The following is a 72,089-nucleotide window of genomic DNA, read 5'->3' as shown; positions in this document are numbered from 1 at the left end:
ATAATATTTTGAGGTATAACCATCATGACACGATGAAACATGTTGGTGCTTTGCCTTTTCAGCTTCCAGCTGCATGTTTTCTTTTTTATCTGAATTTCTTAAGATGCCTTTTGCTGCTCAAGCTCATGCAGCTTCAGCTTTTGCACATGCAATGGTGAGTACATTACTTGAAGATGAAGATTTAGAAGAACCAAAGATTTCAGGCCTTGTTCTGTATGAAGGTGCCTGACGGTGACATGTTGCATTTGTGGTGGTTGTTGACTAGGTAGATACTGCTGTATTGCTGTAGGCAGGTGGCTGTGCTGACAGAGTAGCGGGCCTTTGGGTCCCTCACTGCTGCTTGAGGAAAAGACACCTAGTGGCCTCAAAACATTGTTTCCTTCTGTTGGTGATAGAAAAGTGTCCTGCTTGTTTATTTAAATGTGGTGTGCTGGTAATACCTTGAATTGGCTTTGGCAGTGCCCTCTGTCTTTTCACCATAGCACCCTCCTATGATTGGGTTTGATTTCTGTATGGAATGTGTTGGATTCTTTGTATTATGGTTTTCTTAAGACTGGATAATATATGCATTAATATGGAAGATTTGATTAAAGTATCTGAATTGTCAGGAAGATCTTACTAGCTAGTATGCAACTATGATAGGGCAGGCACATGTAAGTTCTAGTGCTTGACCCCTTAAATAAGGGCACTTCCAGGTGCTCATTTGCATGCATTTGCTGGTACATGCTTGTGGCTCCTTTATGTGTGACTGTGCACATCAAGCAGCAGCGTTGGCATCATACAGTGGTCTTAGGCTGTATTCTGTCATTTGACCTGTTGCTCCCCTTCTTTGTACTTCTTTATCGACCTAACTTCCTCCAAAGATCCCTGCAAGAAAGATATGTATGAAGATGTTTTATTTAAAAAAAATATGCTTTGAGCGGGGGTGATTTAAGGTGTAATTAGGGTTTAACGTTATCGGCTTCTTTGCCTTTCTATGAGTCATGCTGAGCAAAAGAATATTCATGCTATGTACAGTATACCCAGTTATGCTGATAGACACCCAGTTATCCCACTCTTACCAATCTCTCAACCACCTCCACAAACCCCTCCTGGTTTGAGATACAGTTTCCCACACTAATACTCACTTGCCTTACTGACAAGCAAGCCCCAAACTGACAACTACCCTCCTGTGCCCTTCTTGCCTTTTCAATGATGCCTCCATTTTGTGTGTCTGCCCATGATGTATACAGTATATCCCAGCATAACTTTTATACACTGAATATTATAAACTGGAAGATTACAACTCCCACTACAGGCTCTCTAATTTTCATATACTCTGTACTTCCATTCAGAGTCACTAGTCACTGGATTTTATTAATAACCTAGTCTTCCTCACACTTTCAATAGACACACATTTGTTTGAGTTATTGAAATAGAGTGACATTGTGTACTGGGTCATGTTATGGTTAAAACAATGACTGAAATTCATCACAGTGTAGCAATTGTTTTGTCAGAATGTAGAACAATATTTTTACCTTGCATGAAAAGAAGAAACTTTGCCATGATTAAAAGCATAAGCTTTTGCATATATAGTTGTATGCAAAAGCTTAGGAACCCCTGACAATTTCCATGATTGTCATTAATAAATATTTGGGTGTTTGGATCAGCAACGATCGATCAAATAACTGAAAGACACAGTAATATTTCAGTAGTGAAATGAGGTTTATTGGATTAACAGAAAATGCACAATATGCATCAAAACTAAATTAGACAGGTGCATAAATTTGGGCACCCTTGTCATTTTGTTGATTTGAATACCTGTAACTACTTAACACTGATTAATTGGAACACACAATTGGTTTGGTGAGCTCATTAGGCCTTGAACTTCATAGACAGGTGCATCCAATCATGAGAAAAGGTATTTAAGGTGGCCAATTGCAAGTTGTTGTTCTCTTTCTCTCTCCTCTGAAGAGTGGCAACATGGGGGCCTCAAAACAACTCTCAAATGACCTGAAAACAAAGATTGTTCTACATTTTGGTTTAGGGGAAGGCTACAAAAAATTATCGCAGAGATATAAGCTGACAGTGTCCACTGTGAGGAACATAGTAAGGAAATGGAAGACCACAGGCACAGTTCTTGTTAAGGCCAGAAGTGGCAGGCCACATAAAATAATGGAGAGGCAAAGGCGAAGGATGGTGAGAACGGTCAAAAACAGCCAACGGACCACCTCCAAAGACCTACAACATCAACTTGCTGCAGATGGTGTCACTGTGCATGCTTCAACAATTCAGCGCACTTTGCACAGGGAAAAGCTGTATGGGAGAGTGATGCGAAAGAAACCTTTTCTGCACACACACCACAAACAGAGTCACTTGAGTTATGCAAACGCACATTTGGACAAGCCAGCTTCATTTTGGAATAAGGTGCTGTGGACTGATGAAACATAGATTGAGTTATTTGGTCATAACAAGGGGCATTATGCATGCTGGCAAAAGAACATAGCATTCCAAGAAAAACACTTGCTACCCACAGTAAAATTTGGTGGAGGTTCCATCATGCTGTGGGGCTGTGTGGCCAGTGCCAGTACTGGGAATCTGGTTAAAGTTGAGGGTTGCATGAATTCCACTCAATATCAGCAGATTCTTGAGAATAATGTTGAGGAATCAGTCACAAAGTTGAAGTTACGCCGGGGCTGGATATTTCAACAAGACAACGACCCAAAACACTGCTCAAAATCTACTCAGGCATTTATGCAGAGGAACATGTACAATGTTCTAGAATGGCCATCCCAGTCTCCAGACCTGAAAATCATTGAACATCTGTGGGGTGATTTGAAGCGGGCTGTCCATGCTGGGCAACCATCAAACCTAACTGAACTGCAAATGTTTTGTAAGGAGGAATGGTCCAAAATACATTCATCCAGAATCCAAACACTCATTACAGGCTATAGGAAGCGTCTAGAGGCTGTTATTTTTGCTAAAGGAGGCTCTACTAAATATTAATGTGATTTTTTTTTTTTGTTGGGGTGCCCACATTTATGCACCTGGCTAATTTTGTTTTTATGCATATTGCGCATTTTCTGTTAATCCAATAAACCTCATTTCACTACTGAAATATTACTGTGTCCTTCAGTTATTCAAACACCCAAATATTTATAAATGACAATCATAGAAATTTTCAGGGGTTCCTAAAAGTTTGCATACAACTGTATGTGTGTGTGTGTGTGTGTGTGTGTGTGTGTATGTGTATATATATATATATATATATATATATATATATATATATACAGTATCTCACAAAAATGTGTACACCCCTCACATTTTTGTAAGAATGTTAATATATCTTTTCATGTGACAACACTGAAGAAATGACACTTTGCTACAATGTAAAGTAGTGAGTGTACAGCTTGTATAACAGTGTAACAGTGACACGTTGGGCCCGGTTTTGGTCATTTTCACTTCTGGGTGTACTCACTTTTGTTTCCAGCAGTTAATGGCTAAGTGAGTTATTTTGGGGGGACAGCAAATTTACACTGTTATAAAAGCTGTACATTCACTACTTTACATTGTAGCAAAGTGTCATTTCATCAGTGTTGACACATGAAAAGATATAATGAAATATTTACAAAAATGTGAGGGGTGTACTCATTTTTGTGTGATACTGTAAAGTACTTGTCTACAGCTTGTATAACAGTGTAAATTTGCTGTTCCCTCAAAATAACTCAACACACAGCCATTAATGTCTAAACCGTGCATGGATTCATCTTCACTGACCGACTCGGTACCAGGAGGCATGTGAAGTGAGGTAGGCACGGGTGGGACTGAAAAGCTCGAAGGCAAATGTAGAGGAGGCTTCCGCAAGTGCTCCTTAAAAGAGAGTCTTTCTCGGAGTCGAGTCAATGAGGATGGCAAACATGATCAACTTCTCCAGCTCAGTGCGTAATATCTCAAGCTGCTATCTCATCCTTGATGGAATCCGGAAGACCATGAGAAAAAGCAGCCACGAGGGCCTCATTGTTCCAAGCAACCTCTGCTGCCAGAGTACGGAATTCAGTCGCGTAGTCGGCAACAGTTCTCATACTCTGATGGACATGAGGCACTTGGCAGCAGAAGCGGAACGTGCAGGAACGTCAAAAACCCTTTTAAAGGAGGCCATCAACTCAGGGTAACTCAAGACAACAGGTTTTTGCATCTCCCATAGAGGGTTTGCCCAGGCCAAGGCTCTCTCAGCAAGCAAAGATATCACAAAACCTACTATGCTTCTGTCCATGGGAAACACCTGGGGCAGCATCTCAAAGTATATCTCAACCTGGTTGAGAAACCCTCTGCATTAGACTGGAACGCCCCCAAATCGCTGGGGAAGCAGAGCGAAACCAGACATACCTCTTATAGAGGTAATACACGAGGTGGGTGCCTGCACAGAGACTGGCGCAGCAGCATGGAGGGTCTGCAACACAGGTTGTACCCGAGCAGCCACAGTGGGAGATTCCAGGTGAGCCGTGCGACTCAGGAGTTTGTAACGCCATGGCAAACTGATCCATGCGGTGATCTTGCTCATCCTATCTGGAAAAAATATTACCAACAAGTGGATGGACTGTATCTTCTGAATTCATGGCTTTCGCCTACTGTCATGAACCATGAAATCAGACTGAGACAGAAGTGCAGTTAAATCACACTTGTTTAATAAAAAAAGTAAATAGAACAAATGTAGTCAAAACACAGCCAGAGTTCAGGAACCAGAACGGATAGTCAGACAAGCCAAATGTCAGGGAGCCGGAGATGAGGGTAGTAAAACAGCAAGCAGGATCTGGAGCCAGAAGGGATGTCAGCCAAGCAAGTCTTTTAACAGCAATGAAGGGGAGTGTCTCTGTGATGTTGACTAAGGCAAAGGCAGAGATCCTCTGGGCTGGATGGCTTAAGTAGGCAGGACTGACGAGCAGGATATCATCAACAGCTGAGTAACTGTAGAGAGATAGGAGCTGGCAATTAGCCGACAGCTGAGTGGCCAGCTTAGAGAAGGTATGGCTGAGCCCAGCCCTGACACCTTGTCTATCCAATGTCACCAACATAACGCCACCTAGCGAGAGAAGAGAGAAGGTGCAGCAAGTCCAGAATTAGAGAGGAATCAGTGGATCTACTAACAATTAACCAGGGCAACTACTGCATGGCAAACTAAATTTACTAGCAACCCTGCCTAAACACCACGGTGCTACAATTCATTTTTTTTGCGTTTAAAATACAAAACAACAATAACAAAGAAAAGAAAGAAAAGCAGAAAAAAAAGACAAGACGTACTGTCCATAAACATATCTCACTAATGCATGTAAGACGATTAACAAAGTATGTCAGTTCAGCCCCAAATGCCAGTATATGAAATCAAGCTGCATATCATAGCATTGCATAAAAAAATGAAAAAAGAGCATCAGAAACACATCTACATGAGTAGTTGCACAAATATAAAGTCATAAAATTAGGTAACAGAATAAACCAGCAATGGATAAACAGCAAGCCAGGGGGACCATATTTTATTAAAATCAAGGGCAACATGAAGAAGGTGTAACGGCCCTTACACTTTCTTCATGTTGCCCTTGATTTTATTGTGATCACGTTTTTTATACTCTTGGTTTTTTTTAGAAATAAAATTACCTTTTTTTATCTGCACTATGTGGAAGCATTTCTTTTTTCTCCACATATTGCTTTGATGGGAGATAATGTCCAGCCTTTGCCACACGTGGTACACTTACCTCCAGCATTTCCATCTTGAGTTCCAGTGGTGACGATCTACCTTGATGATCCCAGGCAGTTTTCAACTGCCTGGATATTCCTTTACCCGCCCTGCTGCGCACATTGCCTTTAAGACTCCATGTCGCTGACAGGGGAGTCCACCGGATCCGGTAAGAATATGCATTTATCATTCATCCATTGATGCTGTCTTTTGTGACGTTGTTCTTACCCACGGACCTACTTCAACCTCGCCAACCCTTAGATACCCACCATCCCTGAGCGGTCGTGCCTGTATTTATTCACAGTTGGACACTTCATCACTCTGCTATTGGTGTTTATACATGGTTTTGACAGTTTTCACCTTAAATACACCTTATTAGGTTCCAAGGACTTATTTACATGGACCCAATTGTATTTTTTTATCATTAACAGAATTTTTTAGCTTGTTTAGTATGCGCTACATTTTTTTATTTTCTCAGTTCCGACAGGGGGGGGAAGGGATTAGTCCTGTGTTCCTGCAAAGAAAGGACTAGAATCGATCTCTTCCCCTAATGAAAGCAGCACTGTGTACACAAAAACCCCAGCTAAGCACACAGTTAACCCTTTGATCACCCTAGATGTTTAACTTCTTCCCAGCTAGTGTCATTAGAACAGCTACATTAGCTACATTTTTAGTACTGATCACTGTATTAGTGTCACTGGTTCCCGCAAAGTGTAAGCTAGTGTCCAATTGTCTGCCGCAATAAAGCAGTCCCGCAATAAACTGCTGATCAGCACCATTATAAAAAAAAATATAATTCCAAAAAATACCCCATAGTTTGTAGATGCTATACTGTTTGCATAAACCAATCAGTATATGCTTATTGGGATTTTTTTTTCCAAAAACATGTAGCAGAGTACATATTGGCCTACATTTATGAAGAAATTAGATTTTTTCACGTTTTTATTGGATGTGTTTTATAACATAAAGTAAAAAATATTTTTTTTTTTTTTCAAAATTGTCGGTCTTTTTTAATAGCGCAAAAAATAAAAAATGCTGAGGTGATCAAATACCACCAAAAGAAAGCTCTATTCATGGGGGAAGCGAGAGCGTTCTAATCAAAAAGATTAATAACCAGGTAAAAGTACCATCATCCCAAGTGACTAATACAATAATAATGAGGATGAGGTAGAGAGCGGTCGCAGTTAGCTGCCTCTGTCGGCCAGTATCTCAATACCCCATGCAAAAGAACAACAACCCCTATAGAGGGGGGAAAGGGGGGGACTATTGCGGTACTAGATGTAATCAAAGTTACAGTGAACAGGGATAGAGAAAGAAAGCGATAATAAGGTATAAAAATTCCATTTTAATAGAAAACATAATTAAAAAATTGTAACAATGTCACATAACAGTTGTAATTTAAAAACGGAAGCAGTCAATACAACCTCCTTTTGGTTCCTTTTCTTGCACACCGTTTCAACTTCAGAGGCACACTAATGGCACCCCCTCACCTTACCTTCCTTCTGATTGATTTTCCAGTCCATATCCCCTGTACCTTACCATTTAATTTATCCGTTCAGAGGCTGTTTAGCCATCCCCTGTGTCCGCCGCAGGGGGATTTGCTTGGGGCCGTGTACACCCACGGGGAACGTTAGAATGGGTGAGCTCATCCTTTTCCTATCTCAATTGTATATAATTGTGTAATATTCTGTTCAAATGTTTTTGCTGCATTAATAACGCTACTATGTAACTTTTGTGTGTTGTACTCATTATAATTATTGTATGTTGCACCACAGATATTGCTCTCCTGAGGAAGCGGTAAAACCGCGAAACCGGTCGAGAATTCAAGCTCTATTTGTGTCTACTATCACTATGGGTTGTAATCCAATTGGTTGTATTGACTGCTTCCGTTTTTAAATTACAACTGTTATGTGACATTGTTACAATTTTTTAATTATGTTTTCTATTAAAATGGAATTTTTATACCTTATTATCGCTTTCTTTCTCTATCCCTGTTCACTGTAACTTTGATTACATCTAGTACCGCAATAGTCCCCCCCTTTCCCCCCTCTATAGGGGTTGTTGTTCTTTTGCATGGGGTATTGAGATACTGGCCGACAGAGGCAGCTAACTGCGACCGCTCTCTACCTCATCCTCATTATTATTGTTCTATTCATGGGGGGAAAAAATGACATAAATTTCATTTGGGTACAGTGCCGCAGGACTGCACAATTGTCAGTTAAAGTAACGCAATGCCATATCACAAAAAAATGGCCTGGTCATGAAGGTAGGGTAAATCTTCCAGTGGTCAAGTGGTTAAGCTAAGCATTAGGGATGACATGTCCTCTGGTATAATACTTAGAAGTGAAATCTTAGGATCCATAGGTAAACTTATATGACCAATGACATTAATCATATCACTCACCAATTTTAATTTTCAATGTTTCCCAAGAAACACAAACTCGCTTTGGAAAACCCTGGCTGCAGGTGTATTGTTTGTAATTGCATCAATGCAGATTGAGACCCGCTCATCTGTACATGGAATGTTCCTCATCATCGTTTCTCAAACGGCATATAAAAAGGAATCCCACATAGTGTAATATTGTAAAAACACCTTAATTTATTAAAAACAATTATGCACTTACAGATTGACAAATGCTTTCAGTCTAAAACATAAGCTGTTATCTTCCTCCAGAAAAGCAGAGGTACTCTCACTGCACTGAAAATACAGCTGGCCACACTGTATGTTGATAACATCCACTCTGTGAGCTGATACTGCACCCACCATTAGGCTCCACCCCAATATTTAATCGTATGGAAAATATATGTGTGAATATCGCGCTGTCAGAACGGGATGTGAGCAGCTAGCACAAACAAGTGATCTAAACCTGTGAGAGATACATTTTTAAAAAGGGGAAGTGCAGCGCTAAAAAATGGCTAACATAGATATTTGATATACAATGTAAATATATCCCAAACGTATGCATAAGTTAGATTAATAGATATATATAGTAAACATTCAAAATGACACATCTATTGAGAGTTGAGTCCCAAGGAACATCCACTTGGATGTACATTTATCTAACACAAACTACTATGCAAAAGTGAGTCCAAAAAATGTCAGTTGAGGTGTATGTATGTTAAACACCCAAAAGTGTAGAGAAATAATAAGGTGTTGATAGCAGATCCACCACCATATGTAAAAGTGGGGGGCTTACCTGAACAATTGTACACAGGTGGGTATACACCCACTGCGCCAATTAAGCTTATATAGATGAAGATCTCTGGAGATGTAGTGAAGATAACCAGGATACTTGTAGAGAGTATATATGACAGGGGCAAAGCCGGTCAAATATCCACAGCCGGTAGCTGTGCTTCCAGGAAGTCTTTCAGGATGGCCCCCTGAGAGATGACTGGTCCCACCTGACTGTGCAATGTTCATCAGCCTGGCTGCTTGTACTCTACACTTGAAAAGAGTGTGACAGGGTAACAATGCGGGAGAATATCTTTGGAGACAGGAACAGAGCACTGTTACCCAGAGCAGAGTAGCAGATTGACCAGCTGGAGACTGAGATCAGCCTAGAGGACAGAGGCTCAATTTAATTACCTAGGTTTTGGAGTATTCATATTAAAAATTAATTTTGTCTCTTTTTGTGAAATACTCCTTACACTATTTCCCTCCAATATGGCCACACACATTCGATTTCTCAAAATTGCAAGGTATGTGCAGCTCTATTATGTACTTCCCTAAAGTTTAATGACACACTATGAGTTTTATATCCTATTTTAATGTTATAAATGTGTTCAGAAATGCACTTCCTCAGGGGTCATTTTGTGCAATGGCTATGCTTCTGTATGGTGTACTGAGGGTTAAAGTGGATGTAAACCCTACTGTAGAGTATAATATTTCCTATCATTTGAGCCCAGTCTTGCCACACAGAGTTAATCCATCTCTGAGCAATCCTCTTTTATTGTTCAGTGAGAAAAATCTTGACAAACTGAGAAAAACTTTGTCAAATACTCCCCCTTGCTGTGAGTGACAGCCTAAGAGACATGCATTATTTTTTAATTCCCACCCCCACTCCTTTCTTCAGCAGCTCTGCAAGGATTGGCTGATCCACACCTCAGCATAATTTGGCATGCTGAAGTCACGTGGTTACTTTCCTGTCTTTTCACTGGATGTTAGAGATCATAACAGAAGTTCAGTGTAAGAAATACACAGGAGAAAATGCATATTGACAAGGGGAGTGTAGAGGTGGGCGGGGAGTCTACTGACATCACAACTCCACCCACCGAGCTCCAGACAACAGACCCACCCACAGAATATGCAGTTTTTCGGGTCTAATAACAGACAGAGGGGAGACATTTGACAGGTAAAGATACATGCAGGAGGCATGTATATCCTTATAGATAACCCCTATGGCAGTAGTTTAGAAAGGATGACATTGGGTTTACATCCACTTTAATAATAATCCAGTGTAGATCAGTATGCATATAAGAGGGATTTACACCACCCGCTCATCTTCTTAATAAAGTCCATAACGATGAAACGCGTTGGAGCTTTTCTTTTCTTTTTTATCTGAATTTCTTAAGATGCCTTTTGCTGCTCAAGCTCATGCAGCTTCAGCTTTTGCACATGCAATGGTGAGTACATTACTTGAAGATGGAAAGCGAAAATCACTCAAAAAGAATGTGGATCCTCTGGTGGGACTTTGAATTGGGTCACTAACAACTTAGTGTAAATACAAAGGTAGAAGATAATATTAAAAATATACCGGTATTATATTTATTATGAGAAAATATATCAAATAAGTAGCTATGATATATGACAGATATACATATCTAAAAATGGATGCACATAGGCAGATGTTGGATATAAGCATAAGACAATAACCAATTCTATTGAAAAAATTACAACAATAGAGATAACCCAACGTTTCAAGGTATTTGAAGGTGAACCTCTTCTTCAAGGGTAGTAAGTTTGGTCACAATTCATTTTAAGTCACGTATATTCTAGATCAGTGGTTCTCAACTCCTGTCCTCGGGACCCACTAACAGGCCAGGTTTGCAGGATAACTGAAATACATCACAGGTGATATCATTTGCTACTCAGTGATTACAGTATTCTAGTCTGCATCTCCCCAAGGTAATACGTAAATTCTGGCCTGTTAGTGGGTCCTGAGAACCGGAGTTGAGAACCACTGTTCTAGATGGACTCTCCAGGACATCCACAGCATCCAGAGGGAAATCGATCAGCCACAGCTTCACAGAGGCCAAGGACAAGGGGACAGGGAGGGATGAAGGAAGAAAAAAGAAAGGGACGCGGGGGCAGGGAGGGTCCCCAAAGATGGACAGTGATCCCCAGTAGCCACAAAGGGCACCCCCAATGAAACATGTCCTCCCTCCACAAAGGGGGTAAACCAGAGCCAATTACAGGGAGCTGGCTGGTCACCTCTACCGAGCACCCAAATCCTGACTTGCAGTGTGTATAACCACAGATTCAGAGACAGACAAGTTAGGGGAGAAAAAACGAGCCCGTAGGATCAATTTAGGGACATATTCAGAGTTGTAATAAAACCTCCTTGATACATCAAGTTTTAAACGATCAAGCTTGTTTTCTAGTCTCCCTGTGGTCTGTGGTATGCTGCAGGCAGGGAGAGATCCACACTCTTCTTGAGTGATTTTCGCTTTCTATTACTTAGGCATGTGGGCTCACTAACAATCTAACTTCATATTGGGGTGACACCATTCATCTATATTACTTGAAGATGAAGATTTAGAAGAACCAAAGATTTCAGGCCTTGATCTGTATGAAGGTGTCTGACGGTGACATGTTGCATTTGTGGTGGTTGTTGACTGTGTAGATACTGCTGTATTGCTGTAGGCAGGTGGCTGTGCTGACAGAGTAGCGGGCCTTTGGGACCCTCACTGCTGCTAGAGGAAAAGACACCTAGTGGCCTCAAAACATTGTTTCCTTCTGTTGGTGACAGAAAAGTGACCTGCTTGTTTATTTAAATGTGGTGTGCTGGTAATACCTTGAATTGGCTTTGGCAGTGCCCTCCGCCTTTTCACCATAGCACCCTCCTATGATTGGGTTTGATTGCTTTATGGAATGTGTTGGATTCTTTGTATTTATGGTTTTCTTAAGACTGAATAATATATGCATTAATATGGAAGATTTGATTAAAGTATCTGAACAGTAATTGTCAGGAAGATCTTACTAGCTAGCATGCAACTATGATTGGGCAGGCACATGTAATTTCTAGTGCTTGGCCCCTTAAATAAGGGCACTTCCAGGTGCTCATTTGCATGCATTTGCTGGTACATGCTTGTGGCTCCTTTATGTGTGACTGTGCACATCAAGCGGCAGCGTTGGCATCATACAGAGGTCTTAGGCTGTATTCTGTCATTTGACCTGTTGCTCCCCTTCTTTGCACTTCTTTAGCGACCTAACTGCAAGAAATATATGTAAAAATATGCTTTGCGCAGGGGTGATTTAAGGTGTAATTAGGGTTTATCATTATCGGCTTGTTTGCCTTTCTATGAGTCATGCTGAGCAAAAGAATATTCATGCTATATACAGTACACAAAGTTATGCTGATAGACACCCAGTTATCCCACTCTTACCAATCTCTCAACCACCTCCACAAACCCCTCCTGGTTTGAGATACAGTTTCCCACACTAATACTCACTTGCCTTACTGACAAGCAAGCCCCAAACTGACAACCACCCTCCTGTGCCCTCCCTGCCTTTTCAATGATGCCTCCATTTTGTGTGTCTGCCCATGATGTATACAGTATATCCCAGCATAACTTTTATACACTGAATATTATAAACTCGAAGATTACAACTCCCACTACAGGCTCTCTAATTTTCATATGCTCTGTACTTCCATTCAGAGTCACTATCCCCTGGATTTTATTAATAACCTAGTCATTTATTGAACCCGAGTGACATTGTGTACTGGGTCATGTTATGATTAAAACAATGACTGAAATTTATCACAGTGTAGCAATTGTTTTGTCAGAATGTATAACAATATATTTGCCTTGCATGAAAAGAAGAAACTTTGACATGAGTCAAACATTGTTTATATTCAGTTAAAAGTGATCACTGACCTGCATTGAGGATTCTAGGTGTATTTGTCTACGTGTGGAAGCAGCCGTGAACCTTCAGAATATAACTATCTAGGTTTCTGCTGGCCTATCCTAGACCAACCTGCCACATCAGCCTTGATGGCCTTTTTTTAAGCAACAGGCTATATAATAAGTATCAAAGTGCCCTTGGAAGATTATTTACCACACCTATTCCTTCTTTGGCTACGAATGTGCATGCTTTTTAATTAGAAATGGTAGTTACAAAATAGGTTTATAAAATAGGTTTATACTTAGATTCTGAAATTTGGTGTGCACCATAAACAATGAATTGGGTCATGTAGCGTACTAATTAAGACTTGTTCATGTCTTGAATTGGAACTTTTAGTGTGTGTGTGTGTGTGTGTGTGTGTGTGTATATGTGTGTGTATATATATATATATATATATATATATATATATACACACACAGTATCTCACAAAAATGAGTACACCCCTTACATTTTTGTAAGAATGTTATTATATCTTTTTATGTGACAACCCTGAAGAAATGACACTTTGATACAATGTAAAGTAGTGAGTGTACAGCTTGTATAACAGTGTACATTTTCTGTCCCCTCAAAATAACTCAACACACAGCCATTAATGTCTAAACCGCTTGCAACAAAAGTGAGTACACCCCTAAGTAAAAATGTCCAAATTGGGCCCAAAGTGTCAATATTTTGTGTGGCGGCCATTATTTTCCACCAATGCCTTAACCCTCTTGGGCATGGAGCTTCTTTAGCAAGGCAGTGGTCATCTAGGAGGTGTGTTTGGGGTCGTTATCATGTTGGAATACTGCTCTGCGGCCCAGTCTTTGAAGGGAGGGGATCATGCTCTGCTTCAGTATGTCACAGTACATGTTGGCATTCATGGTTCCCTCAATGAACTGTAGCTCCCCAGTGCCGGCAGTACTCATGCAGCCCCAAACCATGACATTCCCACCACCATGTTTGACTGTATGCAAGATACATTTATCTTTGTACTCCTCACCTGGTTGCTGCCCCACACGCTTGACACCATCTGAACCAAATAAGTTTATTTTGGTCTCATCAACCACAGGACATTGTTCCAGTAATCCACGTCCTTAGTCGTGCTTGTCTGAGCACTGACAGGCTGACAGGCTGAGCACGTGCACTCAACTTCTTTGGTCGACCATGGCGAGGCCTGTTCTGAGTGGAACCTGTCCAGTTAAACTGCTGTATGGTCGTGGTCACCGTGCTGCAGCTCAGTTTCAGGGTCTAAGCAATCTTCTTATAGCCTAGGGCTGTGATGGCGAACCTTGGCACCCCAGATATTTTGGAACTACATTTCCCATGATGCTCAATTACACTGCATGAGTGCATGAGAATCATGGGAAATGTAGTTCCAAAACCTCTGAGGTGCCAAGGTTCGCCATCACTGGCCATTTTTATGTAAAGCAACAATTCTTTTTTTCAGATCCTCAGAGATTTCTTTGCCATGAGGTGCCATGTTGAACTTCCAGTGACCAGTATGAGAGAGTGAGAGTGATAAAACCAAATTTAACATACCTGCTCCCCATTCACACCTGAGACCTTGTAACAATAACGAGTCACATGACACCGGGGAGAGAAAATGTCTAATTGGGCCAAATTTTGACATTTTCACTTAGGGGTGTACTCACTTTTGTTGCCAACGGTTTAGACATTGGCATGGCTGTGTGTTGAGTTATTTTGAGGGGACAGCAAATTTACACTGTTATACAAGCTTTACATAGTAGCAAAGTGTAATTTCATCAGTGTTGTCACATAAAAGATATACTGTAATAAAATATTTACAAAAATGTGAGGGATGTACTCACTTTTGTGAGATACTGTGTGTGTGTGTGTGTGTGTGTGTGTGTGTGTAAATATATATATATATATATATATATATATATATATATATATACACACACACACAGTGTATACAGTTAACAGCCAAAACAGGTATAGAGATACTCAAGGGTCTTGCAGAGGAGAAGAAAAATCTGTAGCCTTGAAACATGCAACATCTGGTTTCCAGGTTTTATTGTCAAAGCTCAATTGAACAAGCTGAAGTTAGAAGCTGATCGGCTACCATACACAGCTGCAGCAGCTTTTGCACTCTCCAGTTTTAGGAAGCCAACCCCATAGTGTCCAGTGGTGCTGAAGGTATATTCTTATGGCCCATACTACAAGAGCTCTCTGTTCATTTAAATGACTTCTAAAAAAAAAAGACCCACTGTCTTCAGCCTTTCAGAGCCTATGATGTGGCAGAAATATGCTGAGGCTGGACACTGTACCAAGTCGTACTTGTGTTCGGGCCTATATGAATTCAGGGTCCGACACATGGGTATTCTAAGTTCCGGGCATATATCCCTGAATGCATAATGCCAAAAAGGTGAGTACCCCTTGGTGCAGCATCCAGCCATATCCAACCGCAGCATATTTCAGCCTACCTTAGACTGTGCTTCCTGGATGCATGAAAACACTTGGATTTGAGGCACAGGAGCTAAACACCCAGGGGGTTATTTACTAAAGGCAAATCCACTTTGCACTACAAGTGCACTTGCTGTAGATCTGAGGGGACATGCAAGGAAAATAAAAAACAGCATTTTAGCTTGCACATGATTGGATGTTAAAATCAGCAGCACTTCCCCTCATTTCAGCTCTTCCCCTCAGATCTACAGCGACAGCTCTTCCAAGTGCATTTTCCCTGCACTTTCAAGTGCACTTGCAGTGCACTTGTAGTGCAGAGTGGATTTGTCTTTAGTAAATCAACCCCCCAGTGTCCATCAGGCGTAAACTGGACTCTCAAACAATGTTACTGGGTGCGTCAGCTATCTTCAGTGAACTACAAAGAAATTACCCTGAATGTAATTAAAATTAGGAGAACCAGAGGTGTTTGTAGCTTAAATCAGAAGAGCAGTCCTGCTGCTCCTCCATAGCTACAGTGTAGAGCAGCCTTTCTCAACCATTTGAGCACAGATGAACCAATTGATGAATCAAATACCGTTTCAATGTCAGGGAACCCCTGCCAAAAAATTACTATACCTACAACTCATGATACATTAGTGTGATGGTCAGTGGGAAGAATACCCCTTACATTTGTGGTCCTTAGGATGAATTCCCCTTTACAGATAGCTAAAAAAATCATTGGTGTCAGTGGGAACTTATCTGAGAAGCAGAAATTGCTCATTGATCAAGGAACACCTAGCCATCTCTAAAGCAACCCTAGAGTTCCATGGAAACCTGTTTGAGAAACCGTGGTATAGAGAGTGAACATTGTGACCCTAGGACACATACAGTGGTATTGTCAGAAACACCAGGGAAAACTAATGGGAAAAAAATCTAAAAAAGGAAGTTAATGCAGCCACCTCAACACACTGGTAAACTGCAATCTATAGCATGTTTGTTTTTTGGGTTTAGGTACACAATATTTGTGTTTGTAGCATGCTATGAAGCTTGTGGCAAATAATAATAAATTTGAAGATCACAGTACTCATCAATTTTAAGCTCCATCTATCAATAAACCAGCAGGTCATAACACTTCTTCTGTAAATAGTCATCCTTGGTATTCAGCTTCCTGGTGATAATGCAGCACAATCAAAAAGTATTGTGATTATGGCCAAAAACTACTGTATGAGTGGGGTTTTCTTATTTGATTCTAATTTTGAATACCCAGGGTGGCTATCTACTCTAGGTAGGCCATTTTGCTCAAGAACTGGATCAGGTTTTCTCAGCGCATTGTCTCTGGGGATAGAGTTTTTGTTTGCAATACCTTTACAGTTACTGTTGTTTGGAGTGACTTCCAAGTTATAAAACGTTTGAATCCGTGCAATTTAAGGTGACTGCCTGGGGTCACTGTCTGAAGTGTAGAGACCACAAGACAAATTTCTGCATTTGAGTCTGCATCTACTAGCTCAAATATGTCACTCTCACATTGTGCAAAGACCATGGCAAAGTCCATAATGGCCTAGTGTTGATAGACATATTCTGAAATACTACTAAATTCCACTCCGCACTTAACCCCAGTATAGTGTAAAACAAATAAATAAATGGATGAATTAACAAAGCCCTTAATGTGCTGCTATAAATAATACCCCCTAATAAACCTTGTTTGTGTGTTAGCAGTTTTTTGTTTTAAGATTGTTTGGGTTTAGCGCAGTATTTTCCCCCCTTTTTCTACACATTTCTTTTTTATCTGCATTTCTAAAGATGCTTTTTGCTGCTCAGCTTTTGCACATGCAATGGCGAGTACATTACTTGAAGATGAAGATTTAGAAGAACCAAAAATTTCAGGCCTTGTTCTGTATGGAGAAAGAATTGATGGCTGCACACAGAGGTAAATGAAAGTCTCTTTATTGTAAAATTCAAAACATAAATGACACCACAGGATGAGAAAAGCAGGTACAGGTAGACGCGTTTCACACAGCGATGCTGTGCTTATTCATTACCCTGACATGTTCCACTGACATCCCTTAAAGAGGACTCCATCCCCATGTAAAGCACAGGTGAGGATGACGTCAGCGGAGCGTCTGGAAAAACTTCTCTCTCAGCTATGCACCTTGTTGGAACAATGGAATCACATGAAGTTAACCAGAAATTAAGTACTGCACACTGAGAACAGAATAAAAAGTCAAAACAGACACGGACATTAGACACTGACATTACAACCGGTCAAAGGAACGTGTGGGAGACCAAAAAATGTATATGTCTATATCGACATCCCATCCAACATCCTAACTGACCATATGAACGTCATATGTAGATTACAAAAACAAAGAAAAAACAGTCATTAAATGAAATAATAAATGGATAGAAAGTAAATTATATTGTTATAAACCACAAACAAAATGTGTCAACCAAAAATTCATATAAAAAGGAAAAAATTGTGAACAAAGAAACAAAAAAGAAAGAAGAAAACGCATAATATGTCTCAATAGATAAAATATCATAAATGGATATATAACCTATATATGTGTTGAAACCAACCTTGTCTGTATAAACATGTACACATAACAAGGTAAAAGGATGTGTATTACTTTGGATATATAAGTGGACACAAACAGACAAGACCAAAAAGGCCATGTGGGAGGGATATGCATAAAAAGAAATAGCATTGAAAATGCACAAAATGCAGAAAAAAAATGCATAAAAAGGAGAAAGATAGTCCATAGAGGACGTATGCAATAGATCAAGTATTCACACCGCATGGGTCATATGAACTATGTGTATGCATGTCGGAAAGAGGCACAGCGAACAATCAATTATTCATAAAAATGACTTACATCCCACTCGAAGTTCATACCCATGGGGATGCAAGTCTGTAGGTGGAAAATCAAGTATACCTCTCTCCGAAATAATGGTAAAAAAATTTCGCCCCCTCTGCTGTGTACCCCAATCTTGTCTATAATTTGGACTCTTAAATTAGACTTATTACCTCCATGACAATGATTAAAGTGTTTCCCAAGGGTTTTGTTCTTGTCAATACTGTACACATGCTCATAAAATCTGACACGGAAGCGTCTTGTTGTTCTCCCCACGTACTATACGTGACAGGAGCTGCATGTAATGAGATACACCACATAACTGGTTTTACAGTTATAGAAGGAGTCTAAAGTGAACTCCTTTCCATTAACCTCAGAGCAGAATTTTTTGCCTCCAAGGATATAGCCTCACTCCTGTAATCCTGGATTTAAGCATTGGCAGTGCCCTCCGCCTTTTCACCATAGCACTCTCCTATGATTGGGTCTGATTGCTGTATGCAATGTGTTGGATTCTTTGTATTTATGGTCTTCTTAAATAGGCCACAGACTGGATAATATATGCATTCATATGGAAGATTTGATTAAAGTATCTGAACAATAATTGTCAGGAAGATCTTACTAGCCAGCATGCATCTATGATGGGGCAGGCACGTGTAAGTTCTAGTGCTTGCCCCTTTAAATAAGGGCACTTCCAGGTGCTCATTGTCATGCATTTGTTGGTACATGTTTGTGGCTCCTTTATGTGTGGTTGTGCACACCAGGCAGCATCATACAGTGGTCTTAGGCTGTATTCTGTCATTTGACCTGTTGCTCCGCTTCTTTGTACTTCTTTAGCGACCTAAATTCCTCCAAAGATCCCTGCAAGAAAGATATGTATGCAGATGTTTTATTTTTTTTTAAATGCTCTTCCTCACACTTTCAATAGACACACATTTGTTTCAGCTATTGAATCAGAGTGACATTGTCAGATGTGACTCATGCAGATAGCAGAGAACAATGTAGCAGACAGACATGACATTTAGGGGGTTATTTACTAAAGGCAAATCCACTTTGCACTACAAGTGCACTTGGAAGTACAGTCGCTATAGATCTGAGGGGGACATGCAAGATAAATAAAAAAAAGCATTTTAGCTTGCACATGATTGGATGATAAAATCAGCAGAGCTTCTCATTTCAGATCTACAGCTACTGCACTTCGAAGTGCACTTTCAAGTGCACTTGCAGTGCATTTGTAGAGCAAAGTGGATTTGCCTGTAGTAAATCAACCCCTTAGTGTTCTTGATACAGAGATAAGTGCACACTATAGAGAGGAATATGCTTTATTCATATTTAATTTCAGAGGTTTACAATCGCTTTAAACCTGTCAGCTGATCAGCCTCTAGTGACTTTGATTTTAGGTACAGTGCCAAGAATAGAGAATAACTGAGCGTGTGCAGAGCAGGGTGAGACAATGCATTACTGGATTTTAAACAGTATCATATTGAAATTTTCCACATTTTGTCATGTTAGAACCAAAAACTTAAATGTATTTTTTTTTTTTTTGTCATAGACCAACACAAAGTGGCACATAGTTGCGAAGTGGAAGGAAAATGATAAATGGTTTTTAAATTTTATACAAATAAATATGTGAAAAGTGTGGCACGCATTGTATTTGTATTACTCTTATACCCCTAACTAAAATCTAGTGGAACCAATTGCCTTCAGAAGTCACCTAATTAGTAAATAAAGTCCACCTGTGTGTAATTTAATCTCAGTATAAATACAGCTGTTCTGTGAAGACCTCAGAGGTTTGTTAGAGAATCTTAATGAACAAACAACATCATGCAGGCCAAGGAACACACCAGACAGGTCTGGGATAAAGTTGTGGAGAAGTTTAAAGCAGGGTTAGGTTATAAAAAAAATATCCCAAGCTTTGAACATCTCATGGAACACTGTTCAATCCATCATCTGAAAATGGAAAGTATGGCACAACTGCAAACCTACCTAGACATGGCCGTCTACCTAAAATGAGAGACTAGGCAAGGAGAGCATTAATCAGAGAAGCAACCAAGAGGCCCTTGGTAACTTTAGAGGAGCTGCAGAGATCCACAGCTCAGGTGGGAGAATCTGTCCACATGCCAACTATTAGTTGTGCACTCCACAAATCTGGCCTTTATGGAAGAGTGTCAAAAAGAAAGCCAATGTTGGAAGAAAGCCATAAGAAGTCCTGTTTGAAGTTTGCGAGAAGCCATATGGGGGACACAGCAAACATGTGGAAGAAGGTGCTCTGGTCAGATAAGACCAAAAATGCACTTTTTGCCCTTAAAGCAAAACGCTATGTGTGGTGGAAAACTAACGCTGCACATCACCCTGAACACACTATCCCCACCATGAAACATGGTGGTGGCAGCATCATGTTGTGGGGATACCTTTCTTCAGCAGGGACAGGAAAGCTGGTCAGAGTTGATGGGAAGATGGATGGAGCCAAATACAGGGCAATCTTATGCCGCGTACACACGAGCGGACTTTACGGCAGACTTTGCCTGGCGGACTTTTCGACGTACTTTACGATGGACTTTCTGAATGAACGGACTTGCCTACACACAATCCACCAAAGTCCGTCAAATTCGTACGTGATGACGTACAACCGGACTAAAACAAGGAAGTTCATAGCCAATAGCCAATAGCTGCCCTAGCGTGGCTTTTTTCCGTCGAACTAGCATACAGACGAGCGGACTCGATTTCGACGGATTGATTTAAAACATGTTTCAAATCTAAGTCCGTCCAACTTTTGAGAAAACAAAGTCCGCTGGAGCCCACACACGATCGAATTGTCCGACGAAATCCCGTCCGCCGGGCAAAGTCTGCCGTAAAGTCCGCTCGTGTGTACATGGCTTTAGAAGAAAACCTGTTAGAGTCTGCAAAAGACCTGAGACTGGGGTGGAGGTTTACCTTCCAGCAGGACAACAGCCCTAAACAAACACCCAGAGCTACAATTCAATGGTTTAGATCAAAGCATATTTATGTGTTAGAATGGCACAGACCTAAATCCAATTGAGAATCTGCTGCAAGACATGAAAATTGCTGTTCACAGATGCTCTCCATCCAATCTGACAGAGCTTGAGCTATTTTGCAAAGAAGAATGCGCAAAAATTTCACTCTCTAGATGTGCAAAGCTGCTAGAAACATACCCAAAAAAACTTGCAGCTGTAATTGCAGCAAAAGGTGGTTTTATAAAGTATTGACTCGGGGGGCTAAATACAAATGCACACCACACTTTTCACATATTTATTTGTAAAACCATTTATCATTTTCCTTCCACTTCACAATTATGTGCCACTTTGTGTTGGTCTATCACATAAAATCCCAACAAAATGGAAAATTCCTATCAAAATACTTACCGTAATTTTCCTTTCCTGATGGACTCCATGGCAGCAATGTGTGGGTTTAGTCCCGCCTCTACTACCCTATAGGACACTACTCCCATAAATCTTTGCTCCCTGCCCACGGCCATGTTCGGTAACTAGCCTACTCCAGCCATTTGGGAGGGAACTCTGCTGCCATGGAGTCCATCAGGAAAGGAAAATTACCGTAAGTATTTTGATAGGAATTTTACATTTTCCTGACAGACTCCATGGCAGCAACGTGTGGGAAATAACTCGCCATACACACCCGGGTGGGCAAAATATGCTGAACAAAAAGATTTTTTTAACACTGTGAACCGACAGCACCTTCAAACCAAAATTGACAGAAGATAAAGTCGCTGGCTCAACACTATAATGAGACATAAAAATATGAATTGTTGACCAGGAAGCTGCTCTGCAGATTACTTCAGGTGCAACATGACGTGAGGCCGCTCATGATGTAGAGAGACTTCTAGCAGAGTGCACTGTAACTGCCTCAGAAGGAGCCAAGCCGTTCTCTTTGTAAGCCCATTGGATGGCTTGAACCACCCAAGCTGCAATGCATCTGACAGAAGCCCTGAAGCCCTTGTTCTTTCCATGGAACAAAACAAAGAGGTAGTCAGATTGTCGAAAAGAAGCTGTAGCTTCCAAGTATTGCTTCAAGATAACTCCCATATCGAGAGGGTGTGGATCCAGACTCTAAGCAGAATTAAAGGTAGGAAGAGTGATATCCTGGTTCTCATGGAAGATCGAGGTGACCTTGGGATTTGTCCCTAGCATCGGGATTAGGACCACTCTATCCGGAAAAAAAGTAAGAAAGGGTTCCTTTGAACCTAAAGATTGAATTTCAGAAATCCTCTTCACCAAAGTTAGGGCGATCAGAAAAGAAGTCTTGAGGGTTAGCTCTCTGACTGAGAGAGGTTTGTCAAGTTGTGAAAAGAAATCAAGAACTAACGGTAGATCCCATTTTCTAGGTTTCCTCTGTGGTCTGAGCCTGACTGCCCCTTTAAAAAACTGTTGGATTGGGGGGCGTGGCCTGGCTATGGAGGAGTGAGGACGCGTGCTACCTCAGCTCCCGATACACCGCCGCATTACCAGCCGCATAGAGGGGAGAAATTGCCTCCGGAACGCCGCAGAACATGTCGCAAGGACGGAGGGCTCTCTCACAGCACTCGAGAGCAGAGGGCTCACGGCAGGAGCAGCTGGAGACATACTTCGGCCCGAACGCCGGGCCCGGACACGAGGCCTCCAAGATGGCGCCAACGCCGAAGGCTGGCAAAGCAACAAAAGCCACACAGAAGGCCCTGGCTCAGCAGCAGCAGCACCAGAATTCCCAGATTCCTTCTCCGCGGTTGGTGAGTGATACAGCCCCTCCACTCTCCCCGGGATCCTCTGCCTCCCATGATCAGGGCCCTGACATGGCGGACTTTTTAGGGGAAGGTGACATAAAACGCCATATTTGGTCCCTCCCCACCAGGGAAGATCTAGAGAGATTCACTGCCAGGATTGAGAAGGCCTTCAGGGAAGATTAAGCCCAGCTCAAGACAGACACTAATCACTTGGGAAACAGAGTGGAAACTGTGGAGCAGAGACTGGATGAGGTGCTGCCGACTATTGCTAAACTACAGGACAGATGCAACTCTCAGGATCAGAAAATAGAAGCCCTATTGTATCAGATGACTTTGAAAACCGTAGCAGGAGAGCAAATATACGCATACGCGGTTTAGCAGAGGCCACGGCACCAAAAGATGATATTCCCACGCTGGAAGACGTCTTCCGAGAAATACTGGGACTACCTGCCACGGCTCCTGTGGAGATAGACAGAGCTCATAGGGCCCTCAGACCACCCTCCCAAGATGCAGATAACCCAAGAGATGTTATATGTAAGCTTCATAAATATACACTAAAAGACAGAATTATGCAGAAAATGCGTGGGAAGCAATACTTTGACTTTGACGGAGCACACCTGTATTTTTACCAGGACATTTCAAGACGCACGCTCATGCAACGCAGAGCCCTGCGGCCCCTGCTTTAGGCCCTTCAAAAGGCAGGTCTGCCTTACCGCTGGGGCTTCCCTTTCTATCTACAAGCAACCAAGGAGGGGAAGAGTGTCACATTACGCACTAAGGACGACCTTCCTTTTTTCCTAGAGACCCTAGGTCTGGAGCCAGTGGACTTCCCAGACTGGAGAGGCCCGAGTGACCATCCTCACTTACAGCTCCCCCAGCCTTGGCTCACGGCCAACCGTAGGAGCCGCAGACGAGACCGCAGACGCCCTGCATCTACCTCCCCCATGGGTCCTGTGTCACCAAGGCACTAAAGGAAGCTGTCCTATTTTTGATCTGCATTCCGAGAGAAACATTCTCCTCATATGTTACAAGACCTCATCTGATTGTCCCCTTTTTGTGAAGGGCCCCTAACCACTAGCACAAGCATGCCGCCTACAGTTGGGACAGAGCCATATGTGCACACGAAGTTGCGCGTGACCATCTATCCTGGGATAAATGCCCCTGATCAGGAGCTTGGCTCTGAACTTATGAGAATACCCCAGGGAAAGATATAGAAGCCATGGCTCTGAACTTACCATGTCAGGCTTTAGTTCTGGACGCCCTGTTTACCCAGTTCTCTGTTTCGCACTTTTTTCTCCCTTTTTTTGAGGTCCCCCCCCTCCTCCTATTTTATTTTATCTTTTTGGATTTTTCTCCCCACCTCAAGATTGAGCTGCGAACTTTTGTTTTTGTTCTCATGGAAACTCCCCTCTCTTATACACTGTTTAATGTATACTGCCTATTGATCAGGAGAGGGTGGTGGATCCGGGCTGGCCCTCGCACCCCTCCCTCTCATGATGGTCCATGTCCCCCACGTAGGCCATACCTTTTTAGGTATATATTTCCTATTTTTGGAAATAGAGACAGGTCTTGGGCATCTTTCCCTAGCGGGGGGAGGCCCGATATCTGGCTCACAGGTATACCACGTTGTGGTAATGTTCATATTAATGTACTTTGCAATTTGTAAGTGTCTAACTTTCTTTAACTTTGTCTTCTTCCTTCCCTTCTGTTTACTCTCTTCTACTGTATACTCTTTTGTAGGGACTGCCTTCGGCTCCGCCTCCCGTTCTGTGCCCACTAGATCACTGCGAAAATTGCTCACCCCGAACTCCTCCTATGGCATCACTTAAGGTAATTTCATATAACGTGCAAGGTCTCTGTTCCCTATGCAAACGTAGTAAATTATGGTGGGAACTTAAGCGCTCAGGGGCTCAGGTGGTTCTTTTACAGGAGACGCATTTCACTCCACACTCATTGCCCAAATTTCCCAATCATATATATACCCAATGGTTCCTCAGCAATTCACCTACTGCGAAATCAAGAGGTACGGCTATTGCCATACATAAGTCTTGCCCCCTCCAAGTAATTGACACTCAGGTAGACTCCTTGGGGAGATATGTCTTTCTTAAGGGGATCATAGCTGGGCAGAAGATTACAATTGCTACGATCTACGCCCCTAATTCAAACCAACTCACCTTCATAGACAATACACTTGATAGAATGGCAGAATTTAGAGAGGGCCCTCTGATCTTGGGAGGCGATTTTAATATCAGCCCTGACCCCCAACTAGACACCTCACACAAGCGCCCTTCCCATTCGCACGCTTTTCTAAAACACTTTCGTAAAACCCTACAAACTCACCGACTCCTAGATAGTTGGCAAATTCTTCACCCGGTTGACAGGGACTACAGCTACTATTCAAAAACACATGATGTCTATACCCGTATAGACCTGATCTGTGTAGATCACTTGGCCCTGGAACTGCTGCAGTCCTCGTCCATTGGAAATATAACAATCTCTGACCATGCCCCAGTAATGGCCTCCCTGGTTTTGTCACAGAGTAGCCGTAGGACTTGGTCGTGGCGCTTAAACGAATCTCTGTTGGGCGATCCTGTAGTGGTTTCTGAGGTTAAAGAAGTCCTGTCCCACTACTTTAAAGAAAACACTACAGAGGGGTTGAGTAGGGGGATTTTGTGGGAGGGCCACAAAGCAGTGGTGAGAGGCGAACTGATCTCTCAGGGATCTAGATTGAAGAAAGCTAGGCAAGGAGACTTTGACAGGGTGCTTCAGGCGCTTCAGCAGGCGGAACTTAGACACAAGCAGAACAGTGACCCGGAGGCTCTGAGGGCTTTGACAGACTTGAGAGAATTGTTAGACTAGAGCCCTTAGGAAAAAACGAGCACTCATGTATGTGTATAAGTTACGCGTCCGCACAAGTGAGTACACAGTTAGGCCCTCCCAGATAGCCTCTGGATTCCGGGACTATTACAAAACACTATATAACCTAAATTCGACACAGACCCCAGAGGCCCAGGCCGTACGGAAAACAGCCATCCAAACATACCTGACTGCTTCTGGACTGCCAGTACTGACAGACGAACAATGTTCCGCGTTAGAAGCACCCATCACTGTCACTGAGATAGAATCCACGGTGAATTCTCTGCCCAACGGAAAGAGCCCAGTCCCAGATGGGTTCTCCAAGGCCTATTACAAGATGTTTTTACCTCTGCTATCCGAATCAATGTGTAGCTACTTTAATTCCATAGCAGACAGCGCAGTTATCCCTAGTGAAGCCTTACTAGCTCATATTTCAGTAATACCTAAAGAAGGGAAAGACCCCACTATGCCCCAAAGCTACAGACCCATATCCCTTCTCAACATAGATATTAAAATACTAGCCAAGATTCTTGCGACCAGACTAAAACAACTAATCCCACTAATAGTCCACCCCGATCAAACAGGGTTCATCACCGGCAGGGAAGCTAGGGACAACTCAATCAGAGCAATCCACCTAATTCATTGGGCCTCCCACGACCCCCCTTACTTGATCTTGTCCACCAATGCGGAGAAAGCCTTCGATCGGGTGGACTGGACTTTTTTACGGACTACGCTGGAAGCTTTGGGCCTTCGCTCCCATATGCTTACTTGGATAATGGCCCTATACTCAGACCCACAAGCTCAAGTAAAAGTGAATGGTTTCCTCTCCACGAGATTCCCGATCAGAAATGGCACGAGGCAGGGGTGCCCTCTTTCCCCACTCTTGTTCGCCCTTGTGCTGGAACCATTCCTGCGCACTGTTAGGGCAAACCCAGACATTAAGGGGCTTACGGTAGGTCCTACAGAGCATAAACTTTCGGCCTATGCTGACGATGTGCTATTCCACATCACAGAGCCTCTGGTCTTGTTGCCTAATCTGATGCGGGAACTCCAAAACTTCGGGGAGTTGTCTAATTTCAAAATTAACTACACGAAATCAGAGATATTACCCATTCAAATGACACCCTCCCTGACAGATCGATTAAAAACTGCCTTCCCGTTCACCTGGACTAAATCATCCCTAAAATACTTAGGTATAAGACTGACGGATAGATTTGAAACCTTATTTACCACTAATTTTCCTTCCCTAATAACAAATGTGAGGAAAGACTTGACTCAGTGGGCTAAGATAGCCTTCACTTGGACTGGAAGACTTAATATTATTAAAATGAATGTCCTACCCCGTGTACTGTTTTACATGCAGATGATACCTGTGGCCTTACCTAAGAGTTTTTTTACTCAATTATCCAGTATCATATCCACCTTTGTGTGGAACAATAAGAGACCGAGAATCGCCATTAGATTACTGAGGCGCCACAGGGATGCAGGGGGCCTGAGCCTTCCAGACGCGCAAAAATATTATCGAGCTATGGTCCTACAAAGGATACTAAATTGGCGCTTCCACACACACTCCAAAATATGGGTCTCATTAGAAAAATATATAGCGGTAAGAAATCTGGCATATGCCCCGTGGTTGGCCCGGGAGCACAGGGGATTGTCAATCTTTGCGTCTCCATTGACGACCCAGCTTTTGAAAGCCTGGGACCGGCTCAATACTAATTTAGACCTGGCGCCCCCTGTGTCACCTCTGGCCCCGCTGGAAGGATATCAGTGGTTTCTGCCTGGGGAGCAGACAGGATTTTTTGGTTCCTGGGTGGATGACAGTAATGCCTGCTGTGGTAAATTGATGGAAAGTAGTAAATTAGTCTCACTAGAAGCCCTCAGAGCCCAGTCAGGGAGTTTCCCTATGGATTTTTGGCGATATAGGCAACTTCACCACTTTTTTAAACAACACGGAAGCTCTATAAGAGATACTTCCTCCTTTACACCGTTTGAACGCCTATTCGTAGACGAAGAGTCGATTCCACATATGATCTCTGAACTGTATCAGTTGCTCAGCTTTGCTACTCCAATAGTGAAACCACCATACATTAGGATGTGGGAGCGAGACCTGGGAGTAGTTTTTACCCCTGCTCAACTATCTGCCCTTTATCAACTCACTCAGTCCAGTTCCATTGACTCTAAGACGCAAGAAATGAATTACAAAATAATGATGCGCTGGTACCGAGTACCGGCAGAGTTAGCGAAAATATATCCAGCAACATCGGAACTATGCTGGAGAGGTTGTGGTCACAAAGGCACTCTCCTCCACATTTGGTGGGATTGTCCTGCGATTAAATTTTACTGGGAGGATATCAAAACACAAATTAAAGATATCATGGCATTGACATTCCTCTCTCTCCGGAACATTTCCTGCTACACATTCCTCCCATGCCAATATGCCAGTATAAGAAAAGTATACTGCCCCACCTGCTTAACGCAGCAAAGCAGCTTCTCCCTATATACTGGAAACGGTCGCAAGTCCCATCCAGAGAGGAATGGTATCGCAAGGTGAGAGATATCCGTGAGGCAGAGGACTGGATTGCCACATGTAAAGGAGTTAGAGACCGCTTCACAGCGATGTGGCAACCCTGGACAACATATACCTCAGACTTAAATCACATTCCTTCTAGCCTAGACATAGCCCTTCTTGAGCTAGCTGATCCATCTTTGAAAGGACGCCTTATTGACCCACAAGGGGGAGCAGAGAACCAAGACCCGAGATAAAATATGATGAAAAACACTTAGGGGACATGCATCTCCTTCTCCTGTTCTAATTTTAAGTAGATATGATGCTGTCGGGAGGGCCTCGACGGGGGGCGGAGCTAGACGCAGGCTCCCAGGTATGTTCCAGACTATCTTTTCTTTTCTTTTCTTCTTTCCTTCTTCCTAAATACTATATTGAGCCTTAACTAGTTATGATTGTCAGTTTAAAGACAAGATAATATGTTTGATGCCAGGTGACCAATAAGCAATGATTAAGCAAAGAAGTCGGACGGTCCTTGGAGTGTTATGGCCATGAGACGCCCCGGTCTGGGGGTGTACTAGCATTATTATGCTGGTATGGCTTTTGCGGGTGATTTTGGAGGGGGCTGGGGGGATGGGGGCGTGGAGAGAGGTTAGTTGGAGGCATATGTTGCCCCCCTCTCTCCGCACGCCCCTGCTCGGCCCACCTTGTAAACTGTTTGCACAACTGAACTTAGCTTAAAATTTAAAAAAGACTTGTCAAGTTTTGATAGTCCCGGGACTAAGACAAGCGTACTTTTATATTTTGTTATCTGGCGGATTGTTGGTTTATTTTTTCCCTTTTTCTTTTTATCAACACTAGCTACACCATTTAGAAAGTGACTGTCTAGTACATTACTGATAGTATTGATGTTTATGTTTTTCTTTTGTTTTTCTTTCTATATTATTCATTCTTTTTGTTAAATAGCAAGAAAAACTGACTGGTATATCACCTAAAAACCGTTATCTAGATGGATATAATTCTATATTCAGTTTTATAATTTTGCAATGTGATACCCTGTCTTTTATAAATAAAGATTTATAAAAAAAAAAAAAAAAAACTGTTGGATTAAAGGGTGTTTGGCCCATGTGACTCCAGAGAAGGCCGAGATTGCTGACACCTGAACGTGGAGAGAACTGACAGACAATAAGATATCCAGTCCTGTTTGCAGGAAACGTAAGACGTCCTGAACTGCCGGAATGCTACAAGAGTTTGATCTGGAAGACATATGGCTTGTGAATTTTGCCCAAATCTTCTCATATACCCGATTAGTACTTCTTCTTGCACTAAGAAGAGTGGGAATGACTTCTTCAGGGCAACCTAATGCCTCCAACCTTCCCCTCTCAACCACCAGGCCCTTAGGCGCAGGTGATCCGGGCAGGGATGTAGTCTCGATCCCTGAGACAGAAGGTCTGGTCTGGATGGCAAAGGAATCGGATCCCGGACACTGAGACGTGTTAGGAGGGGAAACCAAGGCCTGTTGGGCCAGTAAGGAATTATGGCTATCACCTCTGCTGTCTCTGACCTAAGTCTCCGCAAGAACTGAAGAATGATAGGGGTTGGAGGGAAGGCATAAGCCTTGCGGAACCACAATCTCTCCGTCAAGGCGTCCACCCCGTAGGCTTGAGGATCCCTGTACCTCGAGTAGTACCTCGCCAGCTTCTTGTTGCAGGGGGAGGCAAATAGGTCGACTTCTGGGGAGATCCCCAATGTTAGGATTCAACTGAATACCTCCCCGTGGAGAGACCACTCGTTGTTGTCTAAGAGGATTCGGGAAAGGAAGTCTGCCTGGACTTTCTGAACCCCGGGAACATATGTTGCTGTTAAGTTGACCAGGTTCTTCTGAGCCCAGGTCATAATTGGTTCTACCTCTTGCAGTTGGAATAGACTTCGGGTACCCCCTTGTCTCCTTATGTATGCCACTGCCGTGGTGTTGTCTAGTCTGAGTAAAACCGAGGTTCCTGAAATCAGATGGCAAAATGCCAGGAGAGCCTGGAATGCTGCTCTCAACTCCAAGATGTTTGACACCGTTCTTCTGGAAGGAAAGTCCCAGGTGCCCTGTGCTACTTACGTCAAGCAGGGGGCACCCCAGTCCCTGTTGCTGGCATCTGTTGTTATTGTTACCCATGTGATGGGAAGAATGGAGTGGCAGTTGCAAAGGTTCTCCCGCTGAAGTCACCACGGAATGGAATTTCTCATGGGCGAAGTAATTTGAATAAGCTGGGCTTTGTTGCCTGTCCACTGATGAAGAAAGCCTTTTTGGAAGGGCCTCATCTTCCACTGCGCCCACTTCACCATCGGAATCATTGCCACCATATTGCCGATAATTCTCAGGCACTGGAGGGCATGGAGATGGGAAACAGAGAGAGCCGGATGTATTCTGTCTCTGATTATTGAGATCTCTTCGGGTAACGAGATGGTACCTCTGACTGTATTGAAAAGGGCTCCTAAGAACACCAGAGACTGAAACGGATCTAACTGACTCTTCTCCAAGTTCAGGATCCACCCAAATTCCTGGAGGGTGGAGATGACCTGACCCCTGTGTACTAGGAGTTGGTCCTTGTCTTGAGCCAACAGTAGAAGGTCGTCTAAGTAATGATGCAGACGAATCCCCCTGGTTCTCAGGAGAGCCACAACAGCTAATAGGACCTTTGAAAAGACACGTGAAGAAGTTGACAGCCCGAAGGGAAGGCACGTGAACTGTAAGTGAAGCCTGCCCACGGAGAAGCGGAGAAATTGTTGAAAATCTTCTGCAACGGGGACAAGAAAATAAGCGTCCTTGAGGTCTATGGAGACCATCCAGTCTCCTGATTGGACAGACTGCTGGATTGTAGACAGCGTTTCCATCTTGAACTTTTCTTTTTTGATAAAGTGGTTCAGATGGGTCAGTTCTATAACGAACCTCCAAGCCCCATTCTTCTTTTGGACCATAAAGAGAGGAGAATACATTCCCATGCCTCGCTGGTTGACTGGAACAGAGATAGCAGCACCTTGAACCAACAAAGATTCTATGTAAGCTAAAAGAATCAGCCTTTTTTCTTCTAAAGTCGGAAGAGAGGTGGGTAAGATCCAGGCATGGCCAGAGGAGACCGTCTTGACAGTCCAAAAGTCTTGAATTGAGGCTGCCCAGACATGCCGAAAGTGGAAAAGACGAGCCCCCACCTGGCCTGTCTGAGTGGGCCCAATCTCAAAAAGATTTGATCGGCTCCCTCTCCCCTGTCGCACCGCTCTTAGTGAACTTCTTGAAGGATGATTGTCTTGCCTTCAATGACCTGGAGAATTCACGGCCCAGTCAGTAACTACGAGCTTTCCTGGCCCACTCCTGGTACTGTTTTCTTGGAAAAGGTTTTCTCTGGCCTTGCAAACGCCGATCTTGAGGAAGGAACCCTGATTTCCCACCAGTGGCCCGGGTTATGGCATCATCCAATTTGTTGCCAAAAAAGAGAAGACCCTCCAAAAGGGATACGGAACCATACCTGCTTTGAAGCTGGGTCAGCCAGCCAGGGATGGAGCCACAGGGCCCGCTTGGCGGTGACAGAAGAAAGCATGACCCAGGCCACTAGGCGGATGATATCAATTGAGGCCCCCCCCAGAAAAGCAGATGCTAGCCTCAGTTCCTGGATAGGAGAACTCTTCACTACATCTTCCGAGATGTTTTTAAGTGTCTCGTTCACATTATCAGTCCATACATCCATAGCCTTGGACATAGCTGCCAGAGCTAAAGCTGGCTTACAGGCCATACCTGCTGTAAGATATACTCTCTTTAGATCAGCATCGATCCATCTATCTAAAGCGTCCTTAAAGGAGACTGTATCCTCCAAGGGAAGAGTCACATGTTTTACCAGCCTCATCACGGCTGCATCCACCAATGGGGCCGACTCCAAATGCTTGACCTCTTCCTCCTTGAAGTGATAGAGCTTTGAAACTTTAGAGAGCATAGAGTTATTCTTCTCCACCTTGGCCCATTCGTCTGTAATGACCTAGCCAAGTTCATCGATGAATGGAAAATTGACCCATTCCTTCTTTAATTGTTTAAAGAATTTCCTTTGTTTGGAGGAAGCGGCCACAGGATCCTCCCAATTTAAGGTTTCTCTAACGGCCTTGACCAAGGGAGAAAGCAGAGCGAAGTCGAATCCCACACAGGGACTTTCCTCATCAGAGTCACTGTCCGAGATGGCAGCCGAAGGATGGCTAGGCAGAGAGGACCCCCAAGTATCTTGAATTTGTGTCTCCCTTACTGGAGAACGTGGAGGCTCTGCAGGAGGAACATACTGGTCAGTCTGAATACCCCTAAGGGACTCCTTAACAACCCTCTCATCCAGGGTTTTTAGTTGCTGGTCCGCATCCCCTCTTTCACTGGATGCCTTGGCGTAGCAGAGATCACATAGTGATTTTCCTGCAGGTACTTGTGCTCTACACCCCCAGCAGACACAACTAGCTGGGTGACTGGAGTGAGCCTTTGAGGAGTGAGACTGTTCCTCTCTACGGTGACCTGATCTTAATGATGAACCATAATGTTTGGATGTGGAAGAGGAGCGCCGGTGATGCGATTTTGAAGAGTCACTTCCTCTGTGAGAGCTGCGTCGTTGTTCTGACCTAGAAGGGCTGAGGAAAGAAAAGGAAAAAACAGGGAACACACTAGTCAGGGAAAACAGTGGCCAGAGAGACCGAAAGACAACAACCCCCCCATCGATCGTTGGTTACCCAAGAGGAAACAAAGACCCCTTTAAGTACCATTTGTGAGAGGGCTGGCCACAGGCAGGCGGTGGAGAGTCCATGTCTCTAGAGGCATCCATCAGGCTGTAAAGACATTAATACCAGGGACAGGAAAGCACCTGTCCCCAGAGAGCCACTTACCAATAGTATAGACCCAGGGGCAAGGGGAAGTCACCGCAATAGCCAGCAAGCATTCCCAAAGCTTGCAGGCTATTTCCCCTGTTTAAATAATGTGCCCTCTTGATGTCACCACTGCGCCGTACCCAGCTCCAGTGCTCGATTAGCGTAATTTTGCCGCTATCGCGCATGCGTGAACCAGGCCTCATTCTCGCACTGTACTCGTGCCTGCACAGTACGGCCAAGAAGCGAAACAGGAAGTAAACGGCGGCTGGAACGCAGGAGGAACCAGCCGCCATGCCTGTAAAACGCCCAGCACAAACGAAAAGACTGAAGGGGACACAAGGATGGGTAACATAGAAACAAAAACTGCTGCCATGTAATAAGAGGAAACATCTCACCACTCCCACCATGATCACGATCTGGGCTGAAGGTAAGCAGAATTCACTGGACTTCTTGGGGCAATTGGGTCACCTGCTAATAGCTGGTTATACAACCAATGCGTAGCCTGCCTGCCAGTGGCTAGGATTCTGGCTTCTTCCAGCTCCTCTTCCAGTGCCCATTCCATAGCCTGCTAATAGCTAGGGCTTAGCTGAGTAATGTGTCCTTCCACTCCTAAAGTCGCAGCTCGGCCAATCTTGATCGTGGGAGGGAAAAACTTTGGGTAGGAAGACCACCACTAGGTCCTTCGGAGGAGGACAAAAAAAGAACACGGCCGTGGGCAGGGAGCAAAGATTTATGGGAGTAGTGTCCTATAGGGTAGTAGAGGCGGGACTAAACCCACACGTTGCTGCCATGGAGTCTGTCAGGGAAAATACATTTATGTTTTTGGTTGTAAAATGAGAAAATGTGGAAAATTTCAAGGTTTATGAATACTTTTTCAAGGTCATGTATACCTGCAAAAGGGGGTAGCCTGAAATGATCTAGCAGGACTTAATTTTCTGACAAAAGTTACTATAAAGATTATTTTTTGGCAGTACCCACCTGCGTAGCTAGGTATGTACCATATGTATGTAACCATAAACCCACCAGGAAAATGGAAAATTCAATACCTTTCCATAATTTTCCTTACCTGGTGTCTATTCTCTTCGGCAGCATACAGTTCCATCCCTTGTCTTGTTCATAGTTACGAAAACTGTGAACCTGGGCTAGTGCTAAATCTTTTATAGAGTTATGATTAGTCCTGAGGATTGAAGGGTAAGAGTTTCAACCATATGTATGCTTCCATAAATAGGCACCAGGAAAGGCAAATTATGGAAAGGTATGCATTGATTTTTCTGTTTTTAAAAATTGCATTCGTGTGTTAAAGTTTTTTTGAGATTTTAGGGACTAGATTTATTTATTATAGGTACTTCTATAGCGCCATCAATTTACGCAGCACTTTACATATATATTGTACATTCACATCAGTCCCATTGACATCCACTTTAATGGGACACTGTCACTTTGATTATTCAGACACATAACCTACCCTCCTGGGACGCCCATAGTTGAGGGGTGCAGCTGCCACTGAAACAGAAAGGAACACATAGCAAAAAAACATTGTCAGAAGTTCTATCCCTCCTCATCTACTACCACAATGTGTAAAAACCATACAAAGCATATATTACCCTCTCATTCTATTCAAAATTTAAAAAAAAAACAGTTTTGGCTGAAGTTGGGCTTTAACGGTAAACTTCTACCACGGTGAGAGAACTTTGACATGCAGTAATTCACCAGTTATGTCTGATGTTACAAACTATTAAATTCATGGTGAGTGCAGCCATGTTGAAAAATCAGTTATAACATGACTGTATAGCTAAATAGTGGTTAGGAAACAAAAACTGTACAAAAACAGTGATTCTATTCAAAAGTAGTCAGAGTTTCAACCATCTGTATGCTTCCATTGATAGGCATCAGGAAAGGAAAAATACAGAAAGGTATGTATTGAATTTTCTGTTTTTATAAATTGCATTAGCATGGTAAAGTTTTTTTTAGAGATTTTATAACATGACAAAAACAGTGTTTCATTTAAAAAGTAAAAGTGATTTCTGCATTGTTTTAGTCTGTTCTACAGCGCCATGACTTTGTTTTGCCCAGGAGAGAATGGTTCTAAATGTCAGAAACCATAAACATGGCGGATTCTTCATACATAGTCTTTCCTACTTAAGTTCTTTATGAGAACATAAGCCAGTTTGTGTCTGATAACTCTTGCCAATAAATTAAACTCACAAGTCACCTTCATTTGGAAGAAGGTAAATGAAGCCTCATTCAAGGTGATAAGGGGATATGGGTGGGTACTATCATCCTTAAATATGGATATTGGAAAGAGGGAAAGCGCCTGGAGCTGCTCCAAACATACTCTATAGCACTAAAAAGTCGAGGACGATCTCGGTACCCGAGGATTGAACCAGTTAAAAGGACTAATTAAACAATTTTTTAGAAAATAGACAAGGTTAAAAACAGTTGTTACAAAGATACATACACTGTGCACACGGTACCATGCACGTTAATGAAAACAAGTAATGGACACGTAGGTCCAAATACAAGAAAACTTAGATGTGTATCCTGATGGAGTCCTCTACATGTTTTGCGGTATCCACCTCTACTTCAGGAGGGGTCAGTCTAAAACAGTGTTTCTCAACTCCAGTCCTCAAGGCGCCCCAACAGGTCATGTTTTCAGACTTACCGTTATTTTGCACAGGTGATTTGATCAGTTTCACTGCCTTAGTAATTACCACAGCCGTTTCATTTGAGGGAAATCCTGAAAACATGACCTGTTAGCCTTGAGGACTGGAGTTGAGAAACACTGGTCTAAAACATCTACAATGGTGAGTAAAGTTTCATAATTGAACATTATACACATTTCAAGAATTGGTAGATTTGAGTGTAACAGACACTTGAGTAACAATACATACTAGATTAATCTTGGAGAATCTATAAAGTTATAGGTAGCTTATGCAGTACCAAAAGAGGCACCCGATAAGGGGTAGTCCCCCCGGGGCAGATACGGGAGACGCTATGAGCACAAAAAACACCATAGTTGAAAAATGGTAAGGTGACAATGGGTCCGTGTTAATAGCTGCACAACAACGACACAACAACAGGTGGGGAAGTACAGAGAAGGGGGAGGGGAAAAAAAGGGGGGAGAAGTGAAAGGAAAAAGAAACAAGGATTAAAGAGGAGGAGAAAGGAAGAGGGGAGGGAGGGTAAACAAAGATGGGGAAATTGAAAGGGGGAGTGGAAGGGGGAAAGGGAGATGGGATGGAAAGAAATAAGGAAGAAAGGGACAGAAGGGGGGAGAAAGGACGGAAGGGGGAGGAAAAGGAGAGGGTTTTTCCCTTTTCTCCCCTTTCTTAACCCCCCTTCTTTCATAAAAAATAAGTAATACAGTGCTGCGTAAAGAAATGGAAGTAAATAGCAGCCAACACACCCAAGTATTGAAGAAATATACAAAAAAGTGTAGCGCTATAAACTTACAAATTAAGTGAATAGTGTATAACACACAATTAAGTGTTAACTTAAAAAGTAAAAAAACTATGATGTACTGTAGTACAAATACAGTGTACAAACTATGAACAAAAGTGAAAAAAGTGTAAAAACACCATGCAATATTAGTATGAGCTAAATATAATACACTGTGTGTAGTATGTATATAATATACAGTGTAAACACAAATTTAAAAATATAAAAAAACAAAAAAACAGTAAAATCAAAAAAGTTCAGATGGGGTTGACACCACCCAGAACCCAAAAAGTCCACCAAATTTATTGAAATTATTTAGGAAAAAGTAAGAAAGGCACCACCCAGGGTCTTAGGGGGCTTACCAAAAGGCAAATGCCCAGGAAAGACATATGTCTATCAAGTCACAAAGGCTGAGGGATCAACTGGATCAAATGGGTAAGTAGAGATTGGGAGGCAACAAAAGTGAACAGGAAAGCTGATGGTAGTTCAGGAGCCCTCACCGAAGACAGGAGCAGTCACCGAAGACATCGAGAGGCTTACCAGAACCAAGATGGCAATTCAACTTCCACAGTTAGCCACACAGCATAGAGAATAATATTCCAATAGAAGGCCACAAAGGAATATGCGTATACCATGCGAGAAATGGATAAAAGGACTCACATAGCGTAATAACGTAAACACTGGTTTATTATAAGATATCAAAAATAGACTCACATATTAGAAGATCATCAAAAACACAAAATTCGAATAGCGGTAATTGTGAAGGGTCCACCCAACGCGTTTCTGCTAAAGAGCCATCATCTGGGGTGCGGACCCCCCCCCCACCTCACCGTTCTATAAGGGGTCATTAGTGCTTTATATAAGTGTCATGATACCGGAAGTGTAAAAAGATTCCGGTTAGATAAACTCTAAAATTAAATTGGCCAATATGTATATAAAGGTCCCAAGTAGTATTAATCCCACAGGAGAAAATAATATATTAAAAATATTTAAAAATCTTCATATTAAAAAGAAAAAGTAGAAAACTGGCCACAGGAAATGAAAAACGGGACCAAGCCTCGTTCTCATAATATGTCATGAGAGGCTGCCTGTACTAAAATGAGCCAAGCCTTATTCATCACATACAACGTGACGTCGTGATGCCGCACTAGCGCCACGGCATCACAGCGTTCCATAGGAAATGGACCAAGCCTCAATCCGAGGCTGGTCACATGAATTGCTATTCGGATGACATACAACGTGACATTGTGACGCCGCACTACCGCCACAGCGTCACAGCGTTCCATGGGAAATAGACCAAGCCTCAATCTGAGGCTGGTCACATGACTTGCTATTGAGATGACATTAGAACATGTCATGCGCGGCAAAGCGATAGGCGGAGCCAGGCATAGTTAATGCCATACGTCGTGACGCCACTGGTTGCAACGGCGGCGACACGGCACCTTATGGAATACAAACCAAGCCTCTTTATGAGGATGGTCACATGGCTTTCTCTACAGTAAACAATAGAAATATACACCGAAATACCAACTGCGGCTTGAGGCGGTGTCAGTAAACCAACAGGGTCTCTACCGGTGAACATATTGATCGACTACAGTTGAATCCCATCGATCAAAAAGGGTCACCTCCAAGGCCACAAAACGAATCATATATTTAGATAATATATTTCATAATTTAATAATAATAAAATTATTATTATCTTATTATTTTGGTAAAACAAAATACCTTTACAAAGGCAAATTAAATTATAAATAAAACTAAAGAACTAGACCTAAAATGACTAAAGGTCATAAGTCTAAACAACTAAATGACAGCAACCAGTAAGGGTCATTATTACATATAAATGTAAGCAAAAGATTATTACCATAATAGTACAATCAATTGTCAGACTTGATTAAAGTTAGAATGGAGAAGATATTTCTAATACTTTTAACCATAAATAAAAAAGGAGAAAAATATTAAAAAATGTATAAAAAATATAAAAAATAAAAATAAAAAGAGGAAAGAAACATTCCTATTAGGCTTGGTTGATAAACGAGTTGATGTCCCACTCCACATTCATTCCTTGCGGGAAGTGGGACTGCAACTCGTATATTCAATACGTCTCCAAGCGAGAAACACCCCTTAATGTAGCTCCACCCCTCCATGGGGCAACATATTTATCAATGATAAGAAATTGCGCACCTACAGGGTTCCGATCATGAAATTCCCTATAATGCCAGGGGACCGTGTGTTTAGTACTACCGGCCTTGATCAAATTTATATGTTCGGACACCCTCGTTGAAAATGACCTAATAGACCGGCCCACATATTGTTTGCCACACGGACAAGTTAACAAGTACACCACTGCAGTGGTAGAACAAGTGCAAAAATGTTTGATTTGATATATACGGCCAGTTGCGGTAGAATGAAAGTTATGAGTAACTCTCCTACCACATGTATTAAACTGGCATACCAAACATTTTTTACAGGGATGGAAGCCTGTCCAATTGTGAAAAAAGGATGGTTTACTAGGAGGATTAATAATATTAGGTGCCAGCTTATTTCAAAGAGAAGGCACTCCTCTAAAGACCACTTTTGGTGTTTCAGGCAATAGGGGGCCCAAGATTTTATCAGTCTTTAGGACATCCCAATGGTGTTCAAAGATATGTTTGATCTGCTTATGTTGGATGGAAAAAGCTGTTAAAAAAGACCACTTAAAATCCTTATAAATGTATAAATCCGCGCTTAGGACAGTCTCAGGGCTGCTGCCTATCCCTAATTAGTACCCCTAAGGGTCTAATTACAAAAGTAGATAGATGATAAGGAGATAAAAATGGCGCTGCCCTCTGTATTACTTGATTAGCAGTACAAATGTTATAAACTTTACACTAAGTACAAATGTCTATGATATGTAGGAACTCCATCACTAGGTGTCGTGTTGCGGTCTCAAGAAGAAAGACCCTATAATATGAGAAGGCCAGAAAAATTATGAAATACTATAAAATGAAACACCTATGGTGCAAAAAATATTAATTGGTGCTGGATAAAATATTGTGAAGAACACCCCAGTGAAAAGTTATGGTCTACCGTGTATTATTGTGCTCACTAAGGTAAACCAAATCTATACAATAGATAAAAATAAAAATAGACCCCAAAGTTCAAAAGTTTTGGGACAAAATGGCGCCAAAAAACAAAAAAAATTTTGTAGATTAAGTAAAAAAACATCAGTGAGTTAAAAGTGTCAGTAAAATATCTGTTAAACCAGTCCCAAATTATAAGTGAAATATTAAATTGGGTAGTGAATAACCCCAATATTCAAAAGTATTGTGACAGTAAGTGCCTACTAAAAATAAAGTAAAGTGTAAGAAACTTGATGGAGTAAAATGTAAGATAAAACACTCCCTGAGCATAAAATACAATGCATATAGCAGTCCCACAAATATCATGCACAAAAAATAGTTTCCAGTATCTTATATATCAAAGCTGGTGATGGTTCATTTCTAAAAAGTTTATTTATATGTATATGTAATCCATATAGAAGAGTTTTTAACCAGATGAAAGAAGTAAGTTCAGTATATATACTATATATTTTTCACCCTTGAGGGCTTGCATCAGTGACTTCTGTGCTTTTTATTCAGGTAGTGACTTGATGTGCTCACCCCCAGTGCTCCCCCACTCACCAGAAATAATCACCCCTGCAGGGGTACCGAGCGACAGAGTGGGTGCCTTAGGGTGGTTGGTGATCTCTCCGGTTGTGCTGCTCTTCCTCTGATTAATACGCTCCTTACGAATATTCCAGGGTAGGGTATGTGCTCCAAAATAACCAGACTACTCCATACCACCTTTGTCTGTTAAACTCTCCGGAAATCCAGAGACAAGAGAAACACAAGGAGGCTTCCTTCGTGAAGTATGTCAAGTATTTATTGCACAAAAGCTAAAAACAGTCCACAATAGCAAGTCTCAATTAGGAAAAAATAAAACTGGCACCGCTGTATGCAAGGATGGGACCAAAAGCGAGCTGTAAGCGTGCGTCCCACCTTGCGTTCCAGCCTCCACTTCCGGGTATGACGTGTGAGCGTGACTCCGCCTTAGGCCTTAGGCGGAGTCACGCTGTTTTACTCCATCAAGTTTCTTACACTTTACTTTATTTTTAGTAGGTGCTTACTGTCACAATACTTTTGAATATTGGGGTTATTCACTACCCAATTTAATATTTCACTTATAATTTGGGACTGGTTTAACAGATATTTTACTGACACTTTTAACTCACTGATGTTTTTTTACTTAATCTACAAAAAAATTTTTGTTTTTTGGCGCCATTTTGTCCCAAAACTTTTGAACTTTGGGGTCTATTTTTATTTTTATCTATTGTATAGATTTGGTTTACCTTAGTGAGCACAATAATACACGGTAGACCATAACTTTTCACTGGGGTGTTCTTCACAATATTTTATCCAGCACCAATTAATATTTTTTGCACCATAGGTGTTTCATTTTATAGTATTTCATAATTTTTCTGGCCTTCTCATATTATAGGGTCTTTCTTCTTGAGACCGCAACACGATACCTAGTGATGGAGTTCCTACATATCATAGACATTTGTACTTAGTGTAAAGTTTATAACATTTGTACTGCTAATCAAGTAATACAGAGGGCAGCGCCATTTTTATCTCCTTATCATCTATCCACTTAAAATCCTTGTTTTCTCGTTGAGGTTTATTCTCAAACAGCAGAGAACGGTCAATATCACAGGTATTAGGAATTTCCCTATCAACAGCCAAAGGGTCATAACCTTTTTCTACAAATCTTTCTCTTATTAGCCTGAATTTTGAAGGTATTTAAATCTGTGCAATTCCTGCGCAAACGCAGGAACTGACTCTTCAGAACTAATCTAATCCACGATCTATGATGACACCTATCTGTGGGTATATACCCATTCCTATCCGTTGGTTTGAAATAGGTACTGAATACAAATGATCAATCCTCTCAATAACAAGATCCAAAAAATGGATTGTAGATCTACTAGACTCATAGGTCAGGGTTATACCTCTATTGTTGTCATTAAGAATCTGAAAGAAGCCTTCCTTCGTGGGTGCCAGTCCACAGGAGGAGGATGTCGTCTATGTAGCAAAAGCTGTGGGTTGTCCATGGCATAGACGACATCCTCCTCCCACTTGGCCATAAATAAATTGGCCAGGCTAGGAGCAAACTTAGCTCCCATTGCCACTCCCTTATGTTGCCGATAGAACCACCTGTCAAACCAAAAATAGTTATGTTGTGTGGCAAACTCGATCAAATCTAAGATAAACTTAACCTGAGGGGAGGCAAGAGAGGCATCTCTGTTAAGAAATCCATGGACTGCATCCACACCTTTATGGTGCGGAATACAGGTGTAAAGAGATGCCACATCAGCAGTGGCCATAATTAGGTCACCTGAATAGGAAACAGATAGATAGTAGTCTTATCACGTCTTTGGTGTCCTTAAGATAAGATGGCATATTTCGCACTGACGGCTGTAAGAAAAAATCTATATATTTACCTATTCTAGAGGTGACAGAGTCGATCCCACTAATTATAGGCCGACCAGGGGGATAGAGGGGGTCTTTATGAACTTTGGGCAAATAATAAATAACAGGAATACGTGGAGCTAGGGGGACAAGGAACGATTTTTCTTTCTTATGTAAAATAAAGGTTTCAAAACCCTTGGATACCAAAGTCTGTAATTCCTTCTTATATTTAAAAGTAAGATTACTAGGTAATTCTATGTAGGTTTCATGGTCTCCTAAAATATGGTTCATTTCCTTCAAGTAGTCTGAATTGTTTAATAGAACTATGCCACCGCCTTTATCACCGGGGCAAATCACCAGGTTTTTGTTATCACATAAAGACTTTAAACCAGTTTGAGGTAAAGAATTGTAGAATTTACGTTTGGGCGGGATTTTGGCCAGATCCTTTAACACCAAATCCCTAAACATATGGATAGTAGGAGGGAGTTGCGTTGGAGGATTAAAGAGAGAAGGGTTAGATAAACCTGAATGCACTGTTCCGGACGTTGCCGCCCTAACGACATTTCTAGTTGGATTAGAAATAATATAACGTTGGATATAAATTTTTCTAATGAACTTATGTATGTCAATAAATGTGTTAAATTTATTGAGCTTACATAGGGGGGCAAATTTTAGGCCCTTATTCAAAATAATTTTTTCTTCCTGAGTCAGAACAGTATTGCTCAAATTAAACACACCCTGACACGTTAGGTTCGCTTTCTCTTTTCTTCTCTGGCTCCTTCCCCCTCCTCGGGACCCTCTCTTGTTTCTGGACCCCTTTTTTTGCCTTGGGGGTCCTCGTAAAAACCCAGAGCAGCCCTAAAATTGGAATTGGGTTGTGGGTGTCTATAAGACCCCCCTTCTTCCCCCCATCTCCTTTTCCTCCCCCTCCCGTCCTTCCACCCCCCTCCTTCTGTCCCTTTCTTCTTTATTTCTTTCTATACTATCTACCCCCCCCCCCCTTTCCTCCCCTCTTCCTTTCTCCTCCTCTTTATTCTTTGTTTCTTTTTCCTTTCACTTCCCCCCTTGTTTTCCCCTCCCTCTCCCCTCACCCTTCTCTATACTTTCCCTACTGTTGTTGTGTCCATAGCTATTAATACAGACCCATTGTCACCTTACTATTTTTCAACTATGGTTTTTTGTGCTCATAGCGTCTCCCATGTCTCCCCCGGGGGGACTACCCCTTATCGGATGCTTCTTTTGGTACTGTGTAGTGCCTCCAGGGCCGTCTTTGGTAAGCTACCTATAACTTTATAGATTCTCCAAGATTAATCCAGTATGTATTGTTACTCAAGCGTCTGTTACACTCTAATCTACCAATTCTTGAAATTTGTATAATTGTTCAATTATGAAACTTTATTCACTCTTGTAGATGTTTTTGACTGACCCCTCCTTAAGAAGCGGTGGATACTGCTGTATGTAGAGGACTCCGTCAGGATACACATCTAAGTTTTCTTGTATTAGGACCTACGTGTCCATTACTTGTTTTCATTAACGTGCATGGTACTGTGTGCACAGTGTATGTATCTTTGTAACAACTGTTTTTAACCTTGTCTATTTTCTAATAAATTGTTTAATTAGTCCTTTTAACTGGTTCAATCCTCGGGTACCTCTTTTGGTACTGCATGGCGCCTCCAGGGCTAAACTGGTTAACTGGTTCAATCCCTGGATACCAAAATAGTCCTCGACTTTTTAGTGCTATAGAGTATTTTTGGAGCAGCTCCAGGCACTTTCCCTCTTTCCAATATTCATTTGGAAGAAGACTGTTTTTTCTCAATGGGCTGTGAGTGTTTTGTTGGCATTTAATTGCGTCCTCAGTCTAATTAAAGTATCAGTTTCTACAGTGGGTCCACAGCTATGCACTTCATTATACGGATCAGTAGTTCCAAGCTCTCATTTGCTTGTCACAGGTGCCTTTTAACAATGTATTTATAGTAGACGGTTGAGCAACATACTTTATGAAGGAGCAAATAAGTTGCAATGAAAGACGGTTGAGCAAAATACTTTATGAAGGAGCAAATAAGTTGTAATGAAAATGTGAGATTTAATGAAACAATGAAGACTTTGAAAATATTTCTAAGCTACACACCTGGGGATAACATGATGAAAATAAATTGCATCAGAGTCTGCGTGATTTATTGTGTAATGCAAATTTTAGATTTAGACTTCTTTCAGATGGGACCTAGAACCCATTCTTCGTGCAGGCTACCTTTGTTTTTGTAGGTAGCTTATAGAGGTGGATTCAGACGCAACAGCTGCTCGCCACAGCCCCATGTCAAAATTTGACAGCCGAAAGCACACTGCCTACATTTAGGACCAACAACGACAATGTCCCAGCGCCAGTAAATGGATACCTGGGAAACTAAACCATAACATGTGACGTGTAACATATAATATAACATTTGGCATATGTTAACTCGGGAGGGGAGGGGAGTGAAACCAGTGCAGCTAGAGCAACCGTAACTGATAGATACAGATGAAAAGCAAAACCAAAAGTAGTCCAGCACTCTGGATATCACAAAGTCAAACTGCAACGGCCAGAAGTAAAAAACTGAATAATTTAATGGAGGCAGTTCATAAAAACAGTCCCATGAATACACAGTACTTGAATCCAATCGTTAAGATCTTACATATGTAACAGACTGTCCATCGAGCAACAAGAATCCAAAACGGGAGATCCATCTCACTGCATGGTCCCAAGGTGTGGATGGTCCATGGATGGTCCATGAAATGTCAGAGGAGTGCAGTCATGTGACTGGGTCTTTGAAAGAACGGAGCTATTGAGTGGTTCCTCCTCTTCGTCCTCTTCATCAAGGCAACCTTTCCACAGTGGTCTGATCCAGCAACATGCCACAGTGACCATCCATCCATCCACTCTTGGGACCTTCATATTGCCAAGCATTAGCAGCATTCATCACTTTTTTTGCTGGCTCCTTTATTCCCCTCCCTGTCTTTTTTTTCATCTACTTTGCACTGCTGCATCCCCTGAGTAACACCTTTCAACACAGAGGCGTTTCATCTCTGAGGGGACACAGACCGGCACGTCAGCGGCTCAGTGTCTTACCAGCTGACACTCCAACGGCTCTCCTGTGTGAAGCCAAGCCCTTCCCTCCTCAGAACGGCTTCCCAGCTGGGCTGACGTCATCGCCCAACGCCAGACTGATCCTCGGCTCACTCTACCTTCTCACGGCGGAGCGGGTGGCTCCCTCCACGCTGCACATACAGAACGGCACTCCAGAGCCGGTGAGTCATCCTTTCAGGGCTCACACCCCATATCCAGCGGGAATCCTGCGGGTCTCCTGAGTGCCTTCCTACCTGGGTCCCCCCTCCCCTCTCCCCCCCAACTTATCACAGCTTGGGACCATGCAGTGAGATGGATCTCCCGTTTTGGATTCTTGTTGCTCGATGGACAGTCTGTTACATATGTAAGTTCTTAACAATTGGATTCAAGTACTGTGTATTCATGGGACTGTTTTTATGAACTGCCTCCATTAAATTATTCATTTTTTTACTTCTGGCCGTTGCAGTTTGACTTTGTGATATCCAGAGCGCTGGACTACTTTTGGTTTTACATTTAGGACCATGCACTTGCCCTTGCACAGCTGTCAAATTTTGACATGCGGCTGTGTCATTAGTATTTTTTTAATTAGATAAACTAAAAATAACTCAGCTGACTACTTCCTGGTTTTCCTGAATGTACAGCTATTCAGCACAACATCACACCAGAACCTTTCCCAGCTACCCGGATCATGCGAGGAGCCTGTGGGATGCAGTAGAACTGTGAGGACTACATACTTATGACGAGCATGACTCCCACTTATATCTTGTAAGTGTTTTTAAACTTGTGCAACAAATGATACTGTTTTAATACTACACTTATTATAGAGAGGTGCCCCCCCCCCCCTGTTTCTTTTATACATTTAGGACCATGCGATTGCCTTTTGCACAGCTCTCAATTTTTGACATGCAGCTGTGTCATTAGTATTTTTTTAGTTAGGTAAACTAAATAGAACTTGGCTGCTCAAAAATGTACCACATCTTCATATATCCTACTATCTAAAGCCCAGATTATTTGATTGGACTTTACTGGTACACATGGGACAAAACAACTGAATGAATATATAAATGTTTATACAAAGTTTATTATAATTAAAACCACATAAAAGAAGAAACCACAAGTTTTGTTGGTCCCCTGTATATTGGAGGACCAATATTGCATACTGTACATATACTTACGCAGAATATTGTTTGAGCCCCAAAATGATGAACCAAAAGAAGAAAGAAGGGAAGTTGAAGCGTTTCACTTTAACTGCTTCCTCAGGACCCCATGATCTTGGATGTAGGGGGTGAGTAGTCTTACTGAGAAAAAATAAACATATTCAATACAATGTAACATTTTCAACAATCTATAGCAAAACAATAAATTTCATCTATCATTGTTACAAAACTACTCTATGCACATGCAAAGAGAAACCCGCATGCGACTTATATCATGCCCCAGGGATATAGAGATACCAACCTGGAAAAAAGATGCAGATTAGAAGTTCTGGTTTAACTACCTTCATTGATAACATGACATGTAGCTCCAGAGTCAGTGGGTACAGTATGTTGGACAGAAAGCTAGACCTACCCGACAAGGTCCTCCCTGCTTACACTTCATTCATTCCACAGATCTGTGCTTCTTCCACCTTCCCTACTGCTTCCAGAATATTATCTCACTTAAAGTGGTAGTTAACCTAAAGATTTAACAGTTTCAAAAAACAATTACATTTTTGGCACATGCAGGGAATGTAACTGTCACCTTGGATGTGCTTTCAAGCAAACTGTCAAACCATCCAATGGCTGGTGTCATAGCTGATTACATGTACAGCATCATGGCAGTTGAAGATTAAACAGAGGCCAAGATGGCAGCTTCTTTGGCTGAAAACAATAGGAGGGTTTACTTACACTTTAAAATCACCAGACACCAGAGAGCAGCTCTGATATGAGAAAGCAAAGCTTTGTCCCTATATCAAGATGGTTGCCTGCACACAGTGATACAGTGTGGAAAAAGAACATGTAAAAACGAGGCACTGGATTAGAGCTATCAGATCAATCAGATCAGAGTGCCCCTGTCAGGAAATGTTCCATCCGCTGGTAATATCTGTCATTTGGCATGCAGTACTGAGGTCCACCAGCAGGTGTCTCCTGGCAGTTTGGAACTGTCAAGAGAGCTTTTCCCTGCTGATGTTATGTCATCTTTGGGCCACAGTACTGATGTCCACCAGCGGATGGATCCTGGCAGTGTGGAGCAGACAGTACCTCCTACAATCAGGTGTCGCTTGAGGCTAATCACAGGCCTATAAATACCCGACAAGCAATCACATGTTTGCCTTGGTTTCTTCCTTGCGCCCTGACCTGCTAGCTTGTGATCCTGATCCTGATCCTGATCCTGATCCTGAACCTGTTCCTGTGCCCTGTGCCCTGAACCCTGTGACCCGTGTATCTGATCCTGTCTCCCTGTTCTGATCCCTATCCTGTCCCACCTGTTACCTTGCATCCCTGCCCTGCAGTCTGATCCATCCATCCTCTCCCCGTCCTGTGTTCCTTACCCCATCTGCTGATCTCCCTGTGTATGACCTTGGCCTGGCTTACGTTTATGTCTCCGGAACATCCCCTGTCCATCTGTTGATCTGCTGTGTATGACCCTGGCCTGGCTATTGTTTATGATCCTGGTATTTCCAATTTATTGTACTTACTGTATCTGTCTGTTGTTATTTGTGGGTCTCTGTCTGTTGGTTAGTTATTGCACTGTGTCATATTGGAGGTGGTTGTACTATATTATTCACTTACTTTAATAAATTATTATATTTTCACTTATATACGTTTTGGTGTCCTCTGTCGCAGATCACACGGTTCTGGTCACACCTGTTCATGACAGCCACAGTGACTTTGGTAAGTCTGCTCTCAACAAAAGTAGAGAACCTAGATTTAAAGATTTATAGGCACAAAGTCCGATGAGAGCACCAAACAAATGGTTTGGGAGTCCAAATGCTTTTAATATCAATATTTGCTCACAAGGAGACAACACAAACAGCCATCACATTTTAGGGGTGAAAAGATCTCCTCATTCTTCAGGGCTTAAAATTGATGAAGTTAAGTGAAGGAAGGGGGAGATCTTTAAGTCCCCAAAAACACATTTGCTGTGCTTTGTTGTCATCTTAAGAGCAAATATTCATATTAAAAACGTTTGGGCTCTCAGGCATTTTGTTTGGCACAGTTATTTAACTATGTGCACAATGTGGACCAAGGTATGGTAAGGCTGCCCTTACACTAGAAGGATTTTGCTAAAAAATGTGTTTTTATAAACATTTATTCAATTTTCTATTAGTTATTGGGGTCAAATCAACGTACATTTCCGACCACAGTGACGAATACATTAAGCCCCTGTTCACACCTATGCGAATTAGATGCGGCTTACAACGCATCCAATTCACAGGACATTTTAAACTAGGTTAATTTAAATGAGGCTTGTTCACATATGTGCGTTGCATTCGCACTGCGCATTGCACAAAAAATGTGTGCATTTTCTTGTCATTGCGGTGTGAATTACGAGCCCCTTATCTTCTATGGGAACGCATCTGCTTTGCAGATGCATTGCGTTCTGAACATGGATTTTCTCCTTCTCCTCACTACGCCTCCCCCTCTCCCTCCCCCTCTCCCTGCTCACTGATCCTGAGCGAAAACGCAGATGAACCTTTGAACAGATTTTTATCTACCCAGTGAAACCTGAGCTTCAATTCGCACCGCACATGTGTGAACCCAGGCTCAAAGAGCAGGATGGAATGTTTTCTTGAGCGAAGTCCACTCATTCCAAAATTGAGTTTGAAAATCAAGCAAAATTTTGAACTACTTTCAAATGACATTAATGAAGACATACTGAGAATTTTTAACACATTTTTATATGAATGCTTGTTCAAAAATGTATTAGTGTATGACCAACTTAAATCAGTAATGGGGAAAAGATAAGCTTCTGGGATACCACAGACAATGCTGGGCACTAGTCTTTTGTTCTCAACTTGCCTTTATGGGCACAGTTTCCTAGTTCAGCTCCTCTTTAAAAAAACATTTTCAATTCAAATTCTCCATGCAAGAGACTGGAATGGCTACCTTAACTAAACTAGTGTTTCTCAACTCCAGTCCTCAAGGTGCCCCAACAGGTTATGTTTTCAGGATTTCCCTCAGATGAAACAGCTGTGGTAATTACTAAGGCAGTGAAACTGATCAAATCACCTGTGCAAAATAATGGAAAGCCTGAAAACATGATCTGTTGGAGCGCCTGGAGGACTGGAGTTGAGAAACACTGACCTAAACTATTCTAAACCCTCATGCATCAAGTTACATAAAGATGGTCTTTCTTTCCAGGTGTAGAGTAAATAGGGTCAGATCTTAGTCCATTCTCTTTTATGGCAGAAGCCTTTGTACTATTACAGATATTGAGTGCATTTATGTCAGCTTTTCTAGTTTCCCTCACATCAGAAAGGTAGCATCACTTTTTTTTTTTTGTCACTGCAGACATGAAATTAGCATCTTGTTGTAACTTACCACTGGACAAAATGTAAATATGTGAGTAGAGGTGATTATGTAGCAGCGAATAATCACTATAGTCACTCCTAATTTGTTGCCAAGAAGTGTTCTTTTCACAGCTACAGGTTTAACTTCTGCTACATCATTACTTTACAGTACTACACTATATAAATGCAAGCAATTGTGTACTGATAATGGTAATGTAAGGCTACATGCACACACAATTGTTTGGAGGCTTAAAAATATGCCTAGTATAATATTCTGGCATGTTTCTGTGCCAGGGAAGCCGCAGCTGGGGCATACAGCAAGCCCCAGAAGTGAAGTGACTGTAGTATGCTGGCATAGTCAAGTAAACATCAATGCTTTAACTGCATTGGTGTAAACACACACATGTGCATATGACAAATTCCCATGAATGTCTGAGTTCAGTGAACACGTCATACGTCATAAGATGAAAGCATCAGCGTTTTACTGAGTACTGAAACATACTACCATTGACCTCTATGGATCTTACGCTAGGCATTTTTTTAAGGCTCCAAACATCCATTTGTATAAGACCCAGTGGTCATTTAGATGTAAAGCCAATTACTAACAACACAATATATCATTGCTAATTAATAAGCTTTAGTCATTAGTGTAATAGAAAGGTTCCCATGTAGGAAAGTTTTAATCATGGAATAATGACAGGACATACTGTATATGTTTAAACTTACTCTAAAGTCATGTATAACCTCCAGTTCAAATGATGCATTGTTCACCCATGCTGAGTATCTCTGCTGTCCAGTCACCTGAGCTGAAATGTAATTATTATTAAAGTATTATTATTGTTATTATTATTTAGGATTTATATAGAGCCAGCAGTTTACACGGTACTTTACAATATAAAGGAAGACAATACAATTAATATACAACAATACAATAAAATACAAGAGGGTTAAAAGGGCCCTGCTCAGAAGAGCTTACAATCTAATAAAAAAGCTAAGTGCTTATTCGTGTTTCTGCTGTACATAAAGTTTGTTATTGACAGGTGGTATTTGTCCATAACTTATCCTTTAGACTTTTTTGCTATACCCTCATAACAGTGGCTGCTTATTTGAGGAGCCTGGCTTCCTAAAAAAAAAAAAAAAAAAAAAAAAAAAGCATTATTTAGCATTTTATCTTCAAAGGCACTAAGGAAATCAGAGACTGCACTGATTGTTGGGATAAATGAGAGCAATCATTGTAATTACCAACTCAGCCAGTAAAAATGCAAATCTTTTAAAAGAGGTGGAATGTATTTTTTTCTGTAGATTCACTGCTTTCAGTGCAGTAGATTCTGGATTTGTTTGAACATCCATATTGTCATCAATATTCTTGCTACACAGGTAATGTATTACAAGTTATCAGAATCAGGGACAAATGACACGTGGTTATGTATACCATCCAAAAGAAAGAGCTTTGATGAAACTGAATTACCTTTTAAACAAAATCCATTCCAGTAATTCCTGACATTTCTGACCAGTGATCCATCCATGCTGCTCTGCTGTATGTTACTGTGTCAGTGTGAAAGGAATAGAATATACCGGTATTTATTGTGATCAGTGTCTTAATTAACTGTGTCTCCAGGGAAATTTCCTTTCTGAAGTGACTGGTTGAGCATTTTAACCCCTTCGCGCCGTCCGTACGCAAATTTGCGTTCAGTGCATTGATGTCTGATGATTGGCCAATCACAGCACGCTCTGCTGTAAGAGCCATGATTGGCCAAAGCCAGGGTGCCTTTATCCAATCATGGCTAAAGGGGCTAAGTCCATGCCCCACACTATATAAGGCTGCTTACACGGCGGGCATATTGTCCATTTCTTCTGATCATCCTTAAGATGGTTCTACGCCTTCATTTGAGTCCAGCTGTGTTTGATTATACTGATTGGACTTGATTAGGAAAGCCACACACCTGTCTATATAAGACCTTACAGCTCACAGTGCATGTCAGAGCAAATGAGAATCATGAGGTCAAAGGAACTGCCTGAAGAGCTCAGAGACAGAATTGTGGCAAGGTTACAAAAAATTTCTGCTGCACTTAAGGTTCCTAAGAGCACAGTGGCCTTCATAATCCTTAAATGGAAGATGTTTGGGATGATCAGAATCCTTCCTAGAGCTGGCCGTCCAGCCAAACTGAGCTATCGGGGGAGAAGAGCCTTGGTGAGAGAGGTAAAGAAGAACCCAAAGATCACTGTGGCTGAGCTCCAGAGATGCAGTTGGGAGATGGGATAAAGTTATAGAAAGACAACCATCACTGCAGCCCTCCAACAGTCAGGGCTTTATGGCAGAATGGCCCGACGGAAGCCTCTCCTCAGTGCAAGACACATAAAAGCCCGCATCAAGTTTGCTAAAAAACACCTGAAGGACTCCAAGATGGTGAGAAATAAGATTCTCTGGTCTGATGAGACCAAGATAGAACTTTTTGGCCTTAATTCTAAGAGGTATGTGTGGAGAAAACCAGGCACTGCTCATCACCTGTCCGATACAGTCCCAACAGTGAAGCATGGTGGTGGCAGCATCATGCTGTGTTTTTCAGCTGCAGGGACAGGACAACTGGTTGCAATCGAGGGAAAGATGAATACAGTCAAGTACAGGGATATCCTGGACGAAAACCTTCTCCAGAGTGCACAGGAACTCAGACTGGGCTGAAGGTTTACCTTCCAACAAGACAATGACCCTAAGCACACAACTCAAATAACGAAGGAGTGGCTTCACAACAACTCCATGACTGTTCTTGAATGGCCCAGCCAGAGCCCTGACTTAAACCCAATTGAGCATCTCTGGAGAGACCTAAAAATGGCTGTCCACCAACGTTTACCATCCAACCTGACAGAACTGGAGAGGATCTGCAAGGAGGAATGGCAGAGGATCCCCAAATCCAGGTGTGAAAAACTTGTTGCATCTTTCCCAAAAAGACTCATGGCTGTATTAGATCAAAAGGGTCCTTCTACTAAATACTGAGCAAAGGGTCTGAATACTTAGGACCATGTGATATTTCAGTTTTTTCTTTTTTAATAAATCTGCAAAAATGTCAACAATTCTGTGTTTTTTCTCTTAATATGGGACAATGTGTGTAAATTAATGAGGAAAAAAATGAACTTAAATGATTTTAGCAAATGGCTGCAATATAACAAAGAGTGAAAAATGTAAGGGGGTTTGAATACTTTCCGTCTCCACTGTATATATACAGTGTAATATATATATATATACTCTGCATTCAGTGTAGAGGATATATACAGTGCAGGCAGTCTAGTAAATATATATATATGTACAGTGCAGGCAGTGTATATATACAATGCAGGTAGTGTAATAAATGTATGTATATATATATATATATATATATATATATACAGTGCAGTCAGTGTACAGTATATAATACAGTGTATTGAAGTGGTTAAGGGGAACCCTATGACAGAATTAAGAAAAAAAACGGCATGGGTCCCCCCCCCAGTCCATACCAGGACCTTTGGGTCTGGTATAGATTTTAAGTGGAACTCCATGCCAAAATGTAAGAAAAAAAAACAGAGTGGGGTCCCCCCAAAATCCATACCAGGCCCTTTGGGTCTGGCATCGATTTTAAGGGGAACTCCACACCAACTTTTTTTAATAATTGGCGTGGGGTCCCCCAAAATCCATACCAGACCCTTATCCGAGCAAGCAGGCCAGGATGGGGGGGGGGGGGCGAGCGTGAGGCCCCCCTCCTGAACCATATCAGGCTGCTTGCCCTCAAGGTGGGGGGACCCCAAAGCACCCTCCCCATGTTGAGGGGGGCAAGGGCCTCGTCACCCCAACCCTGGCACGGTGGTTGTGGGGGTTTGCAGGTGGGGGCTTATCGGAATCTGGAAGCCCCTGTTTTAACAAGGGGGCCCCCAGATCCCGCCCCCCCATGTAAATGGATAGGGGTACATTGTACCCCTACCCATTCACCAAAAAAAGTGTCAAAAAGTAAAAGCCACAATAGACAGTTTTTTTACAATTCCTTTATTTAAAAAAAGGGAACAAGAACAGTTTGGGACCTTATATGAGGCGGTGACCTGGTAAGGTCCAGTGCCTCCATCCCTGTCTAAATGAATGGGGAAAAGGGCGGTGGGACTTTAAATGAAGCACATAGGTATAGAAAGATAAATTTGTTGATAACAATAATAATAACAGCAATAATCTGATATGTAATAATAATCATAATGCATGATGGAATCAGTACAGTGGATACATATACACAAATTCGAATATATTAAAATAAAAACAAATCATCACATAAAATTGGGAAGTTGATATTGCGTGATGCATATATGAAGAGTATGACAAGTAGAGACACAGCATTGGACAATCTCATGGATTGGTCCAATCTTCAGGAGCATGCAGGTGACTTGGTGTATGTAGTATGTGATAGTAGGGTAACTATCTATACAGTCTGACCCTACAAAGGTAAAGGGATTGCTAATGAATGGTGGGAATAAAAAGTTAAATCCATAAGGGCCCCTACAGTCTAAAATACTTACAGGCGTGGCTATAAGATGAAAGTGTGGCACTACAGATTGGGGACCCACTAGGGGCATCGCCACCGGGAGCTGAGGTGGTGTGGGACAGCCCATTGCCTGGCAAGGACAACATCCAGGGAGGTAGATTTCCAAGAAGTGAAAAATGGGTCATGAGTAACCAAGATGCTGAAACCAGACAAGGACTACTATGAGAGTAATACAATAAATATATATATCTATATATATATAGATATATATATCTGTATATATAGAGGGCAGGACAAATAATGTTATTATTGTAGTGAAAAGTGTCAGTAAAATCCGAGCAGGTGCAGATAGGTTGCAAGGGTGGTGAAGTGTTGAAAGTTATAAAGTAAAATGATGAAAAAGATTAGATAGGAACCAATTACCAAAAAGGTCCAATAAAAGGAGATAAGGTGAATGAAGGGTGTACAAATTACCTGAGACTAATGCCCTGTACACACGGTCGGATTTTCCGACGGAAAATGTGTGATAGGACCTTGTTGTCGGAAATTCCGACCGTGTGTGGGCTCCATCACACATTTTCCATCGGAACTTCCGACACACAAAGTTTGAGAGCTTGCTATAAAATTTTCCGACAAAATCCGTTGTCGGAAATTCCAATCGTGTGTACACAAATCCAAAGCACAAAGTGCCACGCATGTTTAGAATAAATTAAGAGACGAAAGCTATTGGCTACTGCCCCGTTTATAGTCCCGACGTACGTGTTTTACGTCACCGCGTTCAGAACGATCGGATTTTCCCACAACTTTGTGTGATCGTGTGTATGCAAGACAAGTTTGAGCCAACATCCGTTGGAAAAAATCCATGGATTTTGTTGTCGGAATGTCCGATCAATGTCCCACCGTGTGTACAGGGCATAAGCCATAAAAAGCTTAAAAATCCAGAGTGATGCAATGTGCGCCATAGAGATTATATGAGTGAAACCACCAGGGTGAATCAACCTCCCATGTATGGAGCCTATATGGACACAGCCACCCCACGCCCACCAACGTCACGCAGGCGTGTGCTGGGGGAGGCTCTAACAAATAAATCCTTCCAATCAGCCGCCAGGTGGACTGGACAGCGCTAGCGCAGCGGCAACACAGACCGCGTCATCGCATGTCCGGCGCGGATAGCGTGAAGTCGACATGTGGCGGCATCCACCCACCCCAGGGGAAGGGGGAGGAGGAGATCCCTCGGCATGCATCGCAGCTCCCTGAAGCGATGGGAGGAAAAGCTCCTATAACAGATCGTGAGTCATACTGATCAAATATTAAGGATAGCTAAATAGTAAGGAATGGGGAATAATAAACCCATCCCATGGGTAAAAACCCTATAGAGAGTGGGGGATTATCGAGGCAAAAAAGTGGAGTAGAAATTACATAATATTGGTAAGAAATCATCAGACCTAACTAGATAAAAACTATGGGGGTTATTTACGAAAGGCAAATCCACTTTGCACTACAAGTGCAAACTACAAGTGCAAAGTGCACTTGAAATTGCACCGAAAGTACACTTGGAAGTGCAGTCGCTGTGAATCTGAGGGGTAGATCTAAAATGAGGGGAAGCTCTGCTGATTTTATCATTCAATCATGTGCAAACTAAAATGCTGTTTTTTATTTTCCTTGCATGTCCCCCTCAGATCTACAGCGACTGCACTTCCAAGTGCACTTTCAGTGCAATTTCAAGTGCACTTTGCACTTGTAGTGCAAAGTGGATTTGCCTTTACTAAAAAAACCCCTATGTGCTTCCATCACTTATTATTATATAAAAGTAACAAAAACAGTTTGAGACATTATATGAGGCGGTGACCTGGTAAGGTCCAGTGCCTCCATCCCTGTCTAAATGAATGGGGAAAAAATGTATGGATAACAATAATAATAACAACAATAATCTGATAGGTAACACATGATCTGCTATAGGACCTTTTCTCCCATCGCTTCCAGGAGCTGCGACGCGTTCCGGGGGATCTCCTCCTCCCCCTTTCTGGGGTGGGTGGATACCGCCACACGTCGACATCACGCCATCCGCGCCGGACATGTGATGACCCGTTCCGCGTCGGCGCTGGCCAGTCCACCTGTCAGCTGATTGGAGGAATTTGGCGTGAATCTTGGACAGCTTGTCCGTCCAATTGTTGGCGCCTCCCCCAGCACACGCCTGCGAGACATTGGTGAGCATGGAGTGGCTGTGTCCACATAGTTGATTGATTCACCCTGGTGGTTTCACTCATATACAGTATTCTCTATGGCTCATATTGCATCACTCTGGATTGGAAGCTTTTTATGGCTTAGTCTCAGGTAATTTGTACACCCTTCATTCACCCTATCACCCTTTATTGGATATATATATTCCTTGTCTGGTTTCAGCATCTTGGTTACCCCTGACCCCTTTTTCACTTCTTGGAAATCTACCTCCCTGGATGTTGTCCTTGCCAGGCAATGGGCCGTTCCACACCACCTCAGCTCCAGGTGGCGATGCCCCTAGTGGGTCCCCGATCTGTAGTGCCACACTTTAATCTTATAGCCACGTCTGTAAGTATTTTAGACTGGGGGGGCCTTTATGGGTTTAACTTTTTATTCCTACCATTCATTATCAATCCCTTTTCCTTGGCAGGGTCAGACCATATAGATATTTCCTCTACTATCACATACTACATACTCCAAGTCACGTGCATGCTCCTGAAGATTGGATCAATCCATGAAACATATAGAGATGTCCAATGCTGTGTCTCTACTTGTCATACTCTTCATATATGCATCATGTGATATCAACTGCCCATTCTGATTTGATGATTTGTTTTTATTTTAATATATTTGAATTTGTGTATATATATCAACTGTACTGATTCCATCATGCATTATGATTATTATTACATATCAGATTATTGCTGTTATTATTATTATTATTATCAATAAATGTATCTTTCTATACCTATGTGCTTCATTTAAAGTCCCACCACCATTTTCCCCATTCATTTATAAAAAAAAAAAGATGTCCTGCGTTGTCCATCCTATTTCAATCACACCGCCCGATGGACCCGAAAAAATAGAAATTAAAAAAAAAAAGATTTTGGTGAATGGGTACTCCATACCCATTCACATAGGGGGGGCAGGATCTGGGGGCCCCCTTGTTAAAGGGGGTTTTCAGATTCCGATAAGCCCCCCGCCCGCAGACCCCCACAACCAATGGCCATGGTTGTCGGGACGAGGCCCTTGTCCCTATCAACATGGGGACAAGGAGCTTTGGGGTTGAGGGCAAGCGGCTCGTTTGTCCCCCCCATCCTGGCCTGCCCGACTGCTTGCTCGGATAAGAGTCTGGTATAGATTTTGGGGGGACCCCATGCCATTTTTTTTAGAATTGTGGTGTGGAGTTCCCCTTATGATCCATACCAGACCTGAAGGGCCTGTAATGGACTGGGGGGAACCCACACTGTTTTTTTTCCTTGATTTTTATCTATATTACCGGGAGGCGGCAATACATTACAGCCGCAGGCAATTTTAAATGACATTTCTTCCTTTAGAAATGTAATTTTGCTGCAGCACTGTAAAACACATCAGACAGATGTGCCACTTTACAGGCAGACTAAGGGGACCCCCCCCCCCCGGCACGATATTTAAAGGAATATTTCATTTTTATTGTTTCACTTTAAGCATTATTAAAATCAGTGCTCCTGCTGTCATTTTAAAAACTTTTTTTTTGCATTGATACATGTCCCCTGGGGCAGTTCCCGGGTCCCCATACACTTTTTATGGCAATAACTTGCATATAAGGCTTTAAAATTACACTTTTTTACACTTTTTTCATGTTCGTGTCTCATAGAGTTTAATAGGGTTTGCATGTTCGTGCAAATTTTTGGCCTGTTCGCATGTTCTGGTGCGAACCAAACTGGGGGGTGTTCGGCCCATCTCTACTTTTTGTGTGACAACACTGAAGAAATGACACTTTGCTACAATGTAAAGTAGTGAGTGTACAGCTTGTATACCAGTGTAAATTTGCTGTCCCCTCAAAATAACTCAACACACAGCCATCAATGTCTAAACCGCTGGCAACAAAAGTGAGTACACCCCTAAGTTAAAATGTCCAAATTGGGTGTACTCACTTTTGCCGGCACCGGAGAGCTACAGTTCATTGAGGGAACCATGAATGCCAACATGTACTGTGACATACTGAAGCAGAGCGTTATCCCCTCCCTTCGGAGACTGGACCGCAGGGCAGTATTCCAACACGATAACGACCCCAAACACACCTCCAAGACAACTACTGCCTTGCTAAAGAAGGTGAGGGTAAAGGTGATGGACTGGCCAAGCATGTCTCCAGACCTAAACCCTATTGAGCATATGTGGGATATCCTCAAATGGAAGGTGGAGGAGCGCAAGGTCTCTAACATCCACCAGCTCCGTGATGTCATCCTGAAGGAGTGGAAGAGGACTCCAGTGGCAACCTGTGAAGCACCGTTGAACTCCGTGCCCAAGAGGGTTAAGGCAGTGCTGGAAAATAATGCCGGCCACACAAAATATTGACACTTTGGGCCCAATTTGGACATTTTCAGACATTAATGGCTGTGTGTTGAGTTATTTTAAGGGGACAGCAAATTGACACTGTTTTACAAGCTGTACACTCACTACTTTACATTGTAGCAAAGTGTAATTTCTTCAGTGTTGTCACTTGAAAAGATATAATAAAATATTTACAAAAACTCACTTGTGTGAGATACTGTACATACATGGTCTGGTCCCTGTTGCCTTGTGTAGCTACATTTATCTGGTTATCCCTGTGCTGATTCCTGACAAACAGTTTTGTCTGAAGTTGGAGTTTAATGGTAATCTCCTACCAAGGAGACAGAATTTAGACATGCAGTAGTTCATCAATTATGACTGAACTGATGTTACTCGTACTATTAAATCCATGAGTGCAGCCTTTTTGAAAAATCAGTCATAACATCAGTGGCGTAACTAGAAACCTCAGGGCCCCGGTGCAAGAAATCATGAAGGCCCACCCCCCCCCCCCCCCCCCCGAAGAGCATGATTTCGATACTATATTTTTTTCCACTGGTACTGGAGGGGGTGATGGTGGTACTGGAGGGGGGGTGGTACTGGAGGGGGGGTTGTGGTTGTACTGGAGGGGGGTGGTGGTGGTACTGGAGGGGGGTGGCGGTGGTACTGGAGCTGGGGTGGTGGTGGTATTGGAGGGGGGGTGGTACTGGAGTGGGGGTGGTACTGGAGGGGGGTGGTGGTGGTACTGGAGGGGGGTGGTGGTGATATTGGAGGAGGGGTACTGGATGTGGGTGGTGGTGGTACTGGATGTGGGTGGTGGTGGTACTGGAGGGGGGTGGTGGTGGTATTGAGGGGGGTGGTGGTGGTATTGAGGGGGGTGGTACTGGAGGGGTGGTGGTGGTGGTGGTGGTGGTACTGGAGGGGGATGGTGGTGGTATTGGAGGGGGGGTGGCATTGGAGGGGGGTGGTGGTGGTACTGGAGGGGGGGTGGTGGTGGTATTGGAGGGGGGGTGGTATTGGAGGGGGGTGGTGCTGGAGGGGGGTGGTGGTACTGGATGGGGGTGGTGGTGGTACTGGATGGGGGTGGTGGTACTGGAGGGTGTGGTGGTGGTACTGGAGGGGGGGTGGTGGTACTGGAGGGGGGTGGTGGTGGTACTGGAGGGGGGTGGTGGTGGTACTGGAGGGGGTGGTACTGGAGGGGGGTGGTGGTGGTACTTGAGGGGGACCTCTTACTGATCCCATCCCCCACACCACCACCAGTCTCATCCCTATCCCCCCACCCCCCATCACCTCTGTTGTAGACCCACCCCCCCTCCAATACCACCACCACCCCTCCTCCAGTACCACCACCACCCCCCTTCAGTACCACCCCCCTCCAATACCATCACCACCACCCCTCCAGTACCACCACCACCCCCCTCCAGTACCAACCCCCCCTCCAATACCACCACCACCCCCCTCCAGTACCACCACCACCCCCCTCCAGTACCACCCCCCCTCCAGTACCACCACCACCTCCCTCCAATACAACCACAACCCCCCTCCAGTACCACCACCACCCCCCTTCAGTACCACCCCCCTCCAATACCATCACCACCACCCCTCCAGTACCACCACCACCCCCCTCCAGTACCAACCCCCCCTCCAATACCACCACCACCCCCTCCAGTACCACCACCACCCCCCTCCAGTACCACCCCCCCTCCAGTACCACCACCACCTCCCTCCAATACAACCACAACCCCCCTCCAGTACCATCCCCCTCCAGTACGCAGAGGTGGTGGAGGTTGGGATTGATCAATTGCAGTGCAATATGGTGACTTACCACCAATCAATCGATCAATTCTCCCTCCTCAGAGATTATCCTTCACGTCACGGGTGCCTCCTCCGGGAATCCCTTGCTTGCCTCAGGTAGGTACTCCACACACTGCGCAGTCGCAGAGGGGAGAGCTCCTCCCCCGCTTAAACTGGATTGGTCTGCTGAGTTTTTTCAGTGTCCGCCCCGCCTCCCTTACAGTCTCTCTGTTTCTGGATAGGCGGGGGCGGAGCCCACAAACTCAGCGCTTCTCTCTCACCGTCTCTCACCTCGGCGTAGCGGGTGAAAACCCCCCTCCCTACGGAATGAACCCGACAGTGAGACTAACACACACCCCGGACAGTCAGGTGGGCCCCTCACGCGGCGGGGGGGTGGCCGGTGGGCCCCCTGAAGTGGCGGAGAACTACAGGGCCCAGTCGCACCTGCGACTGTTGCAACCCTTATAATTCCGCCACTGCATAACATGACTTTATAGCTAAAAAAAAACTGTACAAAAACAGTGGTGTATTTAAAAAGTAAAAGTGAGTTTCTGCATTGTTTTAGTCTGTTCTACAGCACCATTACTTTGTTTTGCCCAGGAGAGATTTGTTCTATATGTCAGAAACCATAAATACAGCATATTCTTCATACACAGTCCTTTCTATTTGATAGGAGATGTAGGGCCAAAGCTCATTTGGCCCTACTTCTCCTGTGTGGCATAGGAGTGCACTTAGTTCTGCTGTTATGTCACGGAGCAGGTCCAGGTTCTGGAGGGATCCTGACTTTAATGTTGAGATCCACCCAGATTCCTAACCATCAGCTGGCTGAGCCTCAGAGTTGCCAACCCTCCGAAGCAAAATTTACTGGCAGGATGGCAAAATTTTCAAACGGCACCAATTTTTTACTGTTAAAAAATCATGCAATTTACTGGCAGACACATTTTTTTGCTGACAATGCAAAAAATTACCTAAAATTACAGTTTTCAGTGCTAAACAGTGCAAATATCAATATTTAAACTATAAACATATATCTAGTGCTATTAGCAATGTGTTTACGTTTAACAAGAGTAAAAAAACATATTTCTGCATTGCCATGAAGGTCAGGTTACTATAACCCAGCCAGCACAGAGTTCCCCCTTACATCAGAGTGTGCAAGATTCCCCCTTACAGTGAAACAAAACTCTTATGTAAAGGGGAATGCTGCAAATGATGATCTAAGGTGGAAATCTGATGTAGAGGGGGGCTCTGGTGACCAGAGACCACCTTATATCAGAGTCCACTGTGTTCCCTTTACATCAGAGTTCCCAATTACATCAGGGTCCGCAGATCGAGTTCTCCCTTGCTGCAGACTCTGATGTAAAGGGGAACGAAAGGAACTCTAATGTGGGGGGGGACTCTGGTGACCAGAGACCACCTTCTGTAAAGTGAATACACTAAGGTAAGGGGGGGTTACTAATGTAGGGGGGAAACCTTTATATCAGTGCCTCCTTACATTATTGTATTCACTCCCCCCTTACATCAGTGACCCCCCCTCAGACTGGCCTGGCGACACTGTCACTGACCTCCTCTCAGGTGCACCATGCAGGGATCAGTCAAATGGTTCCAGCTTGGTGGCTCTGGGTTTTATCCCACAGGAAACTGTCAGAGGCTGCAGACAGGATACAGGAGACGGTCAGAGACTGCAGACATGGTACAGGAGACGGTCAGAGACTGCAGACATGGTACAGGAGATGGTCAGAGACTGCAGACAGTACAGGAGATGGTCAGAGACTGCAGACATGGTACAGGAGACGGTCAGAGACTGCAGACATGGTACAGGAGATGGTCAGAGACTGCAGACAGTACAGGAGATGGTCAGAGACTGCAGACATACTACAGGAGACAGTCCTAGGCTGGAGACATGCTACAGCAGATGGTCATAGGCTGTGGACATGCTACAGGAGACGGTCATGGGCTGCAGACATAGTACAGGAGACCAAATGTGCTCACTACTTACTCAGATAAAAATATATGAATAAATACCTCAAGACCATCAAGCACAATACATAATCAATTATATTATCACCATAGAGTACACACACTATACAGACACAATATACAGCAGCACTTTTTATCAGAAAATACCAGCCAAATCATATTGCTGCTGCCTCCCCTCTCCTGGCATGCTTGGATTTGTAGTGCCCCAGACACATGAGGTGGTAACTCTGGAGAGGACTGAGGAGGCTGTGCCTGGACTGGTGAGCACTGCAGGTAATAGGTAGAGATTGGGGAGAAAATGTCCTCCCTTTAGAAGCAAAGCAGATCTGACACACAAAAAAACAATGTACTGTACACAAGCCTGCTACACAGCCCATCCTCTGCCCCCCCCCCCCCTCCTCCTGCCCACTAAGACAAGGCAAAGACACGACTACATTTAGCTAATCGCTAGCTTACCCTCTGCTAGGCTGAAGTCTGTCCGGCTCCGCTGCAGGCTGACTCCACTCCTCCCCCTCCCAGCATCTCCTGTGCAGAAATCCAATAAGGCACATTGCAGAAGGAAGGGGGAGAGTACAAGACAAGTAGCAGCAGTGTCAGAAAGATCATCGGGATGATCGGAGACTCTCGGCATGCTTCAGGACTTCACGCAGTTCCGAGCCGGGGTTGTCATATTTTTACTGGCAAGATTTTTTTTATGGGTTTTCACGGGCATGAAATAATGAAAACACGGGCGGTTGGCAACACTTCTGAGCCTCTCAGTGCGCCACTGAGAGTCTGAGCCAGCTGCTCCCACCCCTACCACAGTATGGCACTCCAGTGAGTGCTGGAAGGGCAGATAGTCACCGCTCTCTGCTCACTGAAGACCGAGAACCGAACAATTAGTGGTCTTTGATTGCCCAGTTCTTGGTCTTAGAAGCGGCGAAGGACAAATGCAGCATTGGATCGATGCTGCATCCACCTAGGTGAGTATATATGTGTGTTTTTTTGAAAAGCCATACTTCTCATTTAAGTCCTTTTATGAGAACATAAGTCAGTTTGTGTCTGATAACTTTTGCCAATAAATTAAAGTGGTTGTAAAGCCTCAAGAGTTTTGAAAACCCTTCTGTGCTGCAGCTCCCCCCCCAGACCCCCTTTTTTCTTACATGAGCCCAAACCGAGCCAGTGATGTGCACGAGCGCAGCAGCTCAAGCCGCTGTCTCTCTCTGTCTCTCGCCTCATTGGACAGATTGATTGCAGCAGGGGCCATTGCTGTCATGGGAGTGGGGGGTGGGCTGAGTCCCGCTCTCTGTATCAATGGACACAGCAGCAGGACTCAGGAGAGAGCCTGCATGGATGCCCCCATGGAAAGCAGCTCTCCGTGGGGGCACCCAATAAGAAGGAGGGGCTTGGAGTGCCGGCGGGGGACCCCAGAAGAAGAGGATCGGGTTGCTCTGTGAAAAACGATTGCACAGAGCAGGTAAGTATAGGCATGTTTGTTATTTTTATTTAAAAAAAAAAAAAGTTTACAAACACTTAAAACTCACAGGTCACCTTCATTTGGAAGAAGACAGGCTTTTCTCTATTGGCTGTGAGTTTTTTGTTGGCGATCAAGTGCATCCTCAGTCTAATTAAAGTATCCAGTTTCTACAGTGGGTCCACAGCTATGCACAACAATATACATATCAGTGGTTCCAAGCTCTCATTTATCTTTTCATAGGTGCCTTTTACAGTGCTTTGAAAATGTATTCATATCCCTTGAAATTTTCCACATTTTGTCATGTTACAACCAAAAAACATAAATGTATTTTATTGGGATTTTATGTGATAGACCAACACAAAGTGGCTCATAATTGTGAAGTGGAAGGGAAATGATAAATGGTTTTCAAAATGTTTTACAAATAAATATGTAAAAAGTGTGGCGTGTATTTGTATTCACCCCCCCGAGTCGAAACTTTGTAGAACCCCCTTTTGCTGCAATTACAGCTGCAAGTCTTTTTGGGTATGTCTCTACCAGCTTTGCACATCTAGAGAGTGACATTTTTGCATTATCTTCTTTGCAAAATAACTCAAGTTCTGTCAGATTAGATGGAGAGCGTCTGTAAACAGCAATTTTCAAGTCTTGCCACAGATTCTCAATTGGATTTAGGTCTGGACTTTGCCTGGCCCATTCTAACACATGAATATGATTTGATCTAAACCATTCCATTGTAGCTCTGGCTGTATGTTTAATGTTGTTGTCCTGCTGGAAGGTGAACCTTCGCCCCAGTACCAAGTTATTTGCAGATTCTAACTGGGTTTCTTTTAAGATTGCCTGTATTTGGCTCCATCCATCTTCCCATCAACTCTGACCAGCTTCCCTGTCCCTGTTGAACAAAATCATCCCTACAACATGATGCTGCCACCACCATGTTTCACGGTGGGAATAGTGTGTTCAGAGTGATGTGTAGTGTTAGTTTTTCACCACACATAGCGTTTTGCTTTTAGGCCAAAAAGTTCAAATTTGGTCTCATCTGACCAGAGCACCTTCTTTCACATATTTGCTGCATCCCCCACATGGCTTTTCGCAAACTGCAAACTGGAATTCTTATGGATTTCTTTCAACAATGGCTTTCTTCTCGCCACTCTTCCATAAAGGCCAGATTTGTGGAGTGCACAACTAATATTTGTCCTGTGGACAGATTCTCCCACCTGAGCTGTGGATCTCTGCAGCTCCTCCAGAGTTACCATGGGTCTATTGGCTGCTTCTCTGATTAATGCTCTCCTTGCCCAGCCTGTCAGTTTAGGTGGACAGCCATATCTTGGTAGGTTTGCAGTTGTGTCATACTCTTTCCATTTTTAGATGATGGATTGAACAGTGCTCCGCGAGATGTTCAAAGCTTGGGATATTTTCTATAGCCTAACCCTTCTTTAAACTTCTCCACAACTTTATCCCTGACATGTCTGTGAGTTCCTTGGCCTTTGTGATGCTGTTTGTTCACTAATGTTCTCTAACAAAGCTCTGAGGGCTTCACAGAACAGCTGTATTTATACTGAGATTAAATTACACACAGGTGGACTCTATTTACTAATTAGGTGACTTCTGAAGCCAATTGGTTCCACTCGATTTTAGTTAGGGGTATCAGAGTATAGGGGGCTGAATACAAATGCACGCCACCCCTTTTCAGATATTTATTTGTAAAAAATTTTGAAAACCATTTATCATTTGCCTTTCACTTCACAATTATGTGCCACTTTGTGTTGGTCTATCACATAAAATCCCAATAAAATACATTTATGTTTTTGGTTGTAACATCACAAAATGTGGAAAATTTCAAGGGGTATGAATACTTTTTTAGGAACTGTGTGGCTCTCGTTCTGGGTGGACGTCATATGATGACGCACCAGAATGGCCGCTCTCGAGCACACGCGGGGGGCGCGCAGTGCGGCGGCTGCACGGTGTTGCTAGGACACAACCGTGTGATCGGCTGTGTCCAATCACAGCCAGTCACATGTAAACGCGGAAGTGCCGTAAATCGTCTCTCCTCGCCTCACACTGACTGAGTGTGTGGCAAGGAAAGCCGATCAGTGGAATCTCCTCGCAGGTAAGAACAGGGAAGGTAATCAGGGCACTGATCATCAATGCCTTGATTACAGGAAAGCTGCAGCAGTGCCACCAATCAGTGTCCATCAGTGACACAAATCAATGCCCATTACTGGTGCCAGTCAGTGCTGCCTATTAGTGCCCATCAGTGCCTACTCATCAACGCTGCCCATCAATTCCTATCAGTGCCGCCCATCAGTGCTGCCCATCAGTGCTGCCTATCAGTGCCCACCAGTGCCATCTATCAGTGCCGCCTATCAGTGCTCATCAGTGCGGCATAATAGAGGCACCTATCAGTGCTCATCAGTGCGGCATAATAGTGCCTCCCTTATCAGTGCCGCCTCATCAGTGCCCATAAGAACCACCTCATTAGTGCCCATAAGAACCGCCTCATCAGTGCCCATAAGTGCTCCCTCATCAGTGCCGACTCATCAGCGCACATCATTGAAGGAGAGAAATTTTTGGTCTTTTTTTTTTTTTTTCTTTTAGTAAAAAATAAAAACCCGGCAGTGATTAAATATCACCAAAAGACAGCTCTATTTGTGTGAAGAAAATTATTAAAACAGTGTTGCATGACTGCGCAACTGTCATTCAAAGTGTGAAAGATGAAAAATTGCCTGGGCAGAAAAGTGTCCTGTATTGAGGTGGTTAAAAAGGGACAAATAAGTTAAAAAGAAAAGGTGAGATTTACTGAAACAGTGAAACTTTGAAAACATTTCTTAGCTACACACCTGGGGATAACATGGTGTAAATGGTTTGCATCAGAGTCAATATGATCTATTGTGTAATGCAAATTTCATGAAAATCCCTTTGTTGTCTGTGTCTTAACCACAGCTTTTACAGAGCAGGACATAGAAAAGCAGCTAATGGGTGTGCCTTACACCTGTTATATCATTTATATTACACCTTTACAGAAATATGTACCTACCCATTGCTGACTACCTTATAAAAATCCATCCATCTCCCTAGATGTCATGTTGATTCAATAGCTGTATGCCCTATACACAGGTCGGACCTTGCAACGGAATATGTGCGATTGGAGCTTATTGTCGGAAATTCCGATCGTGTGTGGGCTCCATCTGACTTTTTCCATCGGAATTTCCGACACACAAAGTTTGAGAGCAGGCTATAAAATGTCCCCACAACAAAATCCGTTCGTGTAAATTCCGACCGTGTGTGGACAATTCCGATGCACAAAGTGCCACGCATGCTCAGAATAAATTAAGAGACGAAAGCCATTGGCTACTGCCCCGTTTATAGTCCCGACGTACGTGTTTTACGTCACCGTGTTCAGAATGATCGGATTTTCCGACCACTTTGTGCGACCGTGTGCATGCAAGACAAGTTTGAGCCAACATCCGTCGGAAAAAATCCATGGATTTTGTTGTCGGAATGTCCGATCAATGTCCGATCATGTGTACAGGGCATTAGACTTCTTTTTAGATGGGAGCTGGCACCCATCCTGTGTGCAGGCTGCCTTTGTTTTTGCAGGCAGCTTATAGAGGTGGATGCAAAAGCCGCAGCTGCACAGACACAGCCGCATGTCAAAATTTGACAGTCAAAAACACGCTGCCTCCATTCAGGGCCATGCAGTTGCCCTTGCACAGCTGTCAAATATTGACATGCAGCTGTGTCTGTGCAGTCACGGCATCTGCATTCACCTCTGCAGTACTTCTGCATTCACCTCTGAACAAACATTAATATTGTCTTAGTTACTAACCTGGAACAAAAATACAGATTAGGAGTTCTGATTTACTTACCTTCAATGGTCATATGACATATAGTTCATGAGTCAGTATACCAGGTGAAAAATTGTGAATACATTTTTTTTTCCTGAGGGTATGATGGACAGAAAGCTGGACCTGCCTGGCAAGGATTTCACTGCTTATGCTTCATTCCGTGGATCTGTGCTTCCTCCACCTTCCCTGCTGCTTCCAGAATTTTATACCACTGGTCTTGAGATCACCAGACATCAGAGGGCAGCTTTGACATGAGAAAACAAAGCCATGTCCCTCTATGAAGACATCTGCCTCTACACCGTGATACAGTGTGGAAAAAAAAACATGTAAAAACGAGGCACTGGATTAAAACTATTATTGGATCAATCAGATTGAGTTAAGCCACAGAGGCTCCGGTAAGGCTGCTCTCAACAAAAGCAGGGAACTTACTTGCACAAAGTCCAACTAGGGCACCATACAAATGGTCTGAGAGTCCAAACACTTTTAATATCAAGTTTGCCCACAAGGGGACAACACAGAACAGCCAACATGCTTCGGGGGCTCGCCGTTCTCCTCGTTCTTAAGGGCTTATGTTTGATGAAGTTTGAGTCCTCCTATCTCTCCGTCAAAATCCAGACCTGAAAAAGTGGGAGATCTTTAAGTCTCCAGAAACGTTGTTTTCTGTTCTTTGTTGTCACCCTGTCAGCAAATGTTGCTTTTAAAAGCTTTTGGACGCTCATTTTGTTTGGCACAGTCATTGGACTTTGTGCACAGTGTGGAGCAAGATATGGTAATACGTTATTAGAATTTAGCTCAAAACGGTTTATTTTAAAAACATTCATTCAATTTTCTAATTGTTATTGAGGTCAAATCAACGTACGTTTTTGATTGAAATGATGAGAAAATTTCAAGGAGAGAATTTTTTTTATTGAATGAACAAAATTCTAACAGTGTATAGGGGGTTTGTTTCTCCACTCATTCCAAAATTAAGTGTTAAAAGCAAACACAATTTTGAACTACTTCCAAATGACATTCATCAAGTCTTCCTGAGAATTTTTTACACATTTTTTTATGAATGCTCATATGAATGTTTATTTTAACCACATGCCGACCAGCGCACGACGATGTAGGTCAGCACAATGGCACGGCTGGGTAAATGGGTGTACAGGTAAGTCCCCTCTAGGATGCGGCATTGTCAGTGCACACGCCCGCCGTGTACTCCATGACTGTGCCCGCAGGTCCCGTGGACTTGATGTCCACCGGGGGCCCGCGATCGTGTCACGGAACAGCAGAACCAGGAGATGCCTATGTAAACAAGGCATTTCCCTCTTCTGCCTAGCAACATGACAGAGATCTACTGCTCCCTGCCATCGAAAGCAGTGATCTCTGTCATGTTGTAGTGAGCCCATCCCCCCTACAGTTAGAATCACTCCCTAGGACACACTTAACCCCTCGATCGCCCCCTAGTTTTTAACCCCTTCCCTGCCAGTGTCATTTTTATAGCACTGATCGCTGTATAAACGACAATGGCCCCAAAATAGTGTCAAAAGTGTCCAATGTGTCCGCCATAATGTCGCAGTCATGATAAAAATTGCAGATCGCCGCCATTACTAATAAAAAAAATTATTAATAAAAATGCCATAAATCTATCCCCTATTTTGTAGACGCTATAACTTTTGCACAAACCAATCAATCTAAGCTTATTGCGATTTTTTTTTTTTTTTTACCAAAAATATGTAGAAGAATACATATCAGTCTAACTGAGAGAACATTTTTTTTATATATTATTTGGGGATATTTATTGTAGCAAAAAGTAAAAAATATTGCTTTTTTTTCAAAATTGTCGCTCTTTTTTTTGTTTATAGCGCAAAAAAAAAAAAAACTGCAGAGGTGATCAAATAACACCAAAAGAAAGCTCTATTTGTGGGAAAAAAAGGACGTCAATTTTTTTAGGGTGCAACGTCGCACGACCGTGCAATTGTCAGTTAAAGCAACGCAGTGCTATATCGCAAAAAGTGCTCTGGTCAGGAAGGGGGTACATCCTTCTGGGGCTGAAGTGGTTAAAAACAAATTTCAATTCAAATTCTCCATGCAAGAGTCTGGATGGGATACCTTAACTAAACTATTTTACACCCACATGCATCAAGTTACACATAAGAAGTTCTCTCTTTCCAAATGCAGAGTAAATAGGGTCAGATCCTAGTCCATTCTCTTCTATGGCAGAAATGTTTCTATTATTACAGATAGTAATTACAGAAACTAGAAAAGTGCAGCTTTTCTAGTTTCCCTCACATCAGAAAGGTAGCATCACTTTTTTTGTCACTGCAGACATGAAGTTAGCGTCTTGTGGTAACTTACCACTGAACAAAATGTAAATATATGAGTGGAGGTGATTTTGTAGCAGCGATTAATCACTATAGTCATTACCAATTTGTTGCCAAGAACTGTTTCATACCTACAGATCTAACTTCTGCTACATCATTGCTTTCCGGTACGACAATATATAAATGCAAGAAATTGTGTACTGATAATGGTAATGTAAAGCTACATGCACATGGTTGTTTGGAGGCTTAAAAATATGCCTAGTGTAAAATTCTAGGCCTTGGTTACCTCGGTGCTGTGGCGCCCATCCAGGGAGTGTCCTGTGCAGGCAGTGACATATGTCCGGATCAGGTGAATTAGAAAGCATGACCAATTTCAATATAATTTTGGTGCTTTTTCTTTGATATACTATTGTATACATTTATATGCAATCCTTTATATATATATATATATATATATATATATATGAATATGTTGTGAAATGATTTGTTCTCCTATTCTATGTAGAGAGACCTGTTCCTATACCCCCCAATGTGTGTCCTGAAGAAGCAATCCAGCGAAAAGCGTAGACACACAGGGGCACACTGTTGAATGTCATTTTTCCATTTGGGTATATGTAACATCCTCCTTTTCTGGCCATAGCTTGGCCATTAGTGGACAATCCCTTTTTTGCAATTTTTATACTGTATATGTTTATATGTCAATGTTTAACTATATTGTTGTTCCAATTTTCCTTCAAAGTCCAACCTGGTGGCTTTTCCTTTTTCTAACGAGTTATACGGATGTGGCACATGAGTGAATAACACCCTGTGCACATGCCTATGTATAACCTCCAGTTCAAATGATGCATTGTTCACTCTTGCTGAGTATCTGTGCTGTCCAGTCACCTGAGATATTGGCTAAGTGTGTAGTCTGCTTTACATAAAGTTTGCTATTGACAGCTAGTATTTATCTATTACTTGTCCTGTAGACTAATTTTTTGCAATATCCTCCTAACAATGGCTCCTTATTTGAGGAATTTGTCATGCTTGAAAAACATTATTTAGCATTTCATCTTCAAAGGCACCAAGGAAACCAGAGTCTGCATTGATTGTTGGGCTAAATGAAAACAATCATTGTAATTAAAAGTGTCCATATGACATATCCAAAAAAAATATATATGCTCCCACATATGCAAATCAATAAACCGATTACCTTAATGTGTTTTTACACTATTGAAGGCTCTGTCTCAATTTCTATCCCCACATGTGGAGAGTATCTTTATTAATCTGGATGGAGATTGGCGTGTACAAGCGGCTCCTAAATAACATATAATAAGGCGATATTTGCCAGACACGAGAGTGAATGGCAACAGCATCTCATGAGCTTTATTCTTAAGGGAGTGGAATTGGCACACATCATTTTGGTGAAGGATTTTGGTGAATCAAGGAGATTTTGATTCACTATCTTTTCATCACTTTAACCATTTGCCGCACGAACATTTACGCTGGCAGAATGACACAGACAGGCAAATGGGCGTACAGGTACGTCCCTTCAAATTTGCCACCGTGTGGTCGCATGTGCGCCGGTGGCGGCGCTCGCTACACTGTCGCGAGCTCCGTGAGTGTGATCGCGGGTCCCGCGGACTCGATGTCCATGGGGATACCCGCGATCGTCTCACGGACAGGAAGAACTGGGAAATGCTGATGTAAACAAGCATTTTCCCGTTCTGCCTAATGACACTGACACTGATCACAGCTCCCTGTGATCGGGAGCGGTGATCAGTGTCGTGTCACACGTAGCCCATCCCCTCTACAGTTAGAATTACTCCCTAGGACACACTTAACCCCTGCAGTGCCCCCTCCTGGTTAACCCCTTCACTGCGAGTCACATTTACACAGTAATCAATGCAATCTTAATCGCACTGATCGCTGTATAAATTTGAATGGTCCCAAAATAGCGCCAAAAGTGTCCGATCTGTCCGCCATAATGTCGCAGTCATGATAAAATTCGCTGCCATTACTAGTAAAAAAAAAATATTAATAAAAATGCCATAAAACTATCCCCTATTTTGTAGACGCTATAACTTTTGCGCAAACCAATCAACAAACGCTTATTGCGATTTTTTTTTTTTTTACCAAAAATATGTAGAA

General features: G+C 42.8%; 1 long non-coding RNA gene across 1 annotated transcript; it reads right to left on the bottom strand.

Annotated features, from left to right (window-relative positions):
• Nucleotides 1–17,671: 17,671 nt before the first annotated feature.
• LOC141143425 (uncharacterized) lies at nt 17,672–62,889 on the bottom strand. Its single transcript, XR_012244327.1, has 5 exons — nt 62,815–62,889; nt 50,288–50,367; nt 46,245–46,367; nt 34,508–34,545; nt 17,672–18,928 (listed from the first exon to the last, which is right to left on the bottom strand). It is a non-coding gene; the product is annotated as an uncharacterized lncRNA (long non-coding RNA).
• Nucleotides 62,890–72,089: the final 9,200 nt, after the last annotated feature.

Source organism: Aquarana catesbeiana, linkage group LG01, assembly GCF_042186555.1.
Source record: "Aquarana catesbeiana isolate 2022-GZ linkage group LG01, ASM4218655v1, whole genome shotgun sequence".
In the NCBI taxonomy this organism is placed as follows: domain Eukaryota; kingdom Metazoa; phylum Chordata; class Amphibia; order Anura; family Ranidae; genus Aquarana; species Aquarana catesbeiana.
This window is presented reverse-complemented; position numbering and strand designations above follow the sequence as displayed.